The 72,089-nt window shown below is 46.6% G+C and overlaps 1 long non-coding RNA gene across 1 annotated transcript; it reads left to right on the top strand.

Annotated features, from left to right (window-relative positions):
* The first annotated feature begins 22,032 nt into the window (after window positions 1-22,032).
* On the top strand, window positions 22,033-61,784 carry LOC311519989. Its single transcript, XR_014711438.1, has 3 exons — window positions 22,033-22,138; window positions 60,742-60,828; window positions 61,535-61,784. It is a non-coding gene; the product is annotated as an uncharacterized lncRNA (long non-coding RNA).
* Window positions 61,785-72,089: the final 10,305 nt, after the last annotated feature.

The following is a 72,089-nucleotide window of genomic DNA, read 5'->3' as shown; positions in this document are numbered from 1 at the left end:
GGGCTGCTCATTCTTTGCAGAATTGTTTCTCCAGGAGGGAATGCTGTGTTCCCCTCGCTAGTTGTCTCTCCGTCTGTGGATAAGATCTCCTTGCAGCTAGGCACACTGCTGTCCAGGAAGGGTTTGGTGGAAGTTCCTTTTGCAACCAGTACCAAGAAGCAGCTCTACCATATGTGTGTCAAGGCATGGCAATATGCCACCCTCTCTGATCTCTCTGATACAGCCTGGGAGATGCCTCTGTTGCTGGGTGATTCTATGTCCCCATCGTGGAGGAAACTTCCTCTTCCTATGCGCTCCAGAGATTTGTAGTGGAGACTCCTGCATAGCATCGAGCAACTAATCATTTTGTGAACCATATTACCCCCGAGGCGTCTGCACAGAGCCCTGCCTGTTCGGCTTCAGACACAGTGTTTCATTTTTTCCTACGTCGCCCCCATTTGATTCCTCTTTTTGTTTTTCTGCAGCAGCTTTTCAGCAGTTTGGGACTCGTTTGTTCTGGGAGTGATATGCCCCTACACATTCATCCAGTTTCCTGCCTGGGTCCAGCAAAAGTAGCCATTTTGAAATCTCACCAGAACAGAATGTCCGGGGAAGAGCCGTGTGATGTGCTAGGGCTGTTCTGCACACTGATTCTGGCCTGGATGCAGATTGATTACACCTTTTATCAATTGACTTGTAACCTGGACTCTATTGGTGGACTTGGTGTGTTGACTATCTTTTGAGAGAACCTGGTGATGCTGCTGCTGTAGTGATTCATGTTTAATGTTCACTTGAGACAGGTTTTGCTTTATTTTTGTCATTTCCTTTTGTGTCTATATGGTAATTCTATAGCATTTGAATAGTTTTTCAAGTGATTTTATGTGAATAAAGGTTTTTTGTCCATCAATCTCTCTCTCTGTCTCTCAGAGAGTGACTCCTCAGTGTATGTTGAAACCTCGCAGCGTCCTTACAAGTTTGTACAATACCAATATTTTTAGATCAGGAGTTTTTTGCTCCTTGGCATTTTTAAACTTTTAAGAATCTTGTGCACTTTAGACCCTTGGCCTCTTTTGTTCTTTAGAAAAGGGATAATTGTAAAATAGATTAATTTTACACATTGGTTGGAAAATCACTGGCTCCAAAGCATTGATCAAGAATGGAATACCAAGAAATCCAGTAGGCTAGTGAAAGGGAATCCTGACATTATTTTCTGGTTTAGTCCATAATTATATATGAAGAGAGAAAAGTGATCAGGAATAGTCAGCATGGATTCACCAAGGACAAGTCATGCCTGACTAACCTAATTGCCTTCTAAGATGAGATAACTGTCTCTGTGAATGAGGAGAAAGCAGTGGATGTGTTATTCCTTGACTTTAGCAAAGCTTTTGATACTGTTTCCCACAGTATTCTTGCCATCAAGTTAAAGAAGCATGGACTGGATGAAAGGACTATAAGGTGGATAGAAAGTTGGCTAGATCGTCGGACTCAATGGGTAGTGATCAATGGCTCCATGTCCAGTTGGCAGCCGGTATCAAGCGGAGTGCTCCAAGGGTGGGTCCTGGGGCTGGTTTGGTTCAATATCTTCATTAATGATCTGGAGGATGGTGTGGACTGCACCCTCAGCAAGTTTGCAGATGACACTAAACTGGGAGGAGTGGTAGATATTGTGGAGGGTAGGGAGGGGATACAGAGGGACCTAGACAAATGAGAGGATTGGGCTAAAAGAAATCTGAGTTTCAACAAGGACAAGTGCAGAGTCCTGCACTTAGGACAGAAGAACCCAATGCACAGCTACAGACTAGGGACCGAATGGCTAGGCAGCAGTTCTGCAGAAAAGGACCTAGGGGTGACAGTGGACGAGAAGCTGGATATGAGTCAACAGTGTGCCCTTGTTGCCAAGAAGGCCAATGACATTTTGGGCTCTATAAGTAGGGGCATAGTGAGCAGATCGAGGGACGTGATCGTCCCCCTCTATTCGACATTGGTGAGGCCTCCTCCAGAGTACTGTGTCCAGTTTTGGGCCCCACGCTACAAGAAGGATGTGGATAAATTGGAGAGAGTCCAGCGGAGGGCAACAAAAATGATTAGGGGACTGGAACTCTTGACTTATGAGGAGAGGCTGCAGGAACTGGTATTGTTTAGTCTGCAGAAGAGAAGAATGAGGGGGGATTTGATAGGTGCTTTCAACTACCTGAGAGGTGGTTCCAGAGAGGATGGTTCTAGACTATTCTCAGTGGTAGCAGATGACAGAACAAGGAGTAATGGTCTCAAGTTGCAGTGGGGGAGGTTTAGGTTGGATATTAGGAAAAACTTTTTCACTAGGAGGGTGGTGAAGCACTGGAATGAGTTACCTAGGGAGGTGGTGGAATCTCCTTCCTTAGAGGTTTTTAAGGCCCGACTTGACAAAGCCCTGGCTGGGATGATTTAGTTGGGGCTGGTCCTGCTTTGAGCAGGGGGTTGGACTAGATGACCTCCTGAGGTCCCTTCCAACCCTGATATTCTATGATAATTCTAAAGTACAAAATAGCTTCTGTGTGGAAAATTTCTTCACACTTGACAAAACAATTTTAAAGTTTATGGCGTGTAACCCTGTGCTCAGATAGTAGAGGAGTTAATCTACATTCCAGTAACATAAAATTCATGCAGAAAACAAAATTTAATTATTCTTCTCCCCCTCTGTGATGGGGTGTACTTGCCCCACATTGGGTCTTCAAGGGTTAATCCTTCTCTTTGGGTCAAGAAGGCCACACTCCCTCAGCTCTGCTGGGCATGCTGCAGCTGGAACCAGGCTATAAAAGGAAACAGCTGACTGCTGGAGAGCTGCAGGCTCTTGTGGAAGAAATGCCTGCACTCCAGGACATGGAGGCCAGCCAGTTGGTGATGACCCATGATCCCCAGGCTTGGGATGCCACAGAAGGAGGAGAAACTGTGGGGACCCCAAGATGGCAAACCACAGAAGAATGGATAGGAAGTGAGCCAGGAAAACTTTGTGGGGAGTCAGCTGTAGAACTGGAGACCAGCTTGGCGTGTTTCAGCAGGATCCTGGTGGAGGGGGAGGGCCCGGTGGACAGAGAGGGCCCAGGTTCCCCTTCCCTGGCTGTTTCCCCCTGTGCGGAGAGGGGGTGGGAGTGGCCCAGCTCACCAACTCTATTGATTCTGGCCACTAGGCCACACAGCCCTGACCAAAAGTGCAGCTCTATCTGGGGATGTAGCTCAGTGGTGGAGCACATGCTTTGCATGTATGAGGCCCTGGGTTCAATCCCTAGCATCTCTAAATTTTCTTTTGGGGGGGAGGGGTAGCTCAGTGGTTTGAGCATTCGCTAAACCCAGGGTTGTGAGTTCAATCCTTGAGGGGGCCACTTAGGGATGTGGGGCAAAAATTGGGGATTGGTCCTGCTTTGAGCAGGGGGTTGGACAAGATGACCTCCTGAGGTCCCTTCTAACCCTGATATTCTATGGGCTCCGACTGCTAGGCCACATAGCCCTGACTGAAAGGGATTTTCTATTGGCTCTATCCTATTGATTCTGGCCATTAGGGCGCTCAGCCCTGACAGAGAAGGTAGTTATACTGACCCCGGCCAGGAAGCCTCACCACCCTAACCAAGGAAGTTGCCTTCTGGACATTGGTCATTAGGCAACACTGCCCGAGGCCAGGGGCAGACATCCAAACTCAGCTGCGGGGACATAATGCCCCTTCACACCACCCCCAAAGGATGATGGGGTGTACCAGCCCCACGACACCCTCTCTTGGTAAATGATGTCCAGAATCCAAAAAAGGTGCTCGCAGAGCTCTCCAGGCATCAGGCTTTGTAGTAAATATAGGAATACAGAACAATGCACTTCCACATGTAGACGAAATCCTGGGCAATACAAGCAGAAATTCCTCATCATAAAACATATGTTGCTATTAGATCTGGTAAGAATAGGGAGGATTTTCTAAAATAAATTCAAAAATTTTCAGCTTAAAACTGAAAAACTTCAGTTTGGAAATGCTGTTGTGGTGCCCCTAGGAGTTGTAGTTTGGGTTCTGCATGCTCCCATTCTCCTCTATAGGGTGGGCTCCCTGGCCAGAGTACGTATCCCATCATGCATCACAAATGGTCTTCCCTTTTGGAGAGGGGAGGCAGTGCATCATGGGAACCCTCTAGCCACGGTGCATCATAGGAGATGCAGAGCAGACAGGGAGCCTGGCCCATAAAGAATGGGGACATGAGGGAACCAAGATACAACTCCCATGTTCACCTTGGTGGCAAATCCAAATCAAAATATTTTGTTTTTCAGGTGTTCAGTTTTCTGAAGAAAATCAAAATGTCCATGGAAAACAGACACTGTTCATGGACAAATGTGTTTTGTCAAAAACCTAGTTTTCTGTCAAAAAGCAATTTTGAAGGAAAATTTCCCACCAGCCCTAGTTGCTATAGTTAGTGACAGCAGAGATTCAGGTCTGGGTCATATAGTCAGGAACCAACCAGAAGGGTCTGTCATACTGGAGATGCTACAGATTAATTCCTTTCAAAGTGAGCATCACATTGTTTTCCCTGGCAAAGCCTGACAGCAACGTGTGTTTTGATATCACTTCCCGGGTGTCCACATTGGGAGCACGTTCCAGAACCCAGCCACTTCTGCATCACATTCAGATACTATGATGAGACATAGCTTCATCCTGTCTTTTTCTCTATTTAAATAGATTTTTAAAGTTGATCTGAGGGCAAAACAGAGCTTATTTTGTTGGAGTTTGGGAGCGAGGAACTGCATCTGTATTCGCTGCCCCACAGGGGAAAAAAAGGTCCCTACATGACTCATGAGCCAGTTGACATTCAAGCGGGGTTAATGGATTTTAGTAACACCTCCACAATGGCTATGAGCCAGGGAGACTGCATAGCTCATACTGCCTAAGCCTAGCTTTGCTGTCAGCAGCTCTGCCAGGCTATATATGGCTGCTTCTGAAGCCTTCCATATTGCACAGAGGAAGATGAAGAAAACACGTCCAGACCAGCAGGAGACAAACGATTGGCTGGATGGGAGTGTTTTCTTGTATATGCTAAATAAGTGGGGGTATTTAGATAAAATCTATTCAGGCAACTGGTCAGAACACAGCTAAATTTAATTTCAGATACCCAGATCGAGGCGGGGATATTGAGCATGAAATGAAAAGACATGAGCTCAGAAAACACCAGATCATGTTTTCATTGTGGGGCAAGCTTTGGGAAGGAAACCCACACACAGCTGCCTCATTTGCTAAACACTCTCCGACTTCTACACTGAATGAGGCAGAGGGACTGTAGAAAAAAATGTATGTGATCATGAAATAAAAGACCGCATTGGAAAGTATATACACAAAGAGTCCAAAGTAAGGTTGCATGGGTCGGATCCCATGCATCCGACGAAGTGGGTATTCACCCACGAAAGCTTATGCTCCAATACGTCTGTTCGTCTAGAAGGTGCCATAGGACTCTTTGCCGCTTTTAAGGTTGCATGGGTAATCTTAACTTTGGCATTTGTAGATTTATCATCCTTTACTTTATAACCTTAACTATTTAATAACATTTTTAATGGAATTTCCTAGGTTTTTAAAGAGAAAGATGATAAACCGAGGAAATCCATCTTGCTGAACTGTCTGCTAGATAACACTTGAATGTTCCGTCCTGCACCATATAATCAAAAAAGATAATGCTCCTATAGAAGGCACCTTCCCTATACTGTATGGGATTAAAGCATGACTCATTACTTACACACCATCACAAATCATAGTCAATATGACCCTACATCTTAAAAAAAGAAATCCCACTTTGCTTTCTCATACATAAATCATAATCTGTAGTGCTTTCCATCTGTAGATCTCAAAGCATTGTACAAAAGAGATGAGTGGCATTAACTTCATTTTACAAATGGAGGCATGGCGACTTGTGCATGGTCACCCAGTAGGCCATTGGCAGAGCTGAGAAGAGAACACAGGTGTCGTGAGTCTAGTCCAGTACCTTATCCACTAGATCCCACTGCTCTGAAGAGAAGCCAGCATATGCCCAGAGCCTGTTCTGGTCACTCCCTCTGGGGCACCTGGCATTGGCCACTGTCAGAAGAGAGGATACTGGGCTAGATGGACCTTTGGTCTGACTCAGTCTGGCCATTCTTACGTTCTTAGCCAATGGATTTCTGGCTGGTAGTAACAATACTGTACTCTGCTATCATATGACAAAAACCAGGGCACATGTGCCAAAGCACATTTAAAAAACAACCGAAGTCAGCAAAAGCAAAGTGTTTTTTTACCAGAGGTGTCTGTGACCTAGGAACTACATCCCATCAAATTCCAGTTCTTCCATGTTGCTGAGCTGCTGGTGCTATTGGGGGCAGTGGGGAGCATGCAGGCAAAAGTTCATTTTTTTAAGTGTTGAAAATGGCAAAACCATTTCCCCCTCAATATGAAAAAAAAAATCATTCTTAGGCTATGGAGAAACATGAAAATTTCAGCACAAACATTTGGTAAAGGCATGAGGGATTGAAAAGACCCTTCAGAATGGGCTTATTTGTTCACCTTAACGATAGGCATCCTGGTCAACTCCACTTACAATATAAAAAAGCCACATACATTTACAACTGTACAGAAACGTGGGGTGAAATCCTGGCCCTATTGAAGTCAATGGGAGTTTTGCCATTGACCTCAGTGGGGCCAGGATTCTACCCACAGTGTTTAAACATGAAACAGTGCACTGCTGAACTAACTGACAGTCTTAGTGGAATAAGAGTACAAAAAAGGGGGGAGACTTTTCCACACTGATACTGGTTTGGGCAAATCTCATGATGCCTTTGTGACGGGTTGGACGCCCCCATCTGGGATGCCACCTAATGTGCTGGGGTCCCACTGGTTCCGCCCGTTCCACCAGCCTGGGTTTCCTCACCCTGTCCTAGTTGTGCCAGGTCCTCAAGCCTTCTCCAGCACACACACAGAGGTAGGGATGCACTCAGCTGCAAATGGACATAGAGACACTGAGATCAGCTGTGTGGGAGGAATCAGGTCGGGGATTGCCCAGCACTCATGTGCCAATCTCCTTTGAGGGTATAAACCCAAAATAATATTGTCTTGTGCTGTATAGAAAGTGCACAGTGCAAGCTCATAAAAATTTTCCCTCTCCTTCAATGTCAAGAGAGATATGCACAGCTTTTTGCTCCCCCCCCCCGACCCAGATATGAATGGCACCAACTGGGTTTTGAAATAAACAAGAAATAAGTTTATTAACTACAAAAGGTAAATTTTAAGTGATTATAAGGGATAGCAAATAGAACAAAGCAGATTACTGAGCAAATAAAACAAAACACACAAACGAAGCTTAATACACTCAAGAAATAGGTTACAAAATGTAATTTCTCACCCTAAATGTTGTTTTAGGCAAGTTGAAGAGTTTCTGTAGCTTAGAGTTCCAGTTATTTCTCTTTACAGACTGGAAGCCTATCTCAGTCTGGACTCAACCCCTGCCTTTCCCTTCAGGTGTTTTTAACAATCTTCCTTCTTGGACTGGGAGGCAATGGAGATGAGTCCTGACTGATTTACTCCCCAGCCTTAAATAGAATTTACATAAGGTGGGAACACTTTGTTTCCAGTGGAAAAATATCAGCAGTGTCCATGGTGGTACTCCGTACCAGGTGACATCAGCAGATGACCCTGCAGTGTCAAAGCAACAACCCAGGAAGCTCCTTAGGAGGGTGGGAGATTAGTATCTTCAAAGTTCTATAGTCCTTCTTAAATGGCTTGTTCAGGCTGATTGCCTACTGTCTGGTGGGCGTTCCCCCAAATACACACACAGTTGTAATTGTTACATAGTCAATATTCCTAACCTCAGATACAGAAATGATACAGGCCTACAAATTGGATAATCACATTCAGCAAATCATAACCTTCTCAATGATTTTCACATTCACAAAACCTTTTCACATGACCCATCTTGCATAAAACGTATCTTTGTTATGCCGTATTCATATCATGACAATATTTCTATGAAGAATATGGGTTGTAACAACACAGCCTTCGTGTTATCACATCGTACCGGTGCAATGTTATTTTACCAGTGTTCTCATATCATCTGATCTTACCAGGGCAATGCATGCACCTCAGGGAGCACAATCCTGACTGCGGTGGAACTAAAATCTCCCCCTTACCATGTTCTCATGCTCAGAACTACGGTGGCAGCTAGAGTCAAACACTACCCTACAAACCATTGCACAAACATTCAGGATGTGACGCTCTTGTGCGGAATGAAACCAGTAGGGAAAGTAATGTAGCAAACGAGCTGGCTTGAAACCTGAAAACAAAACTGGTTTATGAGTTACACCATTGCAACAAAGTGCCTGATCTGTTATTTTTAGTGGCTTAAAAATGCTTTGGGGGTGGGGGAGGGAAGATTGGCTACGATAACTCAAAAATGACTAAATGGGTTTTCTTTAGATTTTCATAAAACAATTCAAGCAGGAGATGTGTCACCCTAAAGGTAAGTATTTAATAGAGTTATCAGTGACTAAACATTGTGTTACAGAATGGAAGTACTATTTTCAGCCTTAACTGCAACTAGCTGTAGCTCACGAAAGCTTATGCTCAAATAAATTGGTTAGTCTGTATCCGCAAAAAGAAAAGGAGTACTTGTGGCACCTTAGAGACGAACACAGCTGCTACTCTGACACCTACAGCTACTATTGCATCGCTATAATATAGTGAGATATGGTGGGTGAGGGAAAATCATTTCTTGGACCAACTTCTCTTGGTCAAAGAGACAAGCTTTCGTGCTTAGAGAGAGCTCTTCTTCCAACACTCACTTTCTTCAGACAGAAAGACACTCACCCACCTTGTCTTTCTGATGTCCTGGGACCAACATGACTGCAACAATACTGCAGACATATAATAGAGTGGGCATATTAAATAACAATAGCTGGAAAAAACTTACACAGTAGCACATCATAGTATTTGAATGTCGTTCATTTCAACGTGAAATTAACTGTAAGGGCATAGCGCCAGGCTGCCTTAAAGTAATAATCTATGCAATGGTCATATCCTTTAAGATTACTTAATGAAAGCAAAGTCAACTCTTAAAAGGTTTCTTGGTACTAATAGGACTGGCTGGTTCACCAATTATTTTACTCATGTTCCCATATTCTCTTTACCACATAAAGTGTAATTAACGTAGTAGTTGATACATTGCACAAGAGTGCACCTTGCATGGAGAAATTTACTGCATTATTGGTCCTAAATCCTGACAGATACATCACCCTTCAAATTCAAGGCAGAGACTGGTGCATGTTAAAGGGATACCGTCAACTTGAAATCTAGTTCATTAAAAGCAAACAAATAAATAAATAAAAGCAGTTTCGGGTCCTATGTCTTCCACTGAGGACCCCTGTCCATTTTTATTGTTTCACAATCATGTTTTCACATTTTTCTTCCATGGACTGGGTGTCCAGAACCCACACAAACAACAGGAGAAATTAACCGAATGCGAAGGGGGAACGGTAAAAACAACAATTCACAAAGTGCTATCAAATGCGCCAAGTAAACTAACTGGAAAAATTGAGAAAAATATGCTTTTCTCTGAGCCCTTTCGGTGACAGCCATCTTTGGTGTCACTTGTAACAGTATAGGAGGTAAAAAGAATATTCAGAGCAAAGTGTGCTATCTAAGTTGACAGTGCCACTTTAAAGATTGAAAGAGCGAGTCTCTGAAACAGAGGCAAAGAAATTGAGCAGTGTAGATACAGGAAGATTAAGACAAGACCATACAGTGAATGAGACACGCATCACGCCATGGGACGGCTCTGCAGAAAGAATCTGAAAAGCCCTTGCTGTGGGCAATGACGGATGCTGGTCGCAGAGTTATCCAGGGAGATGGGTGACAGTAGCTGAAACAAGATAAATATTTGTTTTCAGATTGGCTGTTTGTGCTGAATCTAAGGCTTCACTTTCTCATGCATCCTGCAGACTCTCAGAGTTACTTTGGTGTCAAATCAAAGCCAGGCATGTGGAAAGTAGTCGTGACCTACAAAGGGATGACTTGGCTTTGTTTCTAACTGAAAGATGCATCTTCTGGAAAATACATAAACTCCCCCCTTTACCAGACCTTTTCATGGTCTCCAGCAGCTTGAACCCTGGGCCCCAGAACATTGGTTAGGAGGAGTAACACACAGGAGTGTTGGAGAGAATGGCACTTTATTCCCAGGCCACAGCTACATCAACCGATTCAAGGAGACAAAGGTCACATGACCATGGTGAGTATCCTGTTACAAAGAGAATGATTAACACATTAATAATACATTAGCCTGATCTATTCTGATTTACATCTCTCTGGTATTATGGGCAGACTTGGAGCACAAATGGACCCTTAAGAGCAAAAGCAAATCTCTTCAGATTTACAGCCGTATTCTCCGAGCTAATGCACCATGCACTCCTGGAATAACTCTGTCCTGATCCTAGCACAACAAAAAACCTTGGCACATTCTGCTCTTTCCTGTGGCCTCATCTACACAGACTGTGCCATTCCCCAGTGGTGTGACTCCACCAATGGTACCAACTAGCATACACTTCTTGTACATGGTAGGTATATGGATTGGCTGCAGAGCTTCCACCACAGGGGACAGACTGAGCCCAGATCCCCTGGGCCAAAGCAGGGGAGCCCAATCCAGATAATTAAAGAGGACGGGGCTGCCCCTGGGCCTACAAAGGGCTGCTAGTGGGCAGCTGGGTGATGGACTGAGACAAGCTGACTCTGGGGAAGGGAAAGCCACACTGGGGTGAAGCTAGCTCCTGTGGTGGGTCCCTGGAGCCAGGAGAGCTCAGGGAAGCAGCTCCAGAAAGGGAGCAGAGCTGAGTGAGGCTGGGAAGCTGCCAGGAGCAGGAGAGCGAGGGATCTCTAGGCGGGATGGCCCAGAACCTGAGCCCAAAGAATGAGTTAAGATTGTGTAAGCAGGGTCTGAATGAGTTTCTCCAATGACATCTAGTGGTGAGCTGTGGAAGAGGACTTCAGGAGCTGAAGTCACACCCACCCTGCCTAGGTGATCAGCATGATGGGACTGCTTTGCTCAAATGATCACTTTTGGCTGGTGTTGGCAATAACAAGGAGACTGGGGCAGGGGTATGGAACGAGGGGAAAGGCGGAGGAAGTGATCCACAGGTTAGTGGCATGACAGCGGCAGCAGGTGGCCTCTATACAGCAGCAGCAGACCCAGGCCCTGCTGATGCAGTTGATAGAAAACCAACAGACACAGCAGGAGGCCCAGTTTGCTGCACAGCAGAGGTGGCAAAAAGTCCACTCCAAATAACAGGAGTGGATACAGGAATGGTTGGGCCAGTAACACAGTTAGTGATGGGTCTGGGGGATGGTTGGCTCCATGCCTCGTGAAGCTCAGACCAGAAGATGACCCCAAGGCTTCTTCCCAACATTTGAGTGGGTGGCAAAGGCAGCGGACTCGGAGGAGTTGACATGGGCAGCCCGCATAGCACCATTCCTGATGGGCAAGGTGCAGGCAGCTTACCGGGCAGTGAGTGATGAGCAGGCGAACTCCAACCCGGGGACGAAGGCCGCCATCCTTGTCAGACATCAGGGAGACCACAATGAAATCTCAAACTCCATGGGATACCAGGGGGACCCAAAGAAAATCCCAAGTTCAATAGGATACCTTGGGGGCCCAAGCTGAACTACCCATTAAACAGGCCAGTGGGAGGTCTCAGACAGGACCACTCCACCAAGTATTGGGCAATGGTGTTCACACTATAATCCAGCATGGACAAGGCTCTGGAAGGCAAAATTTAGGCAGAAATGTTCTGCAAATGAACCCGTATCTGCAGTTGATCCAGGTATGCTAGAATAAGGTTATTTAAACGATTTTCATCACTTCCTTATATATCCACTCTAGACTTGTTCTGTAGACGCCAGCCTTCTTCCTCCTGTTCTGGTCATTGTGAATAGTGCAGATACCATGCCCTGAGCCCGCCCTTCATATTACACTTTCCTCTTTATAAAGCTAAAGGGAATCCTGTTATACCCCAATTGGTTGTTTTGGGGAGGGGATAGGAGGGGAGTGAGTGATGAGGTCACCACCTTGTACACCTCCAGCACATAGGTCCTATTTCCATTTGGATAAGAGTTATGTATTTTAAAGTGATCTTTGGTCAATGCTGATGGCTTCATCTCTTTTTCTCAGTTTTTCTGTTTCCCACATTATACCTATTTTTACCTTTCCTGGTCTGCCATCACCTCTCCCCTCCCCCTCATGTCCCGAGCAGTGAGGAGGGACCCAAATATACCTTTCCTAGATCTGGAACTAACAATGGCCCAAGCAAGGTCACTCTTCAGGCACCTAATAAAGAAATATTTGACCTAAGCACTCCTTATGGCTAATATTATAAATTGTATTTCCTGGACCATCGTGGGGTGACTCACCCGATAAAAAGAAAAAGAATTATTACTCATCTAAAAACAATAAAAGCAGAGATTATCTTCCTGCAGGAAACCCACCTTAATGACTTGGAAGCAGAGAGTGGCCACAGAGTGAGAGAGGACAGCAGGCTGAGAAACTGCAAGGAGATTCATTGGACCTGGAAGAGGGCTAATTCCCCAGAGCAGACAGGGGAGATGCCCCCTGTGGTCAGTGGGTACCCCGTGATAACCTCCCATAAATCCCAGAAGAGTAGCAGGCAAAGCTGGCCTCTTCCTTGCAATCCGAGGAAACAATCAAGGTCATGGAGGAAATGAATCCAGGCCTATGGATAGAATTCTCTCAAAGGAATTCTGGAACTTAAGCTGCTATACATTTACAAAGATGCCTTGAAGGAGGGCATCTTACTTCCTACTATGAGGGAAGCTTAATTACCATACTACTTAAACTGAGTAAGGATGTGCAAAAGTGTAACAGCTATAGACACTCCCTTTAATCAATGCTGATCTAAAAATACTTTCAAGAACATTGATTAAGAAGCTTGAAAGCATAGTAAATTATATGGTTCCCCCCAATCAGGTGGGATTTATTAAAAAAAAAGGGATGGTTCAGATTATCAATTGACATGTATTATGTAATGGCATTCCATCAACATTCTAGAAATTCCCATGCAATCATTTCACTGTATGCAGAGAAAGCCTTTGACAGAGTGAACTGGCAAGATCTGTTTCTTACCCTGGATAAATTTGGGTTGGAGAAAGCCTTTATTTCATGGATAAAGCTGTTATATTCCAATCCCAAATCACGTATCCTAACAAATAGCACAATATCCCCCGTTTGATCTGTTTTGGGGAACTAGACAGGGATGCCTCCTCTTGTTCAATTTGGCATTAGAACTACTTGCAATACTAATCAAGGAACACCAAGGTATTCAAGGGATCAAATCAGGAGACAAAAATCCTTCAAGATACAGACCACATCCTCATAGTTATTAAAAACCTGATTCAAATATCCTGTCCAGTTTGGCCATGGCTCATTTTCCTTCCATTGGAGGTCCTAATTTAAGGTGTATGATGCCACTCAACTGTGAAGCAGGAAACAGAAGCTAGAGGAAGAGATTAGAAAGAGGCTGCGGTGGCTGTCACTAGGACTCAATGGGCCTGGAGAGTGGGCGGGTGACATACTTGGGTATAATCCAGATCAGAAAGGGGTTTTGCAACTCCTGCCCTCTAAACCTGAGGTACCTTGCAATCTCTTGCTGTTGTAGCCTCCATCCTGGACTGCTCGCAACCAACCACAAGCATGCAAGCAAGTCCCAGATAGGTTTGTGTAATTGCAGCCTGCCAATCACATCCTGGCTTTCACCAACCTCGGTGATACTGCAGTGATCCCAACACACTCCCAGTCCCAGACTTACCACCAGAAATGTGTGTCTTGCACTTTCCAGCCCTCTCGCAGAGAGTCCAGAAATATTATGTTCATTATTCTTTTAAGGGAATAATCATTCTTTTAAGGGAAGTTACCCCGACATTTTAAATTAAACACTCTGGATTAGATGAAACAATAAAACAAGTTTATTAACTTCAAAGAGATAGATTTTAAGTGAGTACAAGTAATGAGGCATAAAAGTCAGAAATGGTTACAAGAAAAATAAAGATAAAACATTTACTAGTGCCTCACTTAACAAACTATCATAGAATGTCAGGGTTAGAAGGGACCTCAGGAGATCATCTAGTCCAACCCGCTGCTCGAAGCAGGACCAACCCCCAATTTTTGCCCTGGATCCCTAAATGGCCCCCTCAAGGATTGAATTCACAACCCTGGGTTTAGCAGGCCAATGCTCAAACCACTGAGCTATCCCTCCCCCCAACTATAGTAGATTCAAGCAAAATTTCTCACCACATGCTCCAGCAAAATTACTGACCAAACTCATCAAGTCAGGACCCCTTCCCCAAAATCCAGTGGTTGTTTCCTTTTGTTTTCTCAGCTGTGGAAAATGTGATGGGCAAGTAGAGAGATAGGGTCTCTTGGGGTGGTTGTCCCTCTTTAGTTTCAGTCCCCCTCTTGAAAAATATTGCCAGCTGAGAACCAGGAGACAAAGAGTCTATGTGGAAGGATGTTCCCTGATGGCTTCTTTCACTTGTTTCAGCTTTCTTTGTTTTCGCTTGCTTGATGATGACTCTGTTTACTGCTTAAATGCAAATTAAGGCAAGAAGACATTCCTTTCTTTAGGACAGACCTGTTTACTGATGTCTGCATAGGCAGCACTGTGGGGTTTAGAACATATGTAAATAACATCATAAAGAGGAATCTTATAACTTCACATACAATGTTGCCAGACATATTTTAACAGGACAATGCTGACCAGTAAATTATGTGTTTTCAAATGATACCTTACAAGGAATAACTTGTACAAAGATTATTAGGGTAGTGTGTAGGGTGTGAATAAAAGGGAGTATTCCAGCACAAGAGCATAGCTAAGAGCAGAGCACTTACAGCTACAATTCTTTAAGCCAGTAGTTCTCAAACTTTTGTACAGGTGACCCCTTTCACATAGCAAGCCTCTGAGTGCGACCCCCTTATAAATTAAAAACATTTTTATATATTTAACACCATTGTAAATGCTGGATGCAAAGTGGGGTTTGGAGTGGTGGCTGACAGCTTGTGACTCCCCATGTAATAACCTCGCAACCCCCTGAGGGGTCCCAACCCCCCAGTTTGAGAATCCCTGCTTTAAGCAATGAGATGTCAGTGGGACAGAGATTTGGCCCTCTGTGCTATGCAAACGCGTTGCTCAGTGTTGAAGTAGTTTTGGGGTTGAACATTGCTGACCATCATCAAAAGCTTCTATTTCAACTTTACATGCGGTGTTGATCACAGTGGGCTCAGTTTGAAGTCAAAACAGGAGAACATGTCATGTCTGCAATCCTCTTCACCATTGCCATCAACTGGGTAATGCGCCGTCCAACAGAAGACATGCCAAGAGGCATTAACTGGACACTCTTCTCATCCCTTGAAGACCTGGACTTCGCAGATGATGTTGCTCTCCTATCACATACCCAACACCATATACAAGAAAACACAACTCGACTCAACGCATTCAGCCAGCAAACTGGACTGAAAATCAACCACAATAAGACATATCTCGTGACCTTTAATATTGCCCCACCATCACCAGTACGGATAGAGAATTATGTTCTTACCAATGTAGAAACATTCACATACTTGGGCAGCACCATCAGCCAGGACGGTGGAACCCAGGACATGTGGAACAAAATCAATAAAGCCAAGAACACCTTCAGGAGCTTAAATGCAGCCTGGAAAGCCTCAAAATACAACACCAAAACCAAACTCAAGATTTATCAGAGCTGCGTACTTTCAACACTACTTTAGAGTGCAGAATGCTGGGGAATGAGAAAGTCTGATATGTCCAAACTGTCTTCATTCCATACAACCTGCCTCAGAAAAATCCTCCGTATCTTTTGGCCCAGAACAATCTCAATCCAAGATCAATTGACACAGTGCAGCCAAGCGGATCTGAGCACCATCATTGCCAAGAGGTGTTGGAGATAGATTGGCCATGTGCTTCGGATGGAAACTGATTCCATCACCAGAGTAGCAATAAGATGGACACCTGAAGGCAAGTGAAAACAAGGCCACCCGAAAATGACATGGCAAAGAGCTGTGGAAGCCGAGCTGAAAAACCTGGGGCACAGATGGGGAACCATTGAAGACATTCCAGAAACAGACAGGAGTAGAGGAGCTTCGTCACTGCCCTAAACGCCAGAGGCGTAATACGAACATGATGATGATGATGATGATGATGATTGCTGACCAAATGAAAGAAGTCATGTTCCCCCATTAGTCAAGGGGCATATAGCTCAGGACTAGAGCTTTGACTGCAGATTAAAATCTGGGTGTCCTCTTTTAGCCTTTCCACACACATTGCATCCTTTCTCTTCCTGCTTGCTTTACTGCTTCACCTTCCTAGTGATGCCTCTTTTCATAGAATCATAGAATATCAGGGTTGGAAGGGACCTCAGGAGGTCATCTAGTCCAACCCCGGCTCAAAGCAGGACTAACCCCAACTAAATCCTAAATCCCCAACTAAATCCTTTCTCAGAAGACCCTGAAGAGTTTTGAGGCCCAATCAGGTCTAGGATTTGGGTTCCAATTCAGTGGTGCTGTCTTTCTGAAAATTTGACCTCAAATAGTAGAAAGCTCAGGAAAACAGCAGAGCTCCTGCCATGAATTCTGCCATGTTGGGACAATCATAATTTCAGCAACAGTGAGACCACAATCGAACCCTTCTTGATTCGGATGCATGAACAAAACTGCCCGGGTACACTCATATGCAGGGATTCCAGTCTGAACCTGCCATTCCTCCATAAATGTGAAGGGGTAAAGGTTTAGGCTTTGGGATTTGGTCTGTGTCTACTAAATAGTCTCTTATATTATTCTCTATTATTGTTCACATCATAAAAGACACACCTCTAACGGCACGGCTCTGACCACCAGGGAAATGCAAATTGCCAGGAAGAACATATTTTTAGAAGCAATTGAGAAAAGAGCAGCAATTTTTTTCTCCATATGAATTCTTGGAAGAGGGACCTTCACAACAGAATGGCAGCTGTAAACGTGCATATTAGCACTTCAATTGTTAAAGAAGAATGATAGATAATATGTGGTATGAAACAAGGATTAAAAATGTGCAGTTCATATTTGTACTTGATTGTCGTCCAGTTCAGCATGAAACTATCAGGACACAACTCCCAGGTGTCTCAGAGCAATAATCTATGCAGTGCTCATATTCTTTCAGATTATTAAATGAAGGCAAATATTTAAAGTATTTCTGTGCTGCTAAAGAACTGGCCAATTCACCAGTTACTTTAATAATGTTAACATATGCTTTCTACCATATAAAGTTTCATTACTGCAGTAGGCAGTATATTGCACCTTGCCTGGAGACATAAATACAAGTGCATTAATGGTTCTTAAGTCCCTACATATTCCTGACCTTTCACAGTCATTATCAGGAAGACAGAGGCTGTGCAATGTTAATTAATGACAAAAAGCCTAAGAAATTGAGCCCAAGAAATTGATTTCTGTAGCTAAAGGAAAGAACATATGCATAGTCACAGTGGTTGAGTTTTGCTGGAGACTGTGATGGAGTGCAGGGAGTTAACAAAGTGAGGCTGCACTCTGATCACTCTGGCACTAATTGGCTCCCCAGAGAGGTCTGATTGGGGTATGAAATGTAATTAGCTAATCCCCATAGCAGGTTGGGTGAGCTACCGGATTAATTAGCCCATCAGCTGTGCACTTTTAAAAAAGACACAGGAAGGAAATGCAAAGGGAGAAGAGCAGTGCTAGCCAAGCCCACAATCAGAGAGATCTCCAGTAAGGTAGATCTTGTCTCCTTTTAGGGAGAAGGGCTGACAATACAAGGGTGTGACACTCCGTACCTCAGGGGAACATCCTGCACCCCATGTTCATCCTTATAATGTGACTGTGTGGTATCAAATGCAAAGTTTGTCATGTTGGATTTCTTTGGGCGGCTCATGATGCACTGAGTATTGTTGTTATAGTAATGTTATAATAATGTTAAAGATTGTAATTTCATGTATATAGTTATGAAGCTGAAAATGTGTCCTCAGGTCTTAAAACAAGCCCAGGCAAAACCCTTCAGGAACAGAGGGGCAGTTCACACCTCATCAGGGCAGGTATGGGACAAATCCAGCCCAGGCTCATAGGAACAAAGGACACTGGTCTAGGCAGCAACACAGGATCTGTTGGACTCTTGAGTGAGTCACCCCCCTTCTCTTGGTCAGTTTGGGACTGCGATGAGGTAATGCTCACCTGACCCTGAAGGGGAAGGGGGGGTAAAGCCAATAGGGAAGAAAGAACATGATAAAAGGGAGAGACTTTTGCCATGCTGGCTCTCTCTTCCACCTCCATCTACAGGCACCACACCAAGTGACTGAAGCACTGATCAAAAGGGAGAGCCTGGCTGAAGGGCAACCAGCCAGCCTGTGGTGAGATGCACCTAAGTTTGTAAAGGAACTGAAAGTGTTAAGATCAACTTAGAATGCATTTTGCTTTTATTTCATTTGACTAAATCTGACTTGTGGTCTTTTGACTTATAATCACTTAAAATCTATGTTTGTAGTTACTAAATAAAATAAATAAAAATGCAGGTCCAGGCTCCCCACCCCCCGGCAGAAAGCAGGTCTAATGGAAAAGGAGAGAAAAGGGCATACAATGGGAGAACCAGAATATCCTAGAGCAAAAGAAATAAGCCAGGAGGAAAACGAGACCTCCCTAGCTAAAGGTAGGGGAGAATAAGGTGCTTCAGAACAAGGTTTACAGGGAAAAAGTTACCCTCACTTATTGCGAAGAGTCAGAGAGTCCCAGGAACCCTGGCCTCCAGAACAGCAAGAGGAGGAATCATGGGGCTGGGAGAACCAGGATCCCTAGTTACGGAGAAAAATGGGGGACAGCACCAGGCCCAACTCCAAGCCAAAGAGGAGAGAGCAAGGAGAGCAGGCAAGTGGGCTTCCCATGGTGCAAAGGTCTGCGGGGAAACAGAATTAGGGGGATGTTCCCCACCCATCAAATGCTCCTGTTTCAGGAGGAAGATGGATAACCACCCTGGGGCCAGCATGAGCACAAAGAGTCCAGCGCCTCCTCTGAAGAGGGGAGGGTGTGTGGAAAGAGAAACCGTGCTGTGAGGCCGGGGAGGTGAGCCTGCACTCTGATTGCTCTGGAACTAATTGGCTCCTGCAGGGAGGGCTAATTTGGGTATGAAATGTAATTAGCAAAGCAGGATAGCAGGTTGGGTGAACTAAAGGATTAATTAGCCCATCAGCTGAGGACTGCTAAAAAAGGCACAGGAAGAACGGGCAAGAGGAGAGGAGCAGGGCTAGTTGAGCCCACAGGGGGATCTCCAGGAAGGGAGACCTCTTGGGCCCTGGGAGATGGGCCAGAGATACAAGGGATATTGTAAATAGTGTTGCTGCACAAACTGTAAAGGTGTTGGTGGAGGGAAACCAACCAGTGAAGTCTGAGCAGGATTCCTTGTTGCCAGGGAGCAGGAGTGGATTGTGGTACAGAGTCCTGGGGTCATCTCCAGCTCTGTAGGAGGAGCTCAGAGTCTTTGTGAAGAAGGTGGCGCAGCTGGGACAAAGATTCTCAGGAGAGACAAGTAACAATTGCTCAAAGAAGGTAAATATTTGTTTCCATGCCAGTTGTTCCAGTGAAATGCCAGGCTCGCCTTGCCTGTGCGTGACTCTGAGCCGGCCCTGGGACGCTCTAGACAGAATGTCTCCTGGCCTGGAAAGCGATCGTCCGTGGAAGGTTACAAAGAAGCAGGCCTCCTGACCATATCCTGTATTTCCTTCCTTCTCCTTACCAGGACTGGTCACCCCTGAGCTACTGTGCAGTGGAAACACAAGCCCTGTGGACTGGAGGAGGTCAGAGAATGCCCTGGGGAAAAGGGTATAGCAGGGGGACAGACAACAGGCCCTTTGCCTCCCAGACCTGATGCTAAGTAGGGATCCCCTGCTAATTATGTGGCTCTCAAACCCGGCAGGCAGCTTGCTTACTTCATGCATGAGTTTCCTTAACCAGTACATTGGTACAGACGAACCACTCCTGACTTAAACGCTCAGGGCCTTAGAAAAAGTGAGATCCGCTTGCAGCTCACCCACATTAGGTAGAAAAGCACAAGAGCAGCAACACACAACATTGTGTAGCAGGTAGATACCACTGAAATGGAGAATGTGACTTGGCAAGTAGCATGGGATTGATTGATATGGGCCTTTAGCTAGTTCTTAAAACAATGACTAGCTTCAGAGACAGCATGCCTCCTTAAAGGGAAGGGTCTGGGAGAGAAACTTGCCCTTCAGTTATCCATTGCTGTTTAACATAACCCAGGGCAAGTCGGTCACAAGACTGGCTAACAGCTGCTGGCACAGTACATACATGGCATGAGAGGACAAATTGGACCAGGACAGCTCAGCACTGTGGGAGCCCAGACCCTGCCACTGCCTGAAATTCTTGTTCATCAAGCTTTGTGGTGGAGAAACATGCACTTTCCTGGGCTTGCTTGCTCTGATTATAATGAGCTGTCTCTGAAGGCTTGCCCCAGAGTGTGCCTAGGGACATCGTACTAAAGATGGTAGCCAGGAGAGAAGGAAGCTTTGAATTCACCCTGTTTTATTTCAAAGGCTGAGCAGTAATGTACTGTTCCTGTTTTGTCCTCTGGTGGCTTTTTCTTGTGAAATCTCCCAGAAGGCCACAGAAAGCTGTGATTCAGAGCTGAAGTTTAAAATTAACGCCCTATTTATCAAACAAATGATACAGCTGTTTGGTGTAAACAGATGAGATCAGTGATCTAACCAGTGCCATCTGCCCTTCATCTGACTAAAAGGAAAACCAGAGCTACTGCAATTGATTTCAGATGACAAAATATAATTTGTTTAGGGCCCAATTTATAACAAAGTTAAAGAGAGACCGCCTGGCCTGTAATTTGGCCTAGATTAAAATGGTTAGAATCTTGTCGTGCTACTGTATTTACAATTTTAAAAGGTTAAACAGAAGGTTATGATTCAGACTATTAATGGAAGATGGTGCAAAACTAGGGGCCAATACAGAATTATTTTCCGTTATAAATGTTGGGTTGCTTTAGAGGATGTGACATAGGTGCTGAAGCTAAAAAATGTAAAAAGCTTACAGGTATAAGCACCAATCCACTAAATACGCAGTTGGGTCAACATCTGTGGATCAAATTGTTGAGTTAGGCAAGAATATTAAATGTATTGTGACTCTTACCTTTCTGACTTCGAACAGATCCTTTTCTCAGGAAGCTTCATAAGGTCTTTGAGTTCAATGTATAATTGTAGCCCTGATGCCGTTTAATAGCCAATAATTTCTGTTAGGTTTCAGAGTGGTAGCCGTGTTAGTTTATTTGAGCATTATCTTTCATGGGCTAAAGTCCACTTCATCAGATACATGCAGTGGAAAATACAGTAGGAAGATATAAAGAGTAGGAAGATACAGAGAACATGAAAATATGGGGGTTGCCATACCAACTCTTAACGAGACCAATCGACTAAGGTGGGCTATTATCAGCAGGAGAAAAAAAAACTTTTGTGGTGATAATCAGGATGGCCCATTTCAAACAGTTGACAAGAAGATGTGAGTAACAGTAGGGGGGAAATTAGCATGGGGAAATAGTTTTTAGTTCGTGTAATGCTAACCAGTTTGCAGATCAATTCCAGTTCTGCTGTTTCTAGTTGGTGTCTGTTTTTGAAGTTTTTTTGTTGAATAATTGCAACTTTTAGGTCTGTAATTGAGTGACCAGGGAGGTTGAAGTGTTCTCTGACTGGTTTTTGAATGTTATAATTCTTGACATCTGATTTGTGTCCATTTATTCTTTTGTGTAGAGACTGTCCGGTTTGGCAGAGGGGCATTGCTGGCACGTGACTCCAACGAGAAATAGCAGAACTGGAATTAATCTGCAAACTGGACACCATTAAATTAGGCTTGAATAAAGACTGGGAGTGGATGAGTCATTACACAAACTAAAAATTCTTTCCCCATGCTAATTTTTGTTTGTGGCTGTCATCTTTTGGGGAGAGAGGGCCCCCCGATGAAGCTAAGTTACATTCTTCAGCCCCAGGTAACGAGGCAGAGCTTTGGACAACGTGCACAAGTGAAAAACAAAGGCTCAAGTATCACACTGAAATGTAAGTACAATATTTATATTCCAATTGATTTATTTTGTAATTATATGGTAAAAATGAGAAAGTCAGCAATTTGTCAGTAACAGTGTGCTGTGACACGTCTGTATTTTTATGACTGATTTTGTCAGCAAGTAGTTTTTAAGCGAGGTGAAACTTGGGGGTACACAAGAGAAACCAGATTCCTGAAAGGGGTACGGTAGTCTGGAAAGGTTGAGAGCCACTGGCATAAATCACAGCAAGATTTGGCCTGTATTGATCGGCATAATCCAGTCACACACACAATTATCCTGGGGAAGTGTATCATACTGAACATCTCCCAGGGATTTCAGAAAGAAGATGATCCAATATGCTTTAATAAGGACAGAGCTTCTAAAAGCCCAGGAAAATATGATCAGGGAAAATACCCTGCAGCCCTCTCAACAGCATTCCATGTATGTCTGGTGAGATTCTGTCCCGCAACTCTGCCCAGACCAACCCCAGCAGAATGGAAATGGCAAGATATGAAAGGAAACTCCTATAGTCAATACACAGTCTTTATAGACAGCCACAGTTGCAAAGGATTGTGGCCCGAATCTTGCAGTGTTTATTTACGGCTGGATTCTGCTCTCGTTTATAACAGTGTCGATCTTTGAGTAGTGCCACCAAGTTAATGGATTTTCTCAGGATTTACACCACAGTAACTGAGAGCAGAATCTGACAGGATTTAGCCCTATATTAACAAAACCAAATACAGCTATGGAAACATCACATCACATACCATTCAAACACATGCACCTTCTCAATGAATGAATCAATTAACATTCCTAGCTGCGATCATTACATCTCTGTTCCATTCTGCATTAGCTCTGCAATATTGTACTTTCTCTCCATTAACTACATGTGAGTCACAAAGAAACAACCATAACTCATATTCCAGAAATCATCCTACCATGCACTGATTCAGGCACCATTCCCAATTAAATTCATGAAAGATTAATTCCTTAATTGATTAACATTACAAATCATAACCATTAGCTGCCCTTCCATTAACCATTCAATAGTTCACAGTATTACGCTGATTTCTTAATTAGCCCACGGTGAGTCAAAAAAAAAAAGGTAAGTAACCTCTCATATCCTCTTGGTCCCTTAGGCAAAATTATCTGCAGGTTGCTCTTCTATTCCATTTACCTCTCCTCCATAGTGACAAACGCACGCGGCTTTGGCCCTCTCTTATGTTTATAAGAATGAACAGCTCACCCAAGGAAAAGGCAGGGTCAAGTCACTTCTTTTTTTTCCCCACTGGGACAAAATTCTCCTTTATGGACCTCTCTCTAGAGTAATCTGGATAGAAATATCTGGGACTGGATAGAAATATCTGGATAGAAATATCTGGCATGACATCCTATCTGCCTACCAATTAAAGGAATGCCTCTAGTGGCATATATTGATTTATTATTAGTTGCAACAATGATCGTGTGGCTCTGCTTTATACAGTGCCTGCCATCTACGTTGTCAGAGAGTTTAAAGCCAGAAGGGATCATTATGATCATCCAGCCTGACTTCCTGATAACTCAGGCCAGAAAACCCCACCCAGTGATTCCTGCAGCTAGCCCATAACTTCTAGTTGAGTGTATTTTATACGAGGGCATGCGGCCATAATTGGTGAGGATTTCTCATTGCTTTCGACACACCTGAGAGTGCTGAGCAACTGCAGTTCCCCAGGAAGTCAAGGGGAACTGCTGGTGCCAGCATGTCTCAGGATATGACCTGTTGTTACAGTCACTGAGGCCAGGTCCTCCAAGGGATTTAGGCACCTACCTCCCATTGGGAGGTGGAGTCTCTGCCATGTGTACCGCACTGTAGCAATGCGGAGGTGCACCACCCAAGGAGAGGCCACTGGCTATTCTGGGATAGGTCTTTCGCAGTAGGTTTTTCATGAAAGTCTTTGAAAGGTCTTGTCTAAAGAACAAGAAAACCTTGGAAAACCCCACACTTTCCACAGGACAAGAAAGCCATTTCCTTCCCCGCTCATGCGGACAGGTATGAACTCCCTCAGGTCTTTCTGAGGTGCCGTTAGGCTGCAGGTGAGGTACACTTACAGTGCATAGCTCACATGAGGGTTTATCTCAGCTGAGTTGGGATAATGCACCTTGAATGGCAAAATTTAGGCCTCCGTCTTCAGCTGAGCATCTTTTCTAAAAATTGGGCTGATCGATCTCTGCATGGGTGACTGAGGTGGCCCTCATATGCTAACGGCATTTAATCAAGGGTTAGAATATTTATATTGTAGCATGCAAGTCCTTGCACTACTAAAGCAGTTCTTTGTTTCTCTCTGCTCATCCATTATGACTCTATCCGTGAGCTACGATTATAGTGGAACCAATACGTGGCCATTTGATAAGGAGTACCTGAGATACAGTGCCCATAAAAAAAATCACATGACGTCAGACATTTCTGGTTCTGATAACATTATTGAGCACACAGTGGGCTCAAACTATTGCACTGATCCACCCCAAACTAATGTCATATGCTCAAGTTCCAATCTGGCTCGCATTTTGCATCTGCTTCCCCGCTGGGAAAGCAGGAGTTCAAGATATTTTTGGTGAGAGTGGCTCAAGTCTGGATGATGAGCTACAGAGTGACGCATGCATACGTTGCAGGGCTACTACTCTTTGTTGGACAACAAGCACACCTCACATCAGAGTCATGAATGTTTATTATTAATTTGTATTACCATAACACCGTAACAGTCATGTACTGGGACCCTGTTGTAGTAGAAAGAGAGCCTGAGACATAAGCCCTTGTATCAGAGGCCTGGTATAAGGCAGGACCTGCTCACAGAATCTGGCAAGAACAGGGCTAATATTGCAGAAAGATACATTCCTACGAAGTGCTAGGCACAGAGTAGTCACACAAACACATCCCGATATCAAGTGGTACCAGAACATCCTGATATCAAGGATGGTACAAAAACATTCTCCAAGTATAACAGGAACACAATGACCTCTCCTAAAAGATGAAGTTAGGATGACAGTATGTAATAGAGATGTTTTGATCGAATCAACATGTACAAGGTGATGGGTGATAACTAGCCACGTCAGGGGGCCCGTACCTAACTATGTCAGAGGGGCAGTACTAACTTGTTTGTATTGGGGTATAAAGATGTATCTCAAAGGGCATGTCTTTGTCTGCCTAGGGAGGAACGGAAAGTCACGCCGTTCACTAAGCTGGTCCATTGTTACGGGCATACATGTTGTCATAACCATAGGGGTAGCCTAAAATTCCTCCTTACCTGTAAGGGGTTAAGAAGCTCAAATAACCTGGTTGGCACCTGACCAAAGGAACCAATGGGGACAAAAGATACTTTCAAATCTGGGGGAGGGGGAGGGGAGAGAGGCTTTGTTTTGGGTTCCCTGTTTCTGTGTTTGTTTGCTCTTGGGACTAAGAGGGACCGGACATCAATCCATGTCCTCCAAACCATTCTGAACCAGTCTCTCATATTACAGAAATTGTAAGTACAAGCCAGGTAAGGCATATTAGTTTATCTTTGTTTTCTCAACTTGTGAATTTTCCCTTTGCTGGGGGGAGGTTTATCCCTGTTTTGTTGTAACATTGAAACTAAGGCTAGAGGGGTTTCCTCTGTGTTTTGTGCATCTTTTGTTACCCTGTAAAGTTATCTTCCAACCTGATTTTACAGAGGGGATTTTTATCTTTTCTATTTTTTTAAATAAAATTCTTCTTTTAAGAACTGATTGATGTTTTTCTGTGTTCAAAGATCCAGGGATTTGAGTCTGTGTTCACTTTGTAACCAGTTGTTTAGGATATTATTCTCAAGCCTCCCCAGGAAAGGGGGTGTATGGCTTCGGGGAATATTTTGGTGGAATAGGACTCCAAGTGGTCCTTTCATAGAATCATAGAATATCAGGGTTGGAAGGGACCTCAGGAGGTCATCTAGTCCAACCCCCCGCTCAAAGCAGGACCAATCCCCAACTAAATCATCCCATCCAGGGCTTTGTCAAGCCTGACCTTAAAAATATCTAAGGAAGGAGATTCCACCACCTCCCTAGGTAATGCATTCCAGTGTTTCACCACCCTCCTAGTGAAAAAGTTTTTCATAATATCCAACCTAAACCTCCCCCACTGCAACTTGAGACCATTACTCCTTGTTCTGTGATCAGCTACCACTGAGAACAGTCTAGAGCCATCCTCTTTGGAACCCCCTTTCAGGTAGTTGAAAGCAGCTATCAAATCCCCCCTCATTCTTCTCTTCCGCAGACTAAACAATCCCAGTTCCCTCAGCCTCTCCTCATAAGTCATGTGATACAGTCCCCTAATCACTTTTGTTGCCCTCCGCTGGACATTTTCCAATTTTTCCACATCCTTCTTGTAGTGTGGGGCCCAAAACTGGACACAGTACTCCAGATGAGGCCTCACCAATGTTGAATAGAGGGGAACGATCACGTCCCTCGATCTGCTGTCAATGCCCCTACTTATACAGCCCAAAATGCCATTGGCCTTCTTGGCAACAAGGGTATACTGTTGACTCATATCCAGCTTCTCATCCTCTTTAAACCCTAGGTCCTTTTCTGCAGAACTGATGCCGAGCCATTCGGTCCCTAATCTGTAGCGGTGCATGGGGTTCTTCCGTCCTAAGTGCAGGACTCTGCATTTGTCCTTGTTGAACCTCATCAGATTTCTTTTGGCCCAATCCTCCAATTTGTCTAGGTCCTTCTGTATCCTATCCCTACCCTCCAGCGTATCTACCACTCCTCCCAGTTTAGTGTCATCTGCAAACTTGCTGAGGGTGCAATCCACACCATCCTCCAGATCACTTATGAAGATATTGAACAAAACCGGCCCGAGGACCGACCCTTGGGGCATTCCACTTGATACCGGCTGCCAACTAGACATGGAGCCATTGATCACTACCCGTTGAGCCCGACAATCTAGCCAGCTTTCTATCCACCTTATAGTCCATTCATCTGGCCCATACTTCTTTAGCTTGCTGGCAAGAATACTGTGGGAGACCGTGTCAAAAGCTTTGCTAAAGTCAAGGAACAACACGTCCACTGCTTTCCCCTCATCCACAGAGCCAGTTATCTCCTCATAGAAGGCAATTAGATTAGTCAGGCATGACTTGCCCTTGGTGAATCCATGCTGACTGTTCCTGATCACCTTCCTCTCCTCCAAGTGCTTCAAAATTGATTCCTTGAGGACCTGCTCCATGATTTTTCCAGGGACTGAGGGGAGGCTGACTGGCCTATAGTTCCCAGGATCCTTCTTCTTCCCTTTTTTAAAGATGGGCACTACATTAGCCTTTTTCCAGTCGTCCGGGACTTCCCCCGATCGCCATGAGTTTTCAAAGATAATGGCCAATGACTCTGCAATCACATCCACCAACTCCTTTAACACTCTCGGATGCAGTGCATCCGGCCCCATGGACTTGTGCTCATCAAGCTTTTCTAAATAGTCCTGAACCACTTCTTTCTCCACAAAGAGGGCTGGTCACCTCCTCCCCATGCTGTGCTGCCCAGTGCAGTAGTCTGGGAGCTGACCTTGTTCATGAAGACAGAGGCAAAAAAAGCATTGAGTGATTCTTTCCCTGATTCTTTGTCTAAATCACTTGGTGGTGGCAGCATACTGTTCAAGGACAAGGTGGAGTTTGTGCCTTGGGAAAGTTTTTAACCTAAGCTGGTAAAAATAAGCTTAGGGGGTCTTGCATGCGGGTCCCCACATCTGTACCCCAGAATTCAGAGTGGGGAAGGAACCCTGACACATGTATTAGTGGTCTGGTAGAGTCTGCGGGATACTAGTACCATGCTTTGTCGACAATATACCTGGCTGGGTGCCTTCATACCTTAACGGATCTTGAGTGTTTCGCTCAAGGTCTGCGGTGCCAGCTATCTGTGCAGGGCTGGGGCCGTTACACACACGCAGCCAACCATCTATCAACATCTGACCACACCGGTCATGCTAGGCGCTGTACAAACACGGAACAAAAGGAGGTGACTTACAGCCTAAGTGTAAGATAAGAGATAACAGATGGATACACACTGATCAACAGAGGAACACAAGGAAACAATGAGACAATAATGGTCAGCTCAGCGCACCAACAGCCCTGAGGTTGTCAAGGTGTTTGTAGGCAAAGGAGAGCTCCTAATGTTTGGTAAGATAGAAAAGAGGGAATCAGTGAAAGAATGCAAAGAGAGGCGTGACATAGTCACAACACCAGGACAGGGAAATGATGTTTGCAGCGGCCTTCTGTATATATATGAATGGGGAAAGATTGCATTTGTCAAGGGCAGAGAGAAGGATGTGGCACTAACTGAGACATGAGGTGATGAGAGGGGTAGCTGTGTGAGTGGATAACCTCAGAGGTATTATGCAGAAAGAAACGGCAATATTTATACATTCCTTTGAAGTAAAGGCCCATGAATTAAAATCCTGTCCTTGGAGAGCTGTTTGCTGCATACATCCTGCCCATGCCTGCTGGCTAGAACCACAGTGGGGCTCCTTTTGGAAATGTGAGTGGCATGTTTTGAGCCTAGCACCCCACAACTTACACCCCTCACATCATCTGCCGGGGGACAGGTGGTGAACAGTGCTGTGTCAGAGATGTGAAGCCTGGATGGTGAAGTGGGCTGAATGAGCTGGGAGGTACTAGCTGCTGCTGTGCAAACGGCACCAGACAGACCAGCACAGCAATCCATTCATCTCCACTGGGGTGTTCTCATTGAACCGAGAACCTGACATTGGGATGAAAGGTCCACTTCACACGGCTTAGCCTCATGTGCTGCACATGGATGTGTGGAGACCCTTCCCCAGACCCTAGGCCCAGATTTGGGGTAAGGACTCTTCATCTCCATCTTCTGTCCCTTCCTTCCCCCAGCTGGTACACGCACTCCTCACAGCCACCTCCTGCCCGCCTGCTCATAGCCCCGCCAAGCTTGCCGGAGGCTAGGGTGACAAGTGGGAGGGTGGGGCTGGCAGCTGAGTGATGGAGAGGTGTGCCCTGGTGCACAACTGGGATTTGGGTAGTATTCGTGATGCAAATTTGGGGTTACTTGTTCGAGGGTCCTGAAATACAGGGGCCCTCCACTCCCCCAGGTAAGCTGCTTATGGGTTTCAAAGTGCCCTGAATTCCTCATCGCCTTAAAAGGTGCTGTGATCCAATGGCAGCTCTGGGATTTGTTGCACAAATGCAGGGGCATTTGATCAAGGGGTTTCCAACAGACAGCCCCCCCCACAATGAGCTGCTTCCAACTTTCAAAAGACTCTCAGTGGCACATGCACTGTGAGATTATCTTGAATAGTGGCAAGACACAACAGAGGAAAAGGATGTACTTTGTGGGGCAAATCCTTCCCTCAGTAAGGGGCTGATTGTGTTCTTCAGATAGCTCTAAAATCCACATGCAGAGGAAGCTTGTCTTGCAAATTAGTATTCCACAGTAGAGGCTGAGGTAGAGAGGAGAACACCCACTGAGACGAGGGGAACATTATATATATCTCAAGCACTTGTGCCAGGCTGTCTTCAGCTCCCTGGGGGAGTTCTGACTCATCTGAGACCGTCTCACTGAGCGAAAGGGGCCACTTCACACCCCTGTGATACTCCTGTGGGGCAGAGGGTTGTACAGAGCCCCTGAAGTGGAGTACAGAGACGGGAACTCCCCAACACTCCCCGTATTGTCCTCAGCTCATAGGTGTGCTCCTCAGAGTCCATCATTCCTCCTCTTGTGCTCTCAGTGACTCTCCCTAGGCCAGGTGTAGATGGGCTGAGGTGTGGATTAGCTGCAATAAGTGGTCCCAGCTCACTCTGTCCTGTCTGAGGAGGGTGTGGCTGCAGCTAGCGGGATCAGGATCCCCATTTGCTGGTCTGACCATGCAGGAAGGCCAGGGAGATGATCAGAATGGCCCCTCTTGGCTCTAAAATCACAGAAAGTCTGAGTTTTAGAAAACATGCTTATGGCTGCCACTGACCCCTCCACCTGCTGACATTCCTCCAGCTATGACTGGAAAAAAGGGGAATATAAAAGAGTTTCTCCCCTTTCTAACGCCTTTGCCCAGAAGAACCCCATGTCTGCTCTGGCATTCACCCCGGGCTGGGTGCTATTGCTCGGAGTTTGAGCAGCAGGCTGGCATGCATCACAGTGCACCACAAGGCTCAGTCAGAGCTAACCAAGGAGTCCCAGAGGGACTCCTTGAAGTGAGGGTGAAAAGGTGTTAACATCTGGGAAGTCCTTGAGGGCTGGTTTAGCAAGGGCCATGTGGCTGAGTATAGTTTGGGCGTCACTAGCTCATGGTCGCTCAACTCTGCCTTTATCTCAGTAAAGTCAAGACCTAAGGGCTTCCCTTGTGCACTTTCCAAACAGTCTTCTCCATACTAGGGAAGGATACAGTCCCCTAATCTCTGCCGGGGAGGGGATGGGGCACCAGACAAAGAGGGCAGACTCAAGGTTGGTGGGGGAGAGGGTGGCAAGGGAGCCATGACCTTAACTTAGAACTTCACCATGCAAATAATGATCAAAATACGACTTCCTGAATGCCTGTCTGAGGCTCTGGCTGCTGGCAATACCATTCCTGCCATTTCACCCTTTGCCTGTGGCCACAGGGCTTTGTAGAACAAAGCACAAAACACAAGCTACATGTCAAGTTTAGGGAGGGGAAGAAGGGGTGGGCTGAATATTTCTCATTCTCCTGAGCTGCCTCACTTTTCGTACGGGCACAGAGACAAATACAATGGCTGGTCTGGGGGTCCCTTCTGGTCTTAAATGCTATGACTCCAAAGAGTTCGGCGTCCCAGAAACTCCATCCCTGGGCTTCCACTCAGGACCACACTCGCCTCTGCTTCTCTTCCTATCTGCCAGCTTTTTGTCACGCAACTTCTGAAGTTACGCAACTTCAACTACGTGAATAACGGAGCTGAAGTCGACATACTTAGATCGACTTACCGTGGTGGCTTCACTGTGGTGAGCTGACTGACTGCTGCCACTCCCCCGTCAACTCCACCTGCACCTCTCGCGGCGCAGGAATACAGGAGTTGGCGGGACAGCGCTTGGGGGGTCCATTTATCGCATCTAGACTAGATGCGATAAATCGATCCCCGCTGGATCGATCGCCGCCCGCCCATCCGGCAGGTAGTGAAGACATACCCATACACGGATACACACAGCTGCAACCAGTATCCTAGCCCCTGTATTGTCCAACCAGTCAAAGGGAAGCCCCTGTTAATATACCTGAGTCAATTTTTGCTCAGCCTTGCCATGTGGCCCATTGCCTTGGGCAGTGGCTTCTACTGTTCCAGTCATCTCACTACATAAAGGGAGCGTGCCATCCATTTAACTTGACAAAGGGGGTTTCACCAGGTCTGCGATTGTCTTTGGATCCAAGAGTCACTGGATGGCAGCCATTAACAATCACCAGGATAACACTGTGAAATCTCAGCTGCAAGTCCATTCTGCAACATGGTGCTCTCCCCACCATTGGTTCCATGTTGATATTGGTGTGTCTTTTCAGCTATGCCTGCCAGTTCTGGGATCGGGACACAGTTTGGGCACCCAATTTCTACTGGTATCGGCCACTAGCTACCCTCACTTGGGTTCACCCATAGTAGGTGTGATTTGCTTTGTGTCAACAAAGCTATGTGCAAAAAGCTACTTAGAATCACAAGCAAAAGTGAAGTGAGTCTGACAGGACCAGTGTAATAGACTGAATAGTGCAGTATCAGGGGGTAGCTATGTCAGTCTGTATCCACAAAAACAACGAGGAGTCCGGTGGCACCTTAAAGACTAACAGATTTATTTGGGCATAGTGCAGTATTTCTCAAAGGCAGCCACATGTGGCCACCAGGGGCTTTTCAGCCTCCTGAACTGTGATTGAGGGGGCAACGTAGCGGCCCCTCCTCTCCCTGTTGCTCCTGGATTCACCGCCTTGGTGTTGGTTGCTGGGGCCACCAGCAGGGGGTGGGCCCTGCCCCCCCTGGAAGCACAACGCTGGAGGAGCAGGCAGCCCGTGATTTCCCCACCTCCCCTGGGGCAGTGGGGCCCAGGATTTGGGCTTCAGCCCTGGGGTGGCAGGGTGGCAGGCTCTGGCTCTGGGGCTTCAGGCTCCACCCCCAGACTATGGCTGTGTGGCAGCAGGTCCCAGGCTCCAGCCACATGGCTTTGGGCTCCATCCCCAGGCCCCGTCCCCTGGCGATAGGGCTTCAGGCTTCAGCTCCCGTTGCTTCCCTGGCCCCCCACCCACCCATCCCCATTGTCCCTGGCCCCTGCTGCCTCCCCCAACCCCCCATCAGGGGCTTAATTTGTCCCCAGGCTTGCCAGGGCTGAGTAAGTCTGCTGTGACAAGTGATACTTGTATGTTAATATCACTTGTCACAACAGACTTACTAGCTAGCAATAAATAAATGGCAATGACTTGGACATGTGTCTGTGCCTATTTATTTGTTTGTCCTAAAGCTAATTAAGTATTTTAGGGAAAAGTGTGAGAGGAGCCACCAGCGAGAGTTGGTGGCCGCACTCTGAAGCCACCCAAAAATGTGTCCTGAGAACCCCTGGAACAGTGCCACTTGCATCCAACCTGTCTACCCCTCCGGGAAAGCCCCAGACTAAAATAATAAATAAGCAATAACCAGAATAACTAATTCTGCATCCCTGCTAGTAGCTCCTGTAATTCTTCCCCGCGCTCATCATTGACATCTGGTCCCTGTCCTCCAGCCCCTAACCTTTCTCAGTAGCTGTTAAACCAGGCACAGCTCTTATAGCAAACACCTGATGCATCTCCGGAGCCCTCCAGTTTAAGCTGTTGTCCATGAGCAGCCTGTACCAAGTGGCATAGCTCCCACAGGCCGTCTCTCTTCTCTAGGCTGAGAACAAGTCCCTCCAAACCAGTCTTGGCTCTCAAAGGCCTTTCCGTGCAAACCAAACACAAATGCAGGTACAGCCATGTTCTATCTCCTCTCGCCAGCGCCTCGACCGAGGTGGTTACACCATGTTCATTGCCAGGGGATAAGCGCACCCAAAGGGTAAGATGTTTAAATGCAGAAAAGGCAGGATGGTGGTTCCCATGGCAACTGTGGCTTGGCCACATTGCACCTATCATCAGAGTGGGACATAAGCCATGACCAGAGCGAAGGTAGCGAGGTATTTATATTTTAGATTGAATCTAGAGTATGCATTATTACAGTAAGCAGTCATTACCAGCTTTGTGTTTCTACAACACAGTCTGGTATATTTAAAATGTTTTGACTACAATCAGTGGTTCCCAGATGTTATTGGTTCAGATACCAGCTTCTTTAAAACCTGGTGTTTAAAATATCACATGCAAATTTCTCCTTTTGGGCATGTTTATTTTAGGCCTTAATAGGCTGAAGTATATTGCGGATGATACTAAACTGGGAGGAGTGGTAGATACGCTGGAGGGGAGGGATAGGACCTCAAAACAGAAGGACCTAGACAAATTGGAGGATTGGGCCAAAAGAAATCTGATGAGGTTCAATAAGGATAAGTGCAGGGTCCTGCACTTAGGACGGAAGAACCCAATGCACAGCTACAGACTAGGGACCGAATGGCTAGGCAGCAGTTCTGCGGAAAAGGACCTAGGGGTGACAGTGGACGAGAAGCTGGATATGAGTCAGCAGTGTGCGCTTGTTGCCAAGAAGGCCAATGGCATTTTGGGATGTATAAGTAGGGGCATAGCGAGCCGATCAAGGGACGTGATCGTTCCCTTCTATTCGACATTGGTGAGGCCTCATCTGGAGTACTGTGTCCAGTTTTGGGCCCCACACTACAAGAAGGATGTGGATAAATTGGAGAGGGTCCAGCGAAGGGCAACAAAAATGATTAGGGGTCTAGAACACATGACTTATGAGGAGAGGCTGAGGGAGCTGGGATTGTTTAGCCTGCAGAAGAGAAGAATGAGGGGGGATTTGATAGCTGCTTTCAACTACCTGAAAGGGGGTTCCAAAGAGGATGGCTCTAGACTGTTCTCAATGGTAGCAGATGACAGAACGAGGAGTAATGGTCTCAAGTTGCAGTGGGGGAGGTTTAGATTGGATATTAGGAAAAACTTTTTCACAAAGAGGGTGGTGAAATACTGGAATGCGTTACCTAGGGAGGTGGTAGAATCTCCTTCCTTAGAGGTTTTTAAGGTCAGGCTTGACAAAGCCCTGGCTGGGATGATTTAACTGGGAATTGGTCCTGCTTCGAGCAGGGGGTTGGACTAGATGACCTTCAGGGGTCCCTTCTAACCCTGATATTCTATGATTCTATGATTTCTAAACAATATAGTAAAATAAATGGCTACGGAAGCCTAAAATGTGGATTAAAATGTTCCTTCTAACCATGGCATGTCTTTAGACAGTGCATCAGAAGAAACACAGTGAAACATCCATCTTTATGACAGGCTTTCAAGTTACTCGAATTACAAGAAGCAATTTAAAATGTCATAAATTACATCTTGATATATTTTGGTATGTGCTGCTGATCTACAGCCAATGGCTTGACTGTTTAACTTGTCTAATTTAAGTTCAAAGTTCCTGCCAATTTGAATCTGAATGAATGTTGAACGTGAGTCCAAGGTCACTTTGCCTCCTTTGTACAAAACTGAAATTTAGAAAAACCCAAAACATTTTAGCAGCTCTGGGAGAAAACATAAAAAGGGACCATTAAAGAGAAGATGGCATGCGGGAAAAAGGACGGGGGGGTGGTGGTCAGATGGTGTGTGTGTGTGTGTGTATAAAAGGCCAGGGGGGGTTCAGGTGGGGAGTGTGTGTATAAAAGGCCAGGGGGAGTTCAGGTGGGGAGTGTGTGTATAAAAGGGCAGGGGGGTTCAGGTAGGGTGTGTGTGTAGAAATGCACAGGGGACTCTGGTGGTGGGGTGGGTGTGTGGTGATTGTAATAAGACAAGGGGGCGCTGGTGAGATGTGTGTGTGTAATAGGGAAGGAGGGCGTTGGTGTGTGTGTGCTTGTGTGTAAGGTCAGGGCAGGGTGGCCAGGCGGCGAGGAGCAGTGGCTGGTGGGGCGGCAAGGAGCAGTGGCTGGCAGGGGGCCAGGTGGCGAGGAGCAGTGGCTGGCAGGGGGCCAGGTGGCGAGGAGCAGTGGCTGGTGGGGCGGCGAGGAGTAGCGGCTGGTGGGTCAGCCAGGCGGCAAGGAGCAGTGGCTGGTGGGGCGGGGAGGAGCAGCAGCTGGCGGGGCGGCCAGTGGCAAGGAGCAGTGGCTGGCGGGGCGGCCAGTGGTGAGAAGCAGCGGCTGGTGGGGCGCTAGCCAAAGCAAGTGATCAGATGGCAGAGCGAGCCAGGTGCCTTCTTCCCCAGGTGGGAGGTGAACTCACACCTATGCACCTCTGAACCCTGGGTCCTCCCTGACCAAGGACAACCGCTGAGAGTGGGGTGCAGAAAGGAACCGTAGTTGTAGAACTCAAGAACACAAGGCGGAAGGCTGTGCCCCACACACTCTGGGGTGGGCATCCTGCTCACAGGTTTATGATTATGAATCATGCTTTTGGCATTTTCCCTAATTAATGTCAGGTGACTTCCCTCCTTTTATTAAAAAGTTCTTCTCTACACTCAGACTCTGTGCTTGCGAATGGGTAAGTATTGCCTCTCAGAGGTGCTCAGGGGTGTAATTTTCCCAGGTCACTGGATGGGGGCTCGAGCCGGTTCTGTGCGGTATCGATGGAAAGGAACCCCGACGCCTGCAATGCTGGGCAGTCTGCTCAGATGCTCTCCCACAAGGAAGAGGCTTGGCTTGCCGCCAGCCGGCTCTCCTTAGTTCTGTAGGCTAGCCAGGCTGTTACCCACCAGACCTACCTGACTCCCCCACCCCTAACTCCCCTGCAGAGACAGGAGGTAATTTCCCACCGGTCCATGCCCCCACCCTCTGCAGGGCAGGGAGGCAGAAGGAGCTCTAGCTCTGCAAGAGCTTCCAGGGGGGCTTTTGATGTGAGGCTTCCCACCCCCCGCAGCTGCAGGTTTTGCAGCCTTTCTGAGCTGGCACATGTGCCTGTGTCCTCCCAGCCAGGAGGCACCCAGGCTGTGTGATATGGGACTTCACAAGTTCCCCTCAGAAACATGGTCTGTGCCATTTGGCACAAGGTGAATGACAGGCCTGGTAGAAACACCAGCTGACAGGATTGCGCCCCATCTGCACAGCCGCAGCATGCAATATATCGCTCAATACAGCTACAAAGGCAGCCTGGTAGGTGAGCATTAGCTGCCATCGTGGCTGAAAGTGGCCAGGAGAGGGGAGTTTGCTTTTCAAGCCAGTGTGACACAGTGCACATGCCCACTGTTCCGTTGAAACGGAACGATTTCTTTTTTTTTTGTTGAGTTTCTAGCGTACCGGTTTGGGAACCCTGCCCTTTCTATAGGTACGTCTAGCCCTAATAATGAAAAGCCATATTTATGAGAGTTAACTGAGAACCAATATTGCAGGCTATTGGCTTACTGTGAGCATTCTTTGCAACCTCGTTACAAGTTGTAATACACTACAAAGCCTTGTCTATGTTTTTTTGGGACAGCGCTCTCCTTTTATAACAATCACATCCGTCCCGGATGATTTGATTCTTATAAGCAGTTGATTCTTACAAGTGGAATATAGGTTAGTACAGGAATGATTTTGTCCCAATGGTTTTGATCACTATATGCAGTTGATTCTTATAAATGGCTGGCACTGTAGTTATACCAGTGTAACTCCCCGTTTTGACAGGCTTATTCTGTTTTTCCCCCGCTATTTTTTCAGCTTACGGCACTTAGGAAGAAGTTAGAGCTAAAACAAAAACAAAACAAAACAACCAACCAGCCCCTTGTGCTGAAATAAGAGTGTCCACATGGAGGGTTTTGCGGCTAGAACTCTACCTGTGTAACCATACAAGTACAATCGATCCAACTTCAGTGTATCGACAAGACCTACATGTCTGCTTGATGACACCACCATCGGGGCAGCCAATCATTGGGATTTGAGAGAGGATGTCTGAGTCTGCATTCTTTGCGCCCTGTGGGGAAACTTTGCTCATTTCTGATTCTCCTAAGACTCAGGAGAACAAGGTTTTCATTTTGCATGTATTCACACTCGGTTTGTTGTTAGGGTTTGGTGACTCACTCCTGAGTGTGCCCCAGAGGTGCAAGTGGAATCCACTTCTTACCGGTACAAGGGACCCAGGGGGGGCATGTGACCTCCTCACATGACCCTCCACATGACTCCTCCCCACCCCACCCCCAGCCTGGGGCCCCCACGCTCTTCCCGTCCCTTTTCTATGATCCACCTCCCTTACCTGGGGAGGGGGCTCTACCCTCCTCCCACTGCGCCTTCAGAACTACGGCGGCAAAAGGAGCAGGACGTGGGGCCACTGGGCACAGCTCCTCCGGCATGGCTGCGCTGCCCCCAGCCCTTTCCTCCGGGGGGGCGAACTGGGCCATACCGCCCTCCTTGCACTGCTAGCGGGCCCACAACCTGCTAATCTGTCACTGTTTCAAGTAGCTGTCGAACACAACATCACGGTGTAATCAAAACAACTACCACCTCGCCCCTCCCCCGCAAGCACAACACAGACACACAATGCTTTGAAACGTTGGTGCATCGGAGCTGCGCAGGGAAAGCTCTGGGAAAGCACATAGAAGGAGATTCCTCATCCCAGTTTGCCCAGGTCACGGCTAGTTCTCAGAAGTGTGGCTCAGGCTAACCTAGAACCAGGAGCAAATCAGATCCCTTAGTAATTAAAGAAAAGATATGGGTATGTGATGAGCATTACGGAGCATGGCCTCACTGGGGAGCCAAGGGTTAACAGACACAGCTCTTGAGCTTCTCTCAAACCCAGCCCAGAGCCCTTAGAGGGACCAGGAGATCAGCTGGGCATCTGAGTTTACTCCACCCTCGGGGCAAAGTTCCCGGTGTGACTCTGGGTAGACAGGGCTGGCCGTTGAGGAGGCCTGTGCTCCTGGCAGGGGTCTGCAAGCATTTCTAGGCCCGCCTGAGAACAGAACCTGCAGTGCTATTTACCAGTGGGCTGAAGAAGGGGCAAAGTAGGCAACCTGTCTCGCTCTCTGAGGCGTGGGCCCGCCGCCGTGTTTTGCTGTCCCTATATTCTCCGCAGCTTTGTGCGGTAATGCCTTGGAACAACGGACCATTTCTTTCTGAATTACAGAAGAAAAGTCTCCAGTAAAAACAGGTTTCAGAGTAGCAGCCGTGTTAGTCTGTATTCACAAAAAGAAAAGGAGTACTTGTGGCACCTTAGAGACGAACCAATTTATTTGAGCATAAGCTTTCATATGCATCCGATGAAGTGAGCTGTAGCTCACGAAAGCTTATGCTCAAATAAATTGGTTCGTCTCTAAGGTGCCACAAGTCCTCCTTTTCTTTTTTCCAGTAAAAACCACGCTCTGCATTCCCGTTCATAGGAAGAAGAGCGTACTGTATTACAGCACACAATATTGTTGGGGAGGCTGCACATATGCTCAGACAATCTCTTTAGCATCAGAAATGGTTTGGATACAAAATGCCCAGTCAAGCAAACGGAAGAGCATGCAGGAAGCAACACTGCCCCCTCATGGTACAATGGTGAAAACCCCAGCCTGACATTCAAGCTACAATTCATTTCTGTGGAACAAGGAGACCTGCACAATAAATGCACAGCAGTGTGTTCCTTAAAGCAACATTTTTGTTAGGGAGATTTGCAAGTTACCAAATGTCCTATAACCTCTGGATCTTTTTTAACCAGCAGGGAAACAGATCTAAATCTGAATCCTGGCATCTGGATCTGATGTAGCAGATCTGGGCATGTAAATTTCCAAACCTACATTATTCTTGGACCTGGTCAGCCTTGGACCTGATCATTATACTTGGTCAGCATTCACTCAATACCAAGGCCCACATTCCTTCTAAAAATCACAAGAATCTTTTCAATATTCAGTGGGTCAAACATCAAAGCCCAGGAAAAGGGAATGTTTTCTTTGCACAGACAGACCACTAGGGTAACAATACATTTCAGCTAGCAGCACATACATGAGCATTGTGAAGTGGCAGGTCATAAGAAAAAGATGGTACATAGCTTTTCTTCCAAACAGAGAAGGCCTGAGCTAAGAAATCCAGACACAGAGTTTCCCAAACTTCAGAGGTGTTTGGCTCCAAGGATTAGGGCTGGCCCAATCTCTATATTAAATCTATTTACTCCTTGATTAGTCTAAACTGACATTGTTTGGGGGCACTGTCTATCTGGCTGACAATTCAGGTAACTGTGCATTTTCAACATGATTAATGGACAAGGCGAGTCATGACCATGTGTTGAATTACAGGTTGTTTTGAAGTTCAGATCATCTTTACTGGTTTATAACAAAATAACTAACGCTGGTTGTAAGAACTGTTGATTTCCTCACAAACAAATGCCCTTGAACATTTTTGGGCTTTTAGCTTTCAACAAAAAGCAAGAGGATATCAAGAAAAATGGAGATTTTCCATGAAAACTTTTGTTTCTATGAACAAGCCCTTTTTTTCATTGAAAATGAAAAACTTCAAGCAGCTCTCAAAATAACACTTTCCATTGTGCTTTCAAGACTGGTGAGATTCACCTGTACGTGGAAAATTGCCTAATAACATATTGTGAAAGCACAAAAAGATGGAAAAGCATGAAAAGACAAATCAAACTCTTCTTCAGAGATGAAACCCACACACAGTCAGTATGTGATCCGGGTGAGGGCGCAAGATGCCATAGCTAATCAAAATGAAGCTCTGAGAACATAATCACCACCAGCTCCCCTGGGCCAGATCCTTTTATGTCTCTTCTCATTGCTTCCTTGCAAGCTGCAAGGTCTGCTCTCAAGTGCACTGCTCTGAAATGCGGCCGGTGCTAGAGCTCTTCCTTTCATCAAGCCAGGAGCCTTGTTACCGTGGTGGGGGATTCAGCATCCTTCACAGATAGAGTGTGATGCAGGTCAGATCTCAGAAGAGCTTGCACTGTTTACTGCACCACACCGAGAGAAACACTGGTCCAGCAGGGAAGAAATGCCATGTCTCAGACATGAGAAATAACGCCGGCCGGTTCAGCAGCGACAAAGCAAAGGTCTGCCGCTGCCCATACATGATGGTGGGTTTTTCATCTCCCAAGCAGTGATGCAGCAGGGCTGAGGTCAGAGATGATGCCTTTGTGACATTAAAGGCATCACCAGGAAACCAAACACAAACAAGGAAAACTTCCTTAAATCTAAAGAGGGGGCTTTGAAAGAAGGGAGCAGGGAGGCTCCTGACCACATGGCTCTGCCGCCTACCACACTACCAGGGTCTGAGTCATGTACACGAGTGAAGGTAGGAGGAAGGCAGAGAGAGGCTGATTTGCATCTTCCTACTGATGCTCTGGTTCGCCTCTCTTGATTGATGTTATGTTTCTGTTGGGAGTCCAAATCCAGCAGCTGCTTCTCCAGGCTGAGGCGGGAGTGAGCCAGGAGTGAGACACACATGGGGCCCTCCATGCAGCACAGGGCCCTCCGAGCCCTTGGCAGTCGGAGGCAGAGGTGGAACAGCTCCGCAGTGGCTTTTGAGAGTGGGGCTGCCCTTCCTTTCATACCGAAAGTCGGTAGTGCCCTGCTTTCTGGGTGGCACCAAGGCAGGTGGCATGCTTGTAAGCCTGAACATTGACCCCAGTGCAGGCACTGCAAACTGAACATGAGACACACTTTTTTGTTTCCTGCGAAGTTTTTGGCACGCTGCTTGCATTCTGGTGCCACTGTAACCCACACACCTCCTGGGTGTGGCCTTCTGGCCCATCTAGTGGCCCCGAGACAACTTCAAGAGAGTGAAATGAGACTGTTCTACAGCCTTAGCTAACAAGCAGTTGGCTTTTAGATCATGCAGTAGAGGCTCATGCAGTAAGTTCCAGAGGTCCCCGGTTTGATCCCGCCTGTCGACGACCAGGATCTGTCGGCGTTACACCAGGTCCTCAGGGGCATGTCCCTCCACGTGCAAGGCCAAACCCTCTTCGGGAATGCTCAGCTGGGAGTTCTTCTGCTCCTTCACTCACGCCAAAATAATCTGGTGGATGAAGGGAACAGGACTGCCCAAGTTCAGAATGATCCAGCAGAACTTCCTATGTGGGATGGTGGCACCCTTATAGGGCAGGACAAGTGCAGAGAGCGGTCATTATGACTTGGGAAGAATCCCAAGCAATCACGGAAGAGAACATTATGGGATGTCAATGCATACAATGTGTGTGAATTCGTGAACTTGTAGCAGCATTCAGCTTCCAATGGCTAGGCTACAGGTCTGCATGGCTGTAACCAGGGATGGCTCAAATGGCCCCAGACCCTGCAGACATCCCACCTTTTTCAGATGGCTCACGTCTGCAGGTAGCAATGAACCAGAATCAAAGAGCCAAGCAGATCCAGAGATCCAAAGAACCCCAAGTGGGGAGGCATCCCAAAATCTGACCACGGACCCAAATCTGAAATTTGCAAATGGCACCTCTTTCTAATGGGCAAACCCCAAGCTGGGGTCTGAACTGCAAGGGGACTGGACTCTGGATCCAAAATGGGCCATCCCTTCTTGCACGTGTGACTTGCCCTATCCAGTCTGACCCCTTTTTAGGTGTATCACAGTTGCACTGTGATCAGGGCCCCATTGCTGTAGGCAGGGTACAGATCACATTTAGCCCTTGCTGTAGCCCTCACTCGGGAAGGACCATGTTATTCTGTTGTTAATGCATTAAACCAATTGAATTACACACTGAAGGGGGTTTTCCCCATTTTCTTACTGTTTTCAGGCTTTTTAAAAAGGTCTCATGAAAGGCAGTGCGATGGGAGCTTTAACTGGAATGGGTAACTTGAGCGAGAGGCAGGCTGGCTGATTACAATGCAGTCACCATGCCAGCCCTAAGGATTCCTTGGCTTCCTAATGAAGATGAATTAAATGCCAATCACAGCAAGAGGTCTCTGTGGAGTGAATAAGAATCCGTCTCAGTTGTAACTGAGTTCCGCTCACGTGGCCAACATGACTCATGGTGCTGCAAGAGGAAGAGCCATGGAGGGCCCTTGTACACACTTAAGAGTGCTTTGTCTGTCCAAGCAGGCGGCCTGGGTCAGTCACTGTGTATGTACCATCAGCAGCTCCTGGCCCTATCTTTAGATCAGTGGCAAGAACATGCATACAGTCCAAAGGATGAACAGCCAGACTTTTCTAGGCAGCTGCTTGGCAATACTGTGTTGTTTAAAGAGGGGCCCATCTATTAGCTTAATTAACGTTCTCTAGAAAAAAAATAGCCTCCCTATTTTGGCCCTTGTAATGGAACTAAGACTTGTTGGATTCTATTCTGTGTCCATGACCTTGTATAAACGCCAGACAGATGGACAGAGACTGACAGATTCCCTCCAAAAGTTTGAATACACAGGCACACTTGTGGGTGCTTATCTGAAGCCCCCTGGAATCTCTGAAGCTGACCCAGGCCTATCACTGCTCTGACCTCCAAGAAGCTCAAAGACTCTGGGTTCTTTTTATGATACTGACATGATAGTTCATGTGATCAGAGAGCTCTCAAAGGGGTGCTCTGAACACCAGGAACGTTCTGGCTGAATATGCTAACACTAGAGGTACCATGCAGGCAGGAGCAGAGAGGGTATGCACTCCATCATCCCCACTCAACCGAACCACCTGGGTGACCTGGTTTCCCTCCCTTTCCTAGGCTAGCTTCTCCCTGGCTACTATACCTTTGCTTGAGCAACAACCCCCAGGAGTCATGAACTGCTTCATTCACAGTCACCTCCTCTGGGCCTCGTCTCTCTACCTGTGAGCCCAACACATGCTCAGCTTGGAGGAATCACAAGGCATGGGATCTGCTTGGGACACAAGGTCTCCAGAGTGCTGGTGCAGAATGACTAGTCTTTCCCCTTGTCCTGAGTGCACACGAGTGTCATTGCCCTGTGTGAGTGACCACCCTTCCATAAAACTAGCCATGGAGCAGCCAGCTCTTTCCAAAGACCCTTCAGGCACAGCAAGAATTGTCCTTTCTTTCACCTTCAGACATTTGCAGAGCCATCGCTAAGCTGGACTGCGACCTCTTTCAACGTGCCACACACACAGAACCCCTTGTTAAGCTCTTGAATCTGCCGTAAGAGAACCTCCTCAGTACATCCAAACAAAGAATGAGCTGCACAGGTGGCTATATGTGCAAGAGCCCCAAGTCTCGGTGGGATGATGACACACCACTTCCATACGCGTCTTGTTGAGTGTTAGGACAGAGCAGGGTGTGGGGTTTCATATAAAAATGGCCTCGCCTAGCTTGTGCTGTGCAGCATGAGGCTTCTGTGCTTGTATAGCTTGCCAGCACACCACAGTCTGCCTTGTTGTGATAACACAGTGGGCAATTACATTAGACGTGGTTGGGCTATCAAAGCTTCTTCCCATTTAACAGTGGGTCTTAGGCTCCTAGATGCTTGTGAACATTTTACCCTGAGTCTAGATACTTGTTTTATTACAACAGGTTTTATGCCGGATTCTCACACCAGGATTCTTTCTTCCCTTTGACATACGAAAATACCTTTGGGTGACCATACAGCCAGGATCAATTCTTTTCCTGTAATTCAGGGCCTTCCTTAAGGTTCACCAGTCGTCACCAGTGATGGCCAAAAGATGGCCAATTTGGGGGTGAAGGGGGTGGTCAGGCTACATAAGCCTAATGCTCTATGATGGGGCCAGGGGTTGGATTTTCCAAACGTCTTCCATGTTGAAAGATTCTACCAGCTGGAGAGAGCTATCATAGATATTTCTAAGGCATCTAACACCTTGGCACGTATGTAAGACTGTTCCAGGTTTAACAGTGTATTTGTAGCAAATACATAGAGCCCGATTCTGCCACACTTACTCCCACTTAGCAGTATCTTAATCTATAAGGAGTCGTGTTTTCTTCAGTGGGACTGCTTGTGAAGTGTGTGTCACTATAGCACAATATAGCGAGCCCACAGAAAGAAATTCAGCCTATTTCTAAGGAGCAGCCCTTCAAAGCTAAGGTTATGGCTACACTACCGCAGTAAGTCAATCTAAGTTACGCTACTCCAGTTATATGAATAACAGAGCTGGAGTTGACATTGCTTATGTCGACTTACTGCAGTGTCTACACCGCAGCGGGTCGATGGGAGACACACTCCCGTTGACCTACCTTACTCTCCTCGTTCAGGGTGGAGTACCAGGGTTGACTGGAGAGTGATCTGTGGTCGATTTGGCGGGTCTTCACTAGACCTGTTAAATTGACCTCCCCTGCGTTGATTGCCAGAGCGTTGATCTGGCTGTAGTATAGATGTAGCCTAACTGAATAATCTTGTTTGCGTTGCCAGTGGCAGCCAGCAAACATCAGAAAATGAGGCATGGAAGGGTCAATGAGAGAGTTAAAATCCAGTCTGCCATTCACAGCACAGTGCCTATCTCCATGGCTCTGTCACCAGGACAATTAAATGAAGCAGAGCTTACTTCAGGTGTGCATTGCATCATGATATTGTGAGACAGCGCTAATAGCTGGTGAGCTGATTAGAGCCCTGTAAACACCATGGATGGATGACACTGTGACAACCTGTCAAGACTCGGCACTGTTGTGTATCAACGCAGTGGCACTGTGTGGAGGCATAAATATTACAACACTTATTTTTGTCCTGCAAGACTAGAACTAGCTGACAATTCCAGTTGCCAGACATCTGAGATGGACATTAACGAACCCACTGGCTTGTGAGCATCAGAACTGCTTTGCGCTGACATCTGCTGCAGCCGCTGTGCACTGATAGAACCCAGGAGTCATTTCCCAAAAGCCACTGGGCAGCCTGCACCTCAGAGAGGCAGACCTGGTAATCAGAGCAGAACTGAAGGCCCAGCCAGTTGGGCAGCCATGAAGCTTCAGTTTCCCATCTCTTTCTTAAGCGACGTTTCTGACTGATCAGGGTTCTGGCTGGCCTGTAACCTAACGGCGGTGACTGGCAGAGTGACGCAGGCACCTCTCCCGGTCTCTCTGCTTCAGAGGGGCTTCTCAATCCGAGGTGTGTCCTGAACACCCGAGAATCAGCTCTGCACATTAAACACTGTGACCTGGCAGAGTTGCGGTTCAGAGCGCTCTGGAAATGGCAAATGGCCGGGCATGCGGCTGTCAAGAGAGAGACTTGCGCTGCCTCAGGAGTGCTGGGAGATGTATGGCATTTTGCTGCCAGGGGACAATGAGTCCCAGTTTGTTCTCCAGCTAGTTCCTGGCAACTGCAGCACCTTGACAGGGAGCTGGTTACTATTATTCTCTGGGATTCTCCAAGGAGTTGCACACTGGCTGCCCTATTCCTATTGGCTTCCTTCCAATGGGATATGGGCACTTAACTCCCTTAAGATCCTTTGAGAATCCCAGTTTTGTTACTGAGGCACTGGGATGACTGACTAACCAGTAGATGAATTTCAGCTAACAGATAAGGACTGTGAGAGTGAATATCTGCTTGTGGTGTAGATGGAGAGAAACTATTTCACCAGGAGGGTGGTGAAGCACTGGAATGCGTTACCTAGGGAGGTGGTGGAATCTCCTTCCTTAGAGGTTTTTAAGGCCCGGCTTGACAAAGCCCTGGCTGGGATGATTTAGTTGGGGATTGGTCCTGCTTTCAGCAGTGGGTTGGACTAGATTAATAGATATTAAGGTCAGAAGGGACTATTATGATCATCTAGTCTAACCTCCTGCACAATGCAGGCTACCGAATCTCACCCACCCACTCCTGCGAAAAACCGCTCACCTATGTCTGAGCTATTGAAGTCCTCAAATCATGGTTTAAAGACTTCAAGGTGCAGAGAATCCTCCAGCAAGTGACTCGTGCCACATGCTGCAGAGGAAGGCGAAAAAACCCCAGGGCCTTCTGAGGTCCCTCCCAACCCTGATATTCTATGATTCTATAAATCAGCACTGGGTGAATAAATAATGGGAGCCAAGGGACCTGGGAGTGAGAGCAGTTTGTATATAGTTGAATCTCAACATCCCGGATCTAGTCTTTCTGGCTATATAGGATGGTAAATGTACAAGCACAGCTGAAGAGAATGATTCACCGTCTTGGTGTGACAGGACCTCTGCAGAAAAACTTTTATGGGAGTGGGAGAGGAAGCATTACTGACAATAGGAGGGAGGAAATCTGATGAAATCAGAACCTTCCTCCACTTCCTTCTATGGACGTTTGAACCCAACCTTCTGGAAATGCACAAAAGGGCTCTACAGAAATTAAACCAGACTTGATAGCTATGGCTCTAAAAGCCATAGAGCTGGACACAGAGAAAGCCACTCAATAGGGTTGTAGCCATGCTACAAAATGATTTAAAACGTCTATAGTTGGGCTGTCAAGCGATTAAAAAAATTAATGACGATTAATTGCACTGTTAAACAATAATATAATATCATTTATTTAAATATTTTTGGATGTTTTCTACATTTTCAAATATATTGATTTCAATTAGAATACAGAGTACAAAGTGTAAAGCGCACTTTATATTTATTTTTTATTACAAGTATTTACACTGTAAAAAAACAAAATAAATAGTATTTTTCAACTCACCTAATACAAGTATAGTACTGCAGTGCAATCTCTTTATCATGAAAGTTGAACTTAAAATTTAGAATTATGTAGTAAAGAACTGCATTCAAAAATAAAACAGTGTACAATTTTAGAGCCTGCAAGTGCACTCAGTCCTACTTCTTGTTCAGCCAATCACTCAGACAAAGAAGTTTGTTTACATTTGCAGGAGATAATGCTGCCCGCTTCTTGTTTATAATGTCATCTGAAAGTGAGAACAGATGTTCTCATGGCACTGTTGCAGCCGGCGTAGCAAGATATTTACTTGCCAGATGTGCTAAAGATTCATATGTCCCTTCAAGTACCATTCCAGGGGGCATGCATCAATGCTGATGATGGTTCTGCTTGATAACAATCCAAAGCAGTGCGGACCGAGCATGTTCATTTTCATTATCTGAGTCAGATGCCACCAGCAGAAGGTTGATTTTCTTTTTTGGTAGTTTGGGTTCTGTAGTTTCCGCATTGGAGTGTTGCTCCACACCTCGTCCCTCTCAGATTTTGGAAGGCACTTCAGATTCTTAAGCCTTGGATCGAGTGCTGTAGCTATCTTTAGAAATCTCACATTGGTACTGTGATACAGGAGGGCCAGGGAGCAGTGGTAGAGTGGTAGAGGGGAAATATATAAGCCCTAAACTAATTAAGGCGTGGGTCCCAGTAGACTAGGGAGGGTTGCTACAGGTTAATTGGAGCACTTGTAGTCAATTAATCCCTGTCTGGAACCTAATAAAACCCCCTGCTTCAGGCAGTCAGGAGAGGAGGAGGAAGGAGAGAGGACTAGAGTTTGGAGGTGTGTTGTAAGATTTGAGAGACCAGAGAACCAAAGTAAGGGAGACCCTACGCCAGCAGAGGAGGAAGACTTCCTCCCTCAGCATCTAAGGACGGAAGGTTCCCCACTCAAGGGGGAAGAGGGTAAGAACCTGCAGGTGTTGAGAGGGGCTGGGGCTCAAAGTGAGGAGCAAACCCAGACCCCTCCCCTGCTTCCCTTCTCTACCACCTTCCTGGGCCACTAGCGGGGACCTCAGTGGCCCAAGAGCAGGGGCAAGGGGTGGCATCTTAGCCCCCCTGCCAAGAAAAGCCCAGGACCCACCATACTAACATCGGCCATCTTGGCACAGTACCTTCTTTGCGTTTTGTCAGAATCTGCAGTGAAAGTGTTCTTAAAATGAACATGTGCTGGGTCATCATCTGAGACTGCTATACCATGAAATACGTGACAGAATGAGGATAAAAGAGAGCAGGGGACATATAGTTCTCCCCCACAGAGTTCAGTGACAAATTTAATTAACACATTTTCTTTAACGAGCGTAATTAGCATGGAAGCATGTCCTCTGGAATGGTGGCTGAAGCACGAAGGGGCAAATAAATGTTTAGCGTATCTGCACGTAAATACCTTGCAATGCCGGCTACAAAAGTGCCATGCAAATGCCTGTTGTCATTTTCTGGTGACAATGTAAACAAGAAGAGGGCAGCATTATCTCCTGTGAATGTAAACAAACTTGTTTGTCTGAGCGATTGGCTGAACAAGAAGTAGGACTGAGAGGACTTGTAGGTTCTGAAGTTTTACATTGTTTTGTTTTAGAGTGCAGTAATGTAACAAAAACATCTACATTTGTAAGATGCACTTTCACTACAAACAGATTGCAACAGGGGAGGTCTCCTATTTCATACTGAGAAAGTAGGGCAATCGGCTAGTTTTCTTAGGTGCCTGTACACGAACTCAAGAAGTCTGGGAAACAAGCAGGAAGAATTGGAAGTCCTGGCACAGTCAAGGAACTATGATGTGATTGGAATAACAGAGACTTGGTGGGGTAACTCACATGACTGGAGTGCTGTCATGGATGGGTATAAACTGTTCAGGAAGGACAGGCGGGGGAGAAAAGGTGGGGGAGTTGCACTGTATGTAAGAGAGAAGTTTGCTCAGAGTTCCAGTATGAACCTAGAGAAAAGCCTGTTGAGAGTCTTTGGGTTAAGTTGAGAGGCAAGAGCAACAAGGGTGATGTCGTGGTGGGCATCTGCTATAGACCATCAGACCAGAAGGATGAGGTAGACGAGGCTTTCTTCGGACAACTAACAGATGTTTCTGGATCACAGGCCCTGGTTCTCATGGGGGACTTCAATCACTCTGACATCTGCTGGGAGAGCAATACAACACTTCATAGACAATCCAGGAAGTTTTTGGAGAGTATTGGGGACAACTTCCTGGTGCAATTATTGGAGCATGCAGGGGTGAAATCAGGAAGGCCAAAGCACAATTGGAGTTGCAGCTAGCAAGGGGTGTGAAGGGTAACAAGAAGGCTGTCTACAGGTATGTTAGCAACAAGAAGGGGGTCAGGGAAAGTGTGGGACCCTTACTGAATGGGGGAGGCAACCTAGTGACAGATGATGTGAAAAAGCTGAAAAAGCTAGAGCATGCAGGGGTGAAATCAGGAAGGCCAAAGCACAATTGGAGTTGCAGCTAGCAAGGGGTGTGAAGGGTAACAAGAAGGCTGTCTACAGGTATGTTAGCAACAAGAAGGGGGTCAGGGAAAGTGTGGGACCCTTACTGAATGGGGGAGGCAACCTAGTGACAGATGATGTGAAAAAGCTGAAATACTCAATGCTTTTCTTAACTTGGTCTTCACAGACCAGGTGAGCTCCCAGACTGCTGCACTGGGAGCACAGTATGCGGAGGAGGTGAGCAGCCCTCAGTGGTGAAAGAACAGATTCAGGACTATTTAGAAAAGCTGGACGGTGCTAAAGGAGTTGGCGGATGTGATTGCAGAGCCGTTGGCCATTATCTTTGAAAACTCATGGCAATCAAGGGAGGTCCTGGATGATTGGAAAAAGGCCAATATAGTGCCCATCTTTAAAAAGGGAAGAAGGAGAATCTGGGGAACTACAGAACGGTTAAGTCATGCCTGACCAACCTGATTGTCTTCTATGATGAGATAACTGGCTCTGTGGATATGAGGAAAGCAGTGGGGACATGATATACCTTGACTTTAGCAAAGCTTTTGATAGGGTCTCCCACAGTATTCTTGCCAGCAAGTTAAAGAAGTCTGGATTGGAAGAATAGACTATAAGGTGGATAGAAAGCTGGCTACATCGTTGGGCTCAATGGGTGGAGATCAACAGCTCAATGTCTAGTTGGCAGCTGGTATCAAGTGGTCAGTCCTGGGGCTAGATTTGTTCAACATCTTCATTAATGGTGAAGCACTGGAATGGAGGTGGTGGAATCTCCTTCCTTAGAGGTTTTTAAGGTCAGGCTTGACCAAGCTGCCCTGGCTGGGGTGATTTAGTTGGGGATTGGTCCTGCTTTGAGCAGGTGGTTGGACTAGATGACCTCTTGAGGTTCCTTCGAACCATGATATTCTATGATGCTGTGATTGATTATCTGGATGACGGGATGGATTGTACCCTCAGCAAGTTTGTGGATGACACTAAACTGGGGGGAGAGGTAGATACGCTGGAGGGTAGGGATAGGGTCCAGAGTGACCTAGACAAATTGGAGGAGTGGGCCAAAAGAAATCTGATGAGGTTCAACAAGGACAAGTGCAGAGTCCTGCACTTAGGATGAAAGAATCCCATGTACTGCTACAGGCTGGGGAACGACTGGCTGAACAACAGTTCTGCAGAAAAGGACCTGGGGATTACAGTAGATGAGAATCTGGATATGAGTCAACAATGTGCCCTTGTTGCCAAGAAGGCTAATGGCATATTGGGCTGCATTAGTAGGAGCATTGCCAGCAGATTGAGGGAAGTGATTCTTCCCCTCTCTTCGGCACTGGTGAGGCCTCATCTTGAGTATTGCGTCTAGTTTTGGGCCCCCCACTACAGAAAGGATGTGGACAAATTGGAGAGAGTCCAGCGGAGCGCAACAAAAATGATTAGGGGGCTGGGACACAAGACTTATGACGAGAGGCTGAGGGAATTGGACTTATTTAGTCTGCAGAAGAGAAGAGTGAGGGCGGATTTGATAGCAGCCCTCAACTACCTAAAGGGGGGTTCCAAAGAGGATGGCGCTCGGCTGTTCTCGGTGGTGGCAGATGACAGAACAAGGAGCAATGGTCTCGAGTTGCAGTGGGGGAGGTCTAGGCTGGATATTAGGAAAAAACTATTTCACTAGGAGAGTGGTGAAGCACTTGAATGGGTTACCTACGGAGGTGGTGGAATCTCCTTCCTTAAAGGTTTTTAAGCCCTGGTTTGACTGCCTGGGATGATTTAGTTGAGGTTGGTCCTGCTTTGAGCAGGGGGTTGGACTAAACGACCTCCTGAGGTCCTTTCCAACCCTAATCTTCTATGATTCTATGATTGCACTACAGTACTTGTATGAGGTGAACTGAAAAATACTATTTCTTTTATCATTTTTACAGTGCAAATATTTATAATAAAAAATAATATACTTTCTGATTTCAGTTACAATACAGAATACAATATATACGAAAATGTAGAAAAACATCCAAAATATTTAATAAATTTCAATTGGTATTCTATTGTTTAACAGTGCAATTAAAAATGCGATTCATCGCAATTAAAATTTTTTAATCGCGATTAATTTTTTGAGTTAATCACGTGACTTACCTGTGATTAATCGACAGCCCTAGTCTATAGTTTTTAGTCTCAGTCTCTAGTCAGCGCTATTGGCCTTCTCCATATGGAAACCTTTTCAAAGGGTCTAAAATGCTTGGGAATCTTTCCTTTCCCCAATATTTGTCATGTCCTGCTGCACCTCTGGCTTCGAGCCTGCAAAGGGGCCCCAATACCTTAGGACAGGATGTCCTGCCAGCATTTCCAGTCCCACCAGAAGCAAGAAGTCACCCAGACTCTGAGAATAAAGCCAAGCAAAGAGAGTTTCAATAACTCACCCAAGGATAGCACAGTGAAGAGCTGGAAAGGAAGAACTCAAGACTCTTCTGCATTCTCTTGCTAAAATCTTCCCAGTTTCTCTTGGATGAGTTGTCATGTTTTACCTTTTGAGTAATTAAACAGCTGTTATATTATCTCCCAAGGTGGCTGCATGTCAGTGGTGGGTAAAGGGATCTCTGCATACACTGTAAAATAATTTATGACCTCTAAATACTTCACAATTATCATTCAGCTGCACAGCATGGCTGCTTGACACTTCATGGAGAGAACAGAGATAGAGCTTAGATACCCCTGCTCCAAAAAGTCCCACCAGATGGCCTAAAGGAAATTCTCCCTTCGCTAACAAGCAGCATGAAGCCTATGAGACGCCATCATTCTGGGGCTTCTGTTGTTTCTGATTCCACCATGCTTCATTTACATAGCAGACTGATAGAGAGCTGTGACATTCCTTACAGTCCATGTAGACCGGACAGCCTAATATTAACGAGTCTCCATAATTCCTTACATGGTGTTAATATAGACATTTCACAAGAATATTCATCACCAGAGTTTCAGAGTAGCAGCTGTGTTAGTCTGTATCTGCAAAAAGAAAAGGAGGACTTGTGGCACCTTAGAGACTAACCAATTTATTTGAGCATAAGCTTTCGTGAGCTCCAGCTCACTTCATCGGATGCATTAGCTTTCAGAAAAGACCTCACTCTGTGCACTCTTATAAGACAATAATATTGTATGCAAGGAGTTGATTTAATTGTTTATCACTCTTGCTTCAGCCCCTGAAAGGGGGAGGGATGTTAGCAAACAGGTGGTGCCCAGAGAACCTCCTAGTGTGACGATTGGCTCCCCCTGTGGTGGGAGCACTTCCAGAACCGGCAACAGATCAGTGGGGCGCAGGTGACTCTGCTGGGCTGCCCCCCAACAGGGACTTTGGATGTAATTTGACTAATAAAGTTGAGGCCTGGTTAAAACCCAGACCATGTGTCCTTAGGATTCTTCCACGCAGTGAGTGTACCAACCCCTCTTTATGAGATGCAGCCTGCTTCCCCATTGCATGTCAGTCCCATTCTGGGGGTCAGGGACCCACGCCTTCCTCCCCTTTTGGCTGCCTTTCTAGAGGAGACCTAACTCTGCTGCTGCTGCCATGGCATGGCTGATTAGCAGTCTGACTCATCATTGGAAAAAAGACCTCAGTCAGCCAAGTGGGACAGCAAGAGAGCTCCCCTCTCAGCACCGCTTCTCAGAGAACCTGCTCCAGAGCTGATCAAAGTCTGTTTGATGGATAATGGAACAAGACATAGTATAACTTATTTGATCTATTTTATCCCCAGTATTCAACCCTCTCTCTTAAGGATGTGGTCAGCAGCAGTTATGTCTCTGTCCGGAAGCTTGGTGCTCACACGCGATGTGAGATTATTTCAGTTTACACCCTCTTACTCGTTCATGAATTCAACATTTCCCAGCAACACCTCCAACATTTGTACTCATTTCAAACCTCTCCTTATTTATTGATGGCCAGCCACTTTCCAAACATTCTCTGCTCCAAGGAGCTCGCAATCTAATCTTTAAACCCTAGGATGATTTCCCAGAGGAATATGGGCTCATTAAAGCAGGAGACTGAGTCAGAGAACCGAGAGACTTCTTGTAGCTAACCTTCCGCGTGGGGTGAGGTGAGTGCCAGGAGTCCGATCTGGCCGTCGGACTGTGAGCCAGCCAAAGCATGGCTGGAGTTATTTTCAGTTGCTTATTTAATTTGGCAGGCCTGCTGGAAGCAATGGTGGTTACTCCATAACTCCTGATAACACCAGTGTCGGCTTATCTTGCAGTATCAGACTACATACCTCATGCCTCTCCGCCCTAAGGGCCAAATTCTGAAATCAGATGCTTGCATGTGGCTCCTATTATCTGCAAGAGGGAGACACATGAGCACTTCCAATGGTGGAATTTTGCCTTAACTGATTACATCAGAAGATTTCAGAGTTAACAGCTGTGTTAGTCTGTATTCTCAAAAAGAAAAGGAGTACTTGTGGCACCTTAGAGACTAACCAATTTATTTGAGCATAAGCTTTCGTGAGCTACAGCTCACTTCATCGGATGCATACTGTGGAAAGTGTAGAAGATCTTTTTATACACATCAGAAGGTTATTTCACTAACCAGAAGGCAGAAGCAGTCCCCTCTCAATAGGAGCTGAACTTCTAAATACATATCGCTCCCAGAGGCCCCACACTAGGATCTTTATTATCTTCCATGTTTATTAATCAGCAACCTGGTGTTAACAAAGAGATCCCTTTTAGAAGATATGCAAATAGCTCTGCAATTTTCTCCCAGTGACTCAGCACTCCTATTAGAAGCTCACTAATAAGACACCCAACCCACTAAAATGCCCTGTGAATAATTAGCAACTTCATGTCTCTGTATTTTAATAATGTACTGGAGGAAATGGTCTTTGGCTAATACACATTCCATCTTGCCAAGGCTAAATGTGAGTTTCAGACCTTCGGGTACAACTGTATTCAAATGAGGCAAAGTTAAATATTCTCAGTAGAAGGAATTGGAATAAAGCAAATGAAATGCTCTGAGCATTGGGGATTTTTGGACTGACACAAATGTAAAATATGGATATCCTGTCAAGACTTATTCAAATGCCTAGAGATTCCCTTGCAACATTTCCTGTCTAACCCACCAGGATAGGAGTCTAGCTGGGTGATCAGAAGGTGGGTGGTGTTCATCTAAGCATCCAACCGCTCCGATATTTACTGAAGCTTATTTACACTATCCAAAGCCCTCGACTCTAGAGAGCTGTGCTGGAGATCTCAGGAGAGCACGGATGAGATTCTGGGCTCTGTCTCTAAAAGGTGTAGCACAGAACTCACAGGTTCCAGAGGGAAAGGTGGCTTGAAACCACCCGGGCACCCCAGAGCATGGGTTGCTCCAGGAGCTGGAGAGACCTGTGACATAATGCAGACAGGACCTGCATAAGCTATGGCAGCCTCTGCAGGCTGCCCTACAGGCCACATCTTTGCCTGGAAGCCCAGCCCTGCCCCAAGCTCGTTCACCATGCCAGGGTTTGTGAGGGTGGCCCTCATAGAATGGCTTTATGATGCCTGCACTGAGGAAATCCTCCCCCAGCCACATTAGGGTTGGTAGGGGGAATCCACAAAGCTACCTAGGCGCCCCCCACTACAATCCATAAAACTCCTACCCAGCCCTAGTGGTTTCTAAACTCACTCAGCACCCAGGTTTTCAAAAGGCCCTAAGCACTGAAATGTCTGCCTCTGGGCATGCATGCTGCTGCCTCCCTGCAGGTGTCTGGATGTCCCTCTCCCACCTAAAAGCCCCAGAGTGATTCGCAAACCAGGGGAAATAGGCATTCAGCTGCCTAGCTCGCCCAATTCCGTAGGTGTGCTTACAGGGCGCCCACTGGACTGGGCCCTGAGCAACAGCTGGCAGGTGCCCAGTGGGTAGAGCACCCAGCTAGGATATGGACGACCCAGGCCCAATTCCCTCCTCCCCGGAAGAGGGACGAAAGGATTTGAACAGGGTTCCCAGTCCTACCTCCCAGGAGTGTGTTCTCACTATAGGGCTGTGGCATACTCTGCTGTAGGGGCTCCTGCACTCTCTCCTCTCTCACACTCATCAGCTGGTGACTAATGTCCCGTTAACTCTCCCTGCCAGACCAAAAAAAGGTGCAAGGGAGGGATGGGGTCCTCTTGGAACTGCCAGGATGGGCACAGCCAGTGACAGAACCTGAGAACAGTTTTGTGTCCTGCAGCCAAGATTCTGCAGAAAATAAAACCAATAAGACTGGAGCATGCTGCATGGCCTAAAGAGTACTAGGCACTAACGAAGAAAATGGTGAGCAGAGTGGGGTATCTACCTCCCCAAGTACCCAGCAGAGGCCCTGGCTCTGTGGTTGATTCCCTGGGGGAGTTAGGACATGTCTACACAAAAACACACTGGAAAGTTAATCATACAACATCTGAGGAGCCTTTTAGAAGGAAGACATGGATAGTGAGCGATCAGCTGTTGTGACCTGCTCAGATTGTGCCATGTTTGTCTTTCTCCCAGAGGACAGAAGCGACTTTGTCTGTAGAAGTGCACGCTGGTCTGCATATTGGAAGAGAAGGTTAGAGGACTAGAGAACCAGGTATCAACCCTGCATTCCATCAGAGAATATGAAGATGTTCTGGATAGAAGTCAGTGTTTGGTTCTAGAAGCAAAACATGCTGAAGAATCAGAAAGTGCGGTGCAGAATGGGGAAGAGTATTGGCAGCAGGTGACCTCCAGAAGAAGAAAGAGGAGAACCCATGTACCCCCAATGCAGACAGAGGTGCGAAACTGTGTTGAGGTTCTCTCCACAGATACTACTGCAGAGAAGGATTTGGAAGAGCCCTCTGAGGGAAGGTATCAGAAGGAGACCCCCATCGGCCGGAAGGCATGGGATGCACTGTCCTAGGGATGGGGATTCCATGATCACCACTCCTAGGAGGAGGAGACAGGTGGTGGTGGTCGGGGACTCCCTCCTAAGGGGGAACGGAGAAGTATGCTGCTTGCCTGGAGCTAGAATCCAGGATGTGACGGAGCATCTGCCAACACAGATCAAGCCCTCGGACCGCTACCCCTTCCTGCTTCTCCACGTGGGCACCAGTGATACTGCCAAGAATGACCTTGAGCGGATCACTGCAGACTACGTGGCTCTGGGAAGAAGGATAAAGGAGTTTGAGGCACAAGTCGTGTTCTCATCCATCCTCCCTGTTGAGGGAAAAGGCCCAGGTAGGGACTGTCAAATTGTGGAGGAGAATTTGTGGTTACACAGGCAGTGTCGGAGAGAGGGTTTTGGATTTTTCGGCTGTGGGATGCTGTTCCGGGAAAGAGGATTGCTAGGAAGAGATGTTATCCACCTAACGAAGAGAGGGAAGAGCATTTTTGCAGACTGGCTTGCTAACCTAGTGAGGAGCCAAGGAAAGTGTGGGCCCCTTACTGAATGAGGGAGGCAACCTAGTGACAGAGGATGTGGGAAAAGCTAATGTACTCAATGCTTTTTTTGCCTCTGTCTTCACTAACAAGGTCAGCTCCCAGGCTGCTGCACTGGGCATCACAAAATTGGGAAGAGATGGCCAGCCCTCTGTGGAGAGAGAGGTGGTTAGGGACTATTTAGAAAAGCTGGACATGCACAAGTCCATGGGGCCGGACGAGTTGCATCCGAGAGTGCTGAAGGAATTGGCGGCTGTGATTGCAGAGCCATTGGCCATTATCTTTGAAAACTTGTGGCGAACGGGGGAAGTCCCGGATGACTGGAAAAAAGCTAATGTAGTGCCAATCTTTAAAAAAGGGAAGAAGGAGGATCCTGGGAACTACAGGCCAGTCAGCCTCACCTCAGTCCCTGGAAAAATCATGGAGCAGGTCCTCAAAGAATCAATCCTGAAGCACTTGCATGAGAGGAAAGTGATCAGGAACAGCCAGCATGGATTCACCAAGGGAAGGTCATGCCTGACTAATCTAATTGCCTTCAATGACGAGACAACTGGCTCTGTGGATGAGGGGAAAGCAGTGGATGTATTGTTTCTTGACTTTAGCAAAGCTTTTGACACGGTCTCCCACAGTATTCTTGTCAGCAAGTTAACGAAGTATGGGCTGGATGAATGCACTATAAGGTGGGTAGAAAGCTGGCTAGATTGTCGGGCTCAACGGGTAGTGATCAATGGCTCCATGTCTAGTTGGCAGCCGGTGTCAAGTGGAGTGCCCCAGGGGTCGGTCCTGGGGCTGGTTTTGTTTAATATCTTCATAAATGATCTGGAGGATGGTGTAGATTGCACTCTCAGCAAATTTGCGGATGATACTAAACTGGGAGGAGTGGTAGATACGCTGGAGGGTAGGGATAGGATACAGAAGGACCTAGACAAATTGGAGGATTGGGCCAAAAGAAATCTGATGACGTTCAATAAGGATAAGTGCAGGGTCCTGCACTTAGGACGGAAGAATCCAATGCACCGCTACAGACTAGGGGCCGAATGGCTAGGCAGCAGTTCTGCAGAAAAGGACCTAGGGGTGACAGTGGATGAGAAGCTGGATATGAGTCAGCAGTGTGCCCTTGTTGCCAAGAAGGCCAATGGCATTTTGGGATGTATAAGTAGGGGTATAGCGAGCAGATCGAGGGACGTGATCGTTCCCCTCTATTCGACATTGGTGAGGCCTCATCTGGAGTACTGTGTCCAGTTTTGGGCCCCACACTACAAGAAGGATGTGGATAAATTGGAGAGAGTCCAGCGAAGGGCAACAAAAATGATTAGGGGTCTAGAACACATGACTTATGAGGAGAGGCTGAGGGAGCTGGGATTGTTTAGTCTGCAGAAGAGAAGAATGAGGGGGGATTTGATAGCTGCTTTCAACTACCTGAAAGGGGGTTCCAAAGAGGATGGCTCTAGACTGTTCTCAATGGTAGCAGATGACAGAACGAGGAGTAATGGTCTCAAGTTGCAGGGGGGGGAGGTTTAGATTGGTTATTAGGAAAAACTTTTTCACTATGAGGGTGGTGAAACACTGGAATGCGTTACCTAGGGAGGTGGTAGAATCTCCTTCCTTAGAGGTTTTTAAGGTCAGGCTTGACAAAGCCCTGGCTGGGATGATTTAACTGGGAATTGGTCCTGCTTCGAGCAGGGGGTTGGACTAGATGACCTTCTGGGGTTCCTTCCAACCCTCATATTCTATGATTCTATGGTTCTAGGAGGGCTTTAAACTAGGTTCGCCAGGGGATGGTTACCTAAGCCTAGAGGTAAGTGGGGGAGTGGGATACCGGGAGGAAACACAAGGAGGAGGGTACAAGATGGGAAGGCTCCTGATTCGTACCGAGAAAGCAGGGCCATCAGCTAGTTATCTTAGGTGCATGTACACAAACGCAAGAAGCCTGGGAAACAAGCAGGAAGAATTGGAAGTACTGGCACAGTCAAGGAACTATGATGTGATTGGAATAACAGAGACTTGGTGGGGTAACTCACATGACTGGAGTGCTGTCATGGATGGGTATAAATTGTTTAGGAAGGACAAGCAGGGGAGAAAAGGTGCAGGAGTTGCATTGTATGTAAGAGAGCAGTAGGACTGCTCAGAGCTTCAGTTTGAAACTGGAGAAAAGCCTGTTGAGAGTCTTTGGGTTAAGTTTTGAGGCTAGAGCAACAAGGGTGATGTCATGGTGGGCATGTGCTATAGACCACTGGATCAGAAGGATGAGGTAGACGAGGCTTTCTTCAGACAACTAACAGATGTTTCTGGATCACAGGCCCTGGTTCTCATGGGGGACTTCAATCACCCTGACATCTGCTGAGAGAGATGCCTCACAGCACCTCACAGACAATCCAGGAAGTTTTTGGAGAGTGTTGGGGACAACTTCCTGGTACAAGTGCTGGAGCAACAGACTAGGGGCCGTGCTCCCCTTGACCTGCTGCTCACAACCAGGGAAGAATTGGTAGGGGAAGGAGAAGTGGGTGGCAACCTAGGCAGCAGTGACCATGAGATGGTTGAGTTCAGGATCCTGACAAAAGGAAGAAAGGAGAGTAGCAGAATACGGACCCTGGACTTGAGAAAAGCAGACTTTCACTCCCTCAGGGAACTGATGGGCAGGATCCCCTGGGAGGCTAATATGAGGGGGAAAAGGAGTCCAGGAGAGCTGGCTGTGTTTTAAAGAAGCCTTACTGAGGGTGCAGGAACAAACCATCCCGAAGTGCAGAAAGAATAGCCAATATGGCAGGCAACCAGCTTCGCTTAACAGTGAAATCTTCGGTGAGCTCAAACTCAAAAAGAGGAGGTTACTCGCCTGTGCAGTAACGGACATTCGTTGAGATGGGTGTCCCTGTGGGTTCTCCGCTGTAGGTGTTGGTGTGCCCCTGCGCCATTGTTCGGAGATTTTTACAGCAGTACCTGTATAGGCCGCGCATGTGTGGAGCCTGCCTCATATCCCAGTCTTGTCTCAATAGTGCGCATGCGTGGCCGAACTCCTCCGTTCCTTCTCTACAACGGAGGCTACCCCAGCTCCAAAGTAGAGGGGAGGAGAGTGGGGAATGGAGCAGCCACGGGGACACTCATCAGAACATCAGAAGAAGTAACCTCCTCTTCTTCTTCGAGAGGTGTCCCTGTGACCAGTTGGAAAGTCAGTAGTTAGAGATAAATGAGCCCTTAGAGCATTTTGCAATGGGGATGAATAGCTTGTCGGAATGCCTAAAGGTTTTAGTCCTGTCGAAGTAGAAGGACAAAGCTCTGTGCATGTCCAAAGTGTGCATCGTAGATTCAAAGGAATTCGCATGTTGTTTGGAAAAGGTAGGGAGATGGATAGGCTCATTGACATGGAAAAATGAGTGCACCTTCGGAGAATTTCAGGGAGTAAGCGTAGGGTGACTTTGTCCTTAAAAATATGGTGCATGGCGGATCTACCATGAGTGCTGCAATTTCTCCTGTGCGTCTCACACAGGCAATCACTACCAGAAATGCAGTTTTCATAGAGAGATGTAGGAGGGAACATGTGGCTAATGGTTCAAATGGTTTTGGGTTAGGCATGTTAAGACTAAGGGGAGGTCCCAAGATGGATTAGGCGGTTTGATGTCTGGGTATAGGTTTAGGGTCCCTTAAGGAATTGCTTAGTAATGGGATGAGCAAAGATAGTCTTATCGTCAATGACATCATAGAACATTGTAATTGTGGCCACATGGAGTTTGATGGGACTCAGGGAGAGTCCAGAGAATTTAATCTCTAATAGATAGTCAAGGATTAGTAGGAGAGGCACAGAAAAAAAGGAGCGGTGTTTGTGACAGCCCACCAGTGTGTAAATCTTGTCCAGTTATAAAGGCAGGTGGTGCATGTAGAAAATGGGATGTCCTGCAGAATGGGGACCCGTAGCAAAGATTGTGAAGCAATGTCCACCAGTGGAGGGAGTCCTAGACTCTGGGAGGTATGTATAAAAGTTTGTTCAGACCATGGACATTTGGTCTGTAGAAAGTGGAATCCAGCTTTGGAAATACCTCATAAAGATGCGAGCGTTCCTGACTACAAAAGTGCAAGAAGCCATGTGACCTTGGAGTTGTAGGCAAGCTCGTGCAGCCACTTGTGGACTGTTGCACAGCTTGGGAATGAAACGGTTGATAGTGTTAAAAAGGTGGCATGGGAGAGATGCTATTCTTTTGTGTGAGTCGAAATGTGCTGCTATGAACTCCAGTTGTTGGGTGGGAGTGAGTGAAGATTTTCTTTGTTCATTCGCAGGCCAAGAGCATGGAAACACTGGACTGTCCGTTGTGTGGACTGAATGGCTTCTTGGAAGGTCCTGGGCTTTGAAAGGCAGTTGTCGAGGTAAGTAAAAATTATGATTCTCTGCCTTCTGAGATGAGCTGTTATGACTGCAAGGAGTTTGGAAAAGACATGAGGTGCAGTTGAGAGGCTGAAAGGTAGGACCCCATACTGGTAGTGTTGTGAGCCCAGAACGAAGCGAATAAAACGACTGTGGGCTTGGTGTATGGTCACAAGAACATAAGCATCCTGAAGGTCGAGGGCTGAAAACCCAATCTCCCCGCTCCAGTGCTGGAATTATGGTTGCAAGAGTCACCATTTTTTTTTAAATTTTATTTAACGAATTTATCGAGACATCTGAGGTCGAGAATGGGTCACCATCCCCCAGTTTTCTTGTGTGTTAAGAAGTAATGGGCGTAAAACCCTTTTCCTCTGTGTTGGTCAGGCGCTGGCTGTAGTGCTCCTATTTGGAGGAGGTGATGCACCTCTTGGGGGAGCAGTTGTTTGTGAGAGGGGTCCCTGAAAAGGGACGGGGGCGGGGGGGGATGGGCACTGAATTAGGGATGATGTTTTCTATACCGTCAGTTACATCTTCAAATTTGCTTATTAGCGGAAAGGGGTTGACATGGAGCCAATGAACTGGTGCGGCGACGTTGACCTCTTGGTCACGGACATTGTTGTTCATGTGGTCTATGACTTTGTTGAGTATACGCTGGGTAGCATGGATGTTGATAAGGTTGGTATCTACATTGTCTCCTCCTATTTACAGGGATTTGGATACCGAGAGACCGTAATGTCGCTCTCGAGTCCTTCATGGAGTGAAGCACATCGCTGGTGTTACTGGCAAATAGTTTTTCACCATCAAAAGGGAGATCTTCTATGGTATTCTGAACCTCACAAGGAAAAGAAGACGATAAAAGCCATGAAGTTTGATGCATCACGACTGCTGTAGCAGTGGACCTCGCAGCTGTCTTAGCAACATCAAGTGCAGCTTGTAATGTGGTATGGGAGATGATTTGTCCGTCAGAGACTATGGTTTTAAACTGATGGTGTTCCCCACCCCCTTTGGAATGTCATCATTAAAGTCCATGAGATTCTCATAATTTCTGTGGTCATGTTTTGCCAGAATGGCCGCATAATTAGATATCCGGAATTGTACTGTGGACAAAGCATACACTTTACGACCAAGCAGGTCCAGCCTTTTACTGTCTTTATCAGTTGGGGTAGACCTGGGAACTGGTGTTTGTTCTTTTGGTTAGCTACCTCTACTACCAGTGAGTTTGGCGCTGGGTGAGTAAAAAGGAACTCAGACTCTTTGGAAGGAATAAAATGTTTCCAGTTAGCTTGCTTACAGGTAGTTAGTTGTGCTACTAGCCGGTGTCTGCCATATGGTTTTGGCAGGATCCATAATGGCTGGATTTATAGGTAAGGCAATCTTGGATGTTGAGGAAAGTTGCAGGATGTCAGTCAACTTACGTTGGTTTTCAGAAAACTTCCTCCAGATTAATCCTCAACTCATTGGTGGCTCTTTTGAAGAGGTCTTGAAATTTTAAGAAATCATCCGACAGTGTTGGTGGGGGAGGCAGTATAGCCTCATCCTGCGTGCGGAGGTCGGTGATGCCAGGAAGGTTAGCGCAGCCCGGGTCTGTTCCGGCAAGGTCCTCTGTGCTGGCACCATGTCCACTGCAGTGCCGGACGGTGCCATGAGAGAGGCAGGCAACTTGAAGCCTGAAGCCTTGGCACCGGGAGCTTGTGCTGTCACCGCAGCCACAGGCGGGATTAGCGCGATGCCGGGGGAAGGTCTGCATAGAAGAAATAGACCTGCTCAGCAGCATTTCTGCTTGCAATGTGTCCCTTCTGGGTGAGGGAGGCAGGCGTTTTCGTTATTTATCATTTTTGGAGGCGGGAGGGCTGTGGTTCACTGAGGAGCCCGTACCTGGGTCAGAAGCAGGTCCGAGTGACTTCTGCCCAAGAATCATTTTCAGGCGGAGTTCTCTGTCTTTACGTGCCCTGGATTTATATTTGGAACAATGGGCACATTTTTGAGGAATGTGGGACTCCCCCAGACATTTTATATACCGGGAGTGACCATCCGAGATAGGAACGGCGTCCCTGCATGTAGTGCACCGGTTAAATCCTGGGGAACCAGGCATATTAGCGTTGGCGGGAACAATTTTTTTTTTTTAAGGGATGAACTTATCTAGTAACTAGAGTGCTAAACTAAGGGGAAAAAGGATGTAGAATGCGTAAGCGAAAAAGTTTTAACGAGTCTGTGGTAGGTCTGACTCTGGCAGGGAACGGTAGAGAAGGAACTGAGTTCAGTCGGACATGCCCACTATTAAGACAAGCTGGTATGTGAGGCAGGCTCTGCGCATGTGCGGCCGATACAGATACTGCTGTAAAAATCTCTGAACAACAGCGCAGGAGCACACCCATGGGGACACCTCTTGAAGAAGAAGAAATCTTACAAGAAGTGGAAATTTGGACAGAGGAGTATAAAGATATTGCTAGAGCATGCAGGGGTGTAATCAGGAAGGCCAAAGCACAATTGGAGTTGCAGCTAGCAAGGGATGTGAAGGGTAAGAAAAAGGGTTTTTACAGGTATGTTAGCAACAAGAAGGAGGTCAGGAAAAGTGTGGGACCCTTACTGAATGGAGGAGGCAACATACTGACAGATGATGCGGAAAAAGCTGAAGTACTCAATGCATTTTTTTGCCTCCGTCTTCACAGACAAGGGGAACTCCCAGACTGCTGCACTGGGCAACACAGCATGGGGAGCAGGTGAGCAGCCCTCAGTGGTGAAAGAATAGGTTCAGGACTATTTAGAAAATCTGGACATGCACAAGCCTATGGGTCCAGACCTAATGCATCCAAGGGTGCTGAGGGAGTTGGCTGATGTGATTGCAGAGCCATTGGTCATTATCTTTGAAAATTCATGGCGATCAGGGGAGGTCCCGGATTACTGGAAAAAGGCTAATGTAGTGCCCATCTTTAAAAAAGGGAAGAAGGAGGATCCGGGGAACTACAGGCCAATCAGCCTCACCTCGGTCCCAGGAAAAATCATGGAGCAGATACTCAAGGAATCCATTCTGAAGCACTTGGAGGAGAGGAAGGTGATCAGGAACAGTCAGCATGGATTCACCAAGGGCAAGTCATGCCTGACTAATCTAATTGCCTTCTATGAGGAGATAACTGGCTCTGTGGATGAGGGGAAGCAGTGGACGTGTTGTTCCTTGACTTTAGCAAAGCTTTTGACACGGTCTCCCACAGTATTCTTGCCAGCAAGTTAAAGAAGTATGGGCCAGATGAATGGACTACAAGGTGGACAGAAAGCTGGCTAAATCGTCGGGCTCAGCGGGTAGTGATCAATGGCTCCATGTCTAGTTGGCAGCCGGTATCAAGTGGAATGCCCCAAGGGTCGGTCCTGGGGCTGATTTTGTTCAATATCTTCATAAGTGATCTGGAGGATGGTGTGGATTGCACCCTCAGCAAGTTTGCAGATGACACTAAACTGGGAGGAGTGGTAGATACGCTGGAGGGTAGGGATAGGATACAGAGGGACCTAGACAAATTAGAGGATTGATCCAAAAGAAATCTGATTAGGTTCAACAAGGACAAGTGCAGAGTCCTGCACTTAGAATGGAAGAATCCCATGCATCGCTACAGACTAGGGACCGAATGGCTAGGCAGCAGTTCTGCAGAAAAGAACTTAGGGGTTACAGTGGATGAGAAGCTAGATATGAGTCAACAGTGCGCCCTTGTTGCCAAGAAGACTAACGGCATTTTTGGCTGTAAAAGTAGGAGCAATGGAGGCAGAGGGACATGATCATTCCCCTCTATTCGGCATTGGTGAGGCCTCATCTGGAGTACTGTGTCCAGTTTTGGGCCCCACCCTACAAAAAGATTCTATATACAGAGAACATGAAACAATGGGTGTTACCATATGTAAGCAGAGTCAGGATGAGCTCCACCCTGACATCTGGTGGTGAGGTGTGGCAAGTTGTGGAAAAGAACTTCAGGGGCTGATCTCATTTGCATAGGCACACCCACCCCGCCTAGAATGAGGCCATAACTGCCCAAATGGTCACTTTGGCTGTTGTGGGATCCCCAGTGTCTCTGTTATTGGGGCAGGAAGAATAAATTGTTATTATCCTGATTATGGGAACTGTGCTTGGAACTGTACTTGGCCTTTTGTTATGATGGAGGGACTCACCATCAACTGAGTAGCACTCGCTAGGCAAGGGACATGGGGTCCAAAACTCTGTGAATTGAGAGAGACTTGAGATAGGTATTAGTACCTGGTGGTGTGGGCCCCTTTTTGAGGGCCTTAAGCACCAATTGCACCTCTGTCTCTCTCCACTATGGAATGTCAGAGCTAATTTTGGGTCTATTAAGAATCTTGCTACAGGTACTGTGCTGCATTCACTTTGGCCTTATGGTGCACCAGCACTAAGGCTCCCACTACTATGAGATGAAATCACTGAGCACTGTGTCAAGTAGTGGGGAGCCGGAAGATCTAGAGTGCAGCTGTGCTGTTCGCGGATAGGCTGGCGGAGTGTTCGTGAGATGGCGAGCTGTGCAGAGCGGAGCCGGTCGTGGTGGAGCAGAGCCCTGTGGGGCAGTCAGCTTCAGGACACGTAAGGTGCCCCTTACCTCTTTCCCCCACACACAGGCACAGTTTAGCCAGACTGGGGAGTAACACTCTGCAGATGAACTTTTGAACTCTGGGGCTGGACTTTTTGGACTTTGGGTGATTTGTGGATTGCTGGACTCAAGAGACGTTTGGGTTCTGGGACTCAAGAACCCAAGGGAAAGGATGTGGCCCAATTTTCTGGGGTGGGTCTTTGCTCATGGTTTGGTTAATGAACACTAGTTGTGGTGTTTCCCCAATTTAATGCTGATGTTGTTTACCTCATGTTATTAAAGATTCTCTACTACACCAAGACTCTGTGCTTGCGAGAGGGGAAGTATTGCCTCTTTGAGGCGCCCAGGGGGTGTGTAAGATTTTCCCAGGTCACTGGGTGGGGGCTCGAGCCAGTTTTGCATTTGCTTTGATGAGAGGGAACCCCTGTGTACTGAACCCGGCCCTTGCTGCTATCAACTCGCTTTCCCATAGTTGTGCCAGCTTTGCAGTGCTATCAGGAGAAAACAGTAATATCTGCTGGTTCAAAGTTGCTAAGAGCGAACTCCAATTCTGCCCTTGGTATAGGGTCTCACTTTTACAAAGACTTTTTCAAACTTATTTTTATCTCCTAATGAAGGAGGAATGAATTTTTATGATTTTCTTCCATGAACAATGGAGTCCTACTCACATTTTCAAATACTTTTGCAACTTTTTAAATGTAAGCATTGGTCAATTATACTATAATTACAACAGAATATACTAATTTTAACAGCAACTAGAAAAAAAATTGAGCCAGTGCATTTTTCCTTCATCTTTCAGAATAAGCAAGGAGACAAGTAACCTGATTGGCTGGGAGAGAACGAGCTGAAGTAAGGTGATTTGACCCAGAACTGACCTACAAGTTATGAAATATTAAGGGAAGAAGCCAGGAAAAGGGAAACCCATAATACCCTTTTTCCTATGGATACTTGTCCTTGTCAATACTTCTTTCAAAAGACCATACACTTGCCTTCCTTGTCTTAAGGGGAGTTTGACAGATTGCACCAGCGTGCCTTTTTCTTGGTCTATTCAGAGATGCAGAATCTTTCTTTTTCATTACCTGCAACACAAAAGACTTGAGTTTTATCTCACCACAGGGCATATTGAAGGAGTGCACTAACTCGCTAAAATTTTCCAGTTGTGACTTGACTATGAGTGTGTCTACACAGCAATGTCAGCCTGAGTCTGTGGCACCTGATCCCATAGGCTCCATGTTTCTAAGCCTGAGCCAGAGTGCACACATTGATTAGTCCCCCTTGGTTTACAATTTCTGAGACTCTGGGCCTCATATGCACACTCACGCATCCACAGTGTGCTGTGCAGACTCAAGTCAAGCCAGCCTAACTCAGGCTTCCTAGCACCTTCCCCAGCTGTAACTGCTCTAGGCCCTTGGTTCATGGTGCACTATGAAAAAAACTTGACTGTCCATCCCACATGGCACGACAAGATGTTGTTGCAACCCACTAACACATCCTGCTCACGCTTTCACTCCTGTCGGGAAGCAGGCAGAGCATCCATGAGATGCTGGTGGACATTTTGGTGGCTTTTTGAGACCCACGAAATCCACCTGGCAGAGGACAATGATAGAAACATGGCAGAATCGAACTAGATGGTGCTGCTCATTGTTAGGATATAGATATTCAGGCCTGTCTGTAAAGGCCTATACTCTAAGAATTTAGGGGTATTCTTATCGCTTGGCTAGTTCTAGAGGTATAAAAGAAAGAAACCACTGTCTGCCGGTGTAAGGGCCTTCTCTTACTGTGACAGTTTGTGGCCCTGTGCTTAGGCTCAGGCCTTTGGCTAAGCAGCAGAGGCAGCCATAAGCTGGGAAGTGACAGGTCACCTCCTCACATTCCCAACTAGTCACATTGAAAGAAGGTGCTATTGGGCTGTTAGGCACTATCAGGACAGGATTGTATTCCTGTCACCTCCAGAGAAAGGGAAGTGCCTAGAAAATGTAAAAGGAAACTTAGTTTGATAGCATCCTGTCTGGCAAGAACTCACTTATCAATAGCTGGGATGTGAAATCCTCACTTCTGTGTTGTCTTGTCATTATAGTTCCCACTTTGCTGCTGTTTGTCTGTATAATCTCTCTGGTTCTGTGATTGTTCCTGTCTGCTGTATAATTAATTTTGCTGGGTGTAAACTAATTGAGGTGGTGGGATATAATTGGTTACATAATCATGTACCAATATGTTAGGATTGGTTAGTTAAATTTCAGGAAAATGATTGGTTAAGGTATAGCTAAGCAGAACTCAAGTTTTACTATATAATCTGTAGTCAATGAGGAAGTGACTGGGGGTGGGCATAGGCATGTGGGTGTGGGAAATGGGAGCAGGGAATGGGGGTAAGAAAATTGGAATCATGTTTTGCTAAAAGGGGGAAATGGGAACAGGGAATGGGAGTAAGGAAGTTGGAATCATGTTTGGCTAAGGGTAGGAATGGGAACAGGGACACAGGTGTAAGGCTCTGTGGTGTCAGAGCAGGGAAGGAGGACACTAAGAAAGGAAACTGGAATCATGCTTGCTGGAAGTTCACCCCAATAAACATCGAATTGCTTGCACCTTTGGACTTCGGGTATTGTTGCTCTCTGTTCATGTGAGAAGGACCAGGGAAGTGGGAGAGTGAAGGAATAAGCCCCCTAACACTCATGACTCTCAATCTAGCTCACGATGCCCCCTCTGTAGACTGGCGCTTCTGCGGTACAGCCACAAGAACAAACCCTCTTGGGATCACAGACTTGGACGGACCCGCTGAGGGTGCAGAACTTTCATGTGAAGAAAGTGACGTTTCTCAAGCTTTGAGCCAATTGCCCAGTCTCTCCATAGTCAGGACACCCATGTGAAGGAGGCCATGCCAGTCCGGATGCAGGCTGCTATTGCTGTTTGGAAGTTGGCTACCCCAGTCTGATACCGGTCCACTGCTAACCAGTTTGGTGCTGGTAGAAGGGAAACGGCTGACCGCATGTGAAGCAAGGGACAAAGGCGCTCCGACTGACCTCCATGGGCGGGAAGAAGGAACTGAGGGGGCAGAGGGCTGGTGGCGCCTGATATACCATGGCATGAGCATGGAACTCCAGAGGGTGCTACAGCCAGCCCTGCGGATACTGCGAAGGCAAAAGTCTCCGACGACCGCGTATGTGGGCACATGCCCACCTACAATGGAATCGACATGAGCAAGCACTCAAAGATGAATAGTTTATGAAGGCAGCAACAATAATAAATGACGTACTAATGCTGCATGCTGGGGGAAGGGGAGCGGAAGACGGGACAGTGAGTTATTTTTTTTTTTTAATTATGATGAGATGACTGCTACTATGGGTGGGGTGAAATGGCTTAATGAGTTTTTTCCCTTATGGAACTGAAAAGATATATGGAGACATTTCTTTGGATACGACTTCCCAGTTATGCTTTAGCATTTCTTTTATTCTTTGAAATGCACTTGTTATAGTGAAGTGGTGCAGTGATGGTAATAAGCTTTTGCAAATGAATTCAAAGCCTTTGTTAAAATGGCTGTATTAGAAAATGACAATACAAAAGAAAAACAAAAGGAAGTGCACAAACAAAAACAGGGCACAAATCACAAACAGTGAAACCCATGCAAAAAACCAAAAATTTGAAGCCCCCCCCCATTTCTGGGCTTACCCTGCCCCCCTCTTCTCCTTTCCCCTTCTCGTGCATTTTGTTTGCACTTGGTGCTGCTGCACAGAGGTGGAGGACTGCACGGAGTACATTTTCCCAGACCAACTAGCATTCAGTCCTGCTTGCATGGATAACCCAACCATAGAATTGTCTAACGGCTTCTTGGACTGAAGGACATGGTAGCGCTGAAGGGATTCATGATATAGGGCTGGCAAAGGAGTCTGCACTTGTGTGGCCATTAATGCCAGCAGCCTCTCAAACAGGTCCTTCTGTTGCACTCTACCCTCCTCCCTCAAGTGATGTTTCTGCTCAAGAACATCCTCGTGCACTGCAGCTTCTCGCCATCTTTCAACTTGCTGTGAATACTTTTCCCTTTTGTACTGTAGCTACTGGCTGGCCCAGTCCAGGATGTCCACCATATAGTCATTGAAGGCATGCTTCCACTTTGACAGCATTGTCACAGTGCGACACTCAAGGCTCCTGACAGACTGGCTGGTGTGCAGAGCAGGAAGGGCCTCAAAACAGAAGTGAAACAGTTCATTATTGTCTCAGTATTTCTGAAAAAGGTACACTACAGCAGCAGAAGACCAAAAATTAATATTTTATTAAAATGTTGCTTCAGTATATTTTTGAGAGCAACAGTAAAGTTTCCAGATACTTCTTGGACACAGCTGATAGCTAAGCAGAGGTTAAAACCTTCACACACAATGGTAAGATGAAATTTACAGTGATATATCTTTAAAAATTGCATACTATTTCAGCCTTGGAGTGTGTGTGGTAGGGGCCCAGAAACCTGGCGATACTTGCCATGGTTTACTACCTGTTGTTTCACAGTCCTTTCAGACTTTCAACATTGAGGACATAATTCTATAGATTTATGAATGGCAAAGGGATATTCTATTCCAAGATACTGTTTGAAAGCCAGCAGCTTATGCTAAAAAGCGTTTCAAGCTTATGCTAATTGAGCAGCACAGCCATGAATGGAGTGGGCTGGGCTGGTGACTTACAGAGGAGGGCCTGGAAAGTACACCCTGGCCAAACTGGACTACCTATGTGGAGTTCCTACTCTGAGAAAAATTTGCAACTATCAGCACCCAGGATGGTATCAGAATTCATGGCAGTGTGAGGGGGGCAGAGAAGGGAGGGACAGGATGCGGCACTAGCTTCCACGTGGATTACAGCCTCCCCGTGAGCTACTGAAAGCTCTGTGCATTTGTGTATTTGCCCTGGTCCAGCTATGGCTTAACATACAGCCGGCTTGGAGTATATCTCAGTATGGACTACATGCAAACACACCTGACAATATGGACTCTCAATACTGCTTACACAAACCATACACAGACACCCACCCCCACAGGGACTGCTGAGACTCATAATAGGGAATGTATCACAAAGCATATTTTGGTAACAAAGAACTGCAGAGCACCCCATGTAGGCCAGCACAGATCTGGACTGCATATAAACCCCCTGGGTGTATTTTGTCCGGTTAATTCATTACGCTATGGTGTGGCCAATTTCTAGGGCACGGTGCACTAAAAGGGAAGGCAATATAAAGCTTCTACTTTTAACACCCCAGCACATCTTTGTAACTGTGCAAATATCCAGTAAAAATTTCATTAGAATTGCTTGTTTAGATGTTGGTTGCATTTCCCAGTCTCAGTTCTGAATCCCATGGAGTGGAAGTGATGCCATGGCCCTGGTGTGCATTTCACTGTTCGCAGCAATATGCTGCTGCTAACCCCGCTGCTGGTCATAACGATAGCGTTGGGTCATAAGCCAGAAATCCCTCCCATCCGTATATTAACTTGGAGTCAGAAACTTACCAGACTCCAGGGCCACTGCTGTCTCTTCTGTGGCAGGCTGCTCCTTCAGGGGGTCATCAAACAGCTCCTTCAAACATGGAGCCAGGGTATGCCACAGCTGCTTTGGCTACAAAGCCTCCTCAGGGACTGGTGCAAGGACCTGAATCGCTCTGCTAGCCCATCCAGGGGCTGCTGGCTCCCCTCCAGGGCTATATTAGATTCGGAGGTCAGAAGGTCACCATCCCAACGGACCAGGCTATCATGAACCACAGGGGGCTCAGAGCCTGACACACTTCCCAGCACCTGGCCAAAGAGAGTTCCCAGAGGTACCGTTCTCATCCCTGGCTTTCCCATAGCCGCTTGATCTGCTCTCCGCATTGGTCACTGGTCCACTGAATCCCTCATGCTTCCAGCTTCCCTGCTGGTTTTTGGTACACATGGCCATTTCTGATACTCTTACTCAAGTCGAACCAGAGACTTGCCGGAATCTGACTGGTCCTGTGACCAGGCAGCAGCGCGCTTGGCACAGGACTTGTTCTTGCTGGCCATAACAAATGCAGGAGACTGTTCACAGTTCAGTCGGAATAAAATGGAAGGGTTAAATGCCGAGCAGCCATACTTGAACCAGGGCGTTCCGTTTGCTGGGAGTTGATGGACTTTCTATCCCAAGACTAGCCAAACAAACATTGCCCCACAGAACTGTGGGATAGCACTGACGGACTCTCAGAGCACAAGTCCAGGGGCCTGTGCCCAAACCGCATCCACCCTGCAAAATGATGGAATTTGGACCAGAGCGCCACTGGCCCTCTGGGTCAGACTCATCCCCCCTTGCCTGGTCCTATGGCTTCGTTCTTGATGGCTTGCTGGCCTGAGTCAGATGAGCGTGTGGGGACAAAATGCTGTGCGGGCCCAAATCTGAGTCTGAGCCCAGGTTTACACTGCAGAGTAGATACACCCAATCTGAAATGTTAATAAAAACCAACTAGTACTCTCAGGACCTTGCACATTTTTGGATTATTTGTGTTTGTGGAGTATAGAGAAATTAAACCCTGAGTAAAATGAGCTGTCTCGTTTTCCTGTTTGGCTTTAGTATTAGTTAAGAATTTTTCCAACATGTTGTCTAACAAATACCACCACCCTTTACAGAGATGAAAATCATTTTTATAAAGATGGAGGGGTGAGATCTGCAGAAGCACTGAGTAGTAGCCCAGCTGTGCT

The sequence above is a fragment of the Lepidochelys olivacea genome (assembly GCF_965140295.1).
Source record: "Lepidochelys olivacea isolate rLepOli2 genome assembly, chromosome: 4".
Classification (NCBI taxonomy): Eukaryota; Metazoa; Chordata; order Testudines; family Cheloniidae; genus Lepidochelys; species Lepidochelys olivacea.
The sequence above is the reverse complement of the archived record's forward strand: the minus strand, read 5'-3'. Positions and strand labels throughout refer to the sequence as shown.